Source organism: Ooceraea biroi, chromosome 12 (assembly GCF_003672135.1).
Source record: "Ooceraea biroi isolate clonal line C1 chromosome 12, Obir_v5.4, whole genome shotgun sequence".
In the NCBI taxonomy this organism is placed as follows: Eukaryota; Metazoa; Arthropoda; class Insecta; order Hymenoptera; family Formicidae; genus Ooceraea; species Ooceraea biroi.
The window spans coordinates 6049892-6112171 of NC_039517.1; the positions used below are offsets into that span (position 1 = coordinate 6049892).

A 62280-nucleotide genomic window follows, 5' to 3' on the forward strand; every position below is an offset into this window, starting at 1 on the left:
TTTTTTATCTTTAAACATGTACTAATAAATGCATCAAAGTTTTATAATAATCCGCTGTATAGTTTCTCCAAAAACAATTCGTAAAATATACCTTATTTTCAGCGTTCTAAAGCAGGCTCCCCCCTTAATGCCATCGCTCGAAACGCGTTAAGGGGGGAGCCTGCTTTAGAACGTTGAAAATAAGGTATAATTTTACGAATTTTTTTAGAGAAACTATACAGCGGATCATTATAAAACTTTGATGCATTTATTAGTACATGTTTAAAGATAAAAAAAATTATTTTTTTATTTGAATATATCGCCTGTAGAGCTCGTCCTGGAGGCATTGTCAATTGGTGAGCATTCTCCTGCCCCCAAATTTCATCCAAACTGAAAAATTGAAATATTTTCTCGTTATTTATGAATTCCCATCGTCGATGAACCTTTAATATTCATAAAAACATTAAGTTAAACAATTATCTTTGCATGAAAAAGTTCAAAAACTTTGCCTAAAAATCGTACTTTTGTGTTCTAAGCTCCACCATTTTGGCACTTTTCAACTTTTTTCTTCTCTCTTTGGTTCATCGACGATGGGAATTCATAAATAACGAGAAGATATTTCAATTTTTCAGTTTAGACGAAATTTGGAGGCAGGAGAATGCTCACTAATTTGCAATGCCGGCGACACGGCTGCACTAAGATTTCTCCAGGACGACCTCTACGAGCGATATATTCAAATCAAAAAATAATTTTTTTATCTTTAAACATGTACTAATAAATGCATCAAAGTTTTATAATAATCCGCTGTATAGTTTCTCCAAAAACAATTCGTAAAATATACCTTCTTTTCAGCGTTCTAAAGCAGGCTCCCCCCTTAATGCCACCGCTCGAAACGCGTTAAGGGGGGAGCCTGCTTTAGAACGTTGAAAATAAGGTATAATTTTACGAATTTTTTTAGAGAAACTATACAGCGGATCATTATAAAACTTTGATGCATTTATTAGTACATGTTTAAAGATAAAAAAAATTATTTTTTTATTTGAATATATCGCCTGTAGAGCTCGTCCTGGAGGCATTGTCAATTGGTGAGCATTCTCCTGCCCCCAAATTTCATCCAAACTGAAAAATTGAAATATTTTCTCGTTATTTATGAATTCCCATCGTCGATGAACCTTTAATATTCATAAAAACATTAAGTTAAACAATTATCTTTGCATGAAAAAGTTCAAAAACTTCGCCTAAAAATCGTACTTTTGTGTTCTAAGCTCCACCATTTTGGCACTTTTCAACTTTTTTCTTCTCTCTTTGGTTCATCGACGATGGGAATTCATAAATAACGAGAAGATATTTCAATTTTTCAGTTTAGACGAAATTTGGAGGCAGGAGAATGCTCACCAATTTGCAATGCCGGCGACGCGGCTGCACTAAGATTTCTCCAGGACGACCTCTACGAGCGATATATTCAAATCAAAAAATAATTTTTTTATCTTCAAACATGTACTAATAAATGCATAAAAGTTTTATAATGATCCGCTGTATAGTTTCTCCAAAAACAATTCGTAAAATATACCTTATTTTCAGCGTTCTAAAGCAGGTTCCCCCCTTAAATTGTACTGTGGTAGATATATAGTTAATAGTCATTGCTAATGGACAACATGAGAAATACAAATTTCATTATTAAAAAATATACTGTGCAGTTTCCTTACTACGTTCGAGCGACTCCTGCTATCTAGTATTAATGTTTAAATATTTAAGAAGAGTAGAAGGAGTGAAAGAGGGACAGGGAGCTTACAAAAATTCTTGCAGCTATGTTCTCTCATATTGTACAGCTACAATATATTTCCGTACTCTCTTTGGATACAGAGAGAAAGAAAGAGAGCAAAACGGGCGACGTTGCTACCGAAAGGCGAGACGTTCGCAATAATGCGCGAGTAAACCGAGGAGAACAGGCGAGACGGAACGGAAAATGCGGATGTAGCCGCAGCTTAAAGTAAATTTTGAAAACGGCTTCGACGGCCCTCGACGGAAATCTTTCCCTGCGGTCCGCTTCTGTAATCCGGGGACATTAATTTGTCGGCGACGGTAAACTTACGAGCGCCAGCCGTAACGTTTCCTCCGGGGGACTTTTTGTATTTTCTCAGGTTATCCTTTGGGAGTTTCACGGCACGGAGACCGGCGGAGGACGTGCGTCCTGACAAAATTTTACGGTCCCGTATGACCGCCGCGTGTGCATCGCGCGGAAATCCGCCTCGGAAGCTCGAACATTCCTGTCGGCCTGCCGTCCGGCTTGATTTACAAAGTCCTGTTTAAATGTCCAATATTATGCATAATAAAAATTAATACAACATCTTGTAAAAAATTCTTCACTTTGTCTTCTGTCCGGTTTTCAATGTTGCTCGATTGTTTTGTCTCCAGAAACGGTACACTCATCCAAGTTTGCGCGTGTATTGTAGCGAGATGGTATCGCGTGCCGGTAATGCTACCATAATTATGGTAATGCTATTGCGTTTATTATCGTCTAATCGTAAGCGTTATTATGACCTTTCGCAGCCACCGTCTTCACCGAGCATAATCCCACGCCGTAAAATACTAAACGCAAACGTTTGTGGAGCGTGCTTGATTATCATAAGCGCGACAGGAACGAAGATCTCACACGGTACGAGCACTCGGTAATACCGATTACTTCGACACGCGTGCTTGGTATCACATGCGAAGTCCCAGTGACAGTTAAAAGAAATTCATTCATCCCTGAAATAAAAGATAATGGTCGAAGAAATCTGTATGTCGGATATCTCGAGTAGCTCATGTTAAAGTTATATAAAGAAAGTTTTTACACCTGCTCCAATCTGCCTCGCATGGAAAATCTTGCGAGCCGCAAATTTACACGTTTAAACGAATTTTTTAATAGGGATGAAGAAAATTTATATTCCTTCAAGTAAATATGATATATACAGGGTGAGGCACCTAAAACAGGCCACCTGAATATCTCGGCTGTTATGGGTGATAGAAAACAATGTATCAGACCAAACTTGCATGGTTTCGAGGGACACATAATTTGTTCTAAATAGTTTTTTATTAGGGGGCACGCGTAGAGGTCATATGAAGGTCAACTTCGTTTTTTTAAATGGTATGATATGTTGTTTTACATACCATCTAGTAGAGCGTTTGAAGATGCGCACATTGATCTACGGGTCAAAATCATTCAAGGTCACTGAAGGCCAACTGCAAGGGAAAATAATTTACTTTATATTGCCTAGAGTTCTCTGCTATTAAAAATACTGTAAACTCAGAAATGAAAAAGTTCTAGCCCTTAGAAATGTTTTCTTTTTTCGCGAAGTTCTGAGTTGTTGTTATCATTATTTTTTATATTGCCTAGAGTTCTCTGCTATTGAAAATACCGTAAATTCAGAAATGAAAAAGTTCTCGAGTTTAAAATTTTTTTCTTCTCAGAGGAGTTCTGAGTTGATGATATCATTATTTTTTATATTGCCTAGAGTTCTCTGCTATTGAAAATACCGTAAACTCAGAAATGAAAAAGTTCTAGCATTTAGAAATTTTAGCCTTCAGTGACCTTGAATGATTTTGACCCGTAGATCAATGTGCGTATCTTCAAACGCTACTAGATGGTACGTAAAAAAACATATCATACCATTTAAAAAAACGAAGTTGACCTTCATATGACCTCTACGCGTCCACCTAATAAAAAACTATTTAGAACAAATTATGTGTCCCTCGAAACCATGCAAGTTTGGTCTGACACATTTTTTTCTATCACCAATAACAGCCGAGATATTCAAGTGGCCTGTTTTAGGTGCCTCACCCTGTATACGTTGTACGAATCTATATACAAAATTAATTAGCACGTCATCGCGGATCTCGTGACATGTGCGGATAATTCTCGCGATCCGTGCACCTCCTAATCAAGGTCGAAGTTCGTCGAGATCGAATCGGAGACCGGCGTCGAATCTCGCGGCCGTCTCGTTCTCTTTCGGAGCGACGTGGACGCCGTCTGCCGCGGCGCTTAGCGTCGAACGGCGTCGTATCAGTGCTGTCGGTAGCAGAGATCCGAAGGTGGGTAGCGAGCCGGCGAACGAGAGCGGGGCCCGGGGGGTAGGACGGCCGGGCGGGCGGTTATTGCCTGTTGGGTGATTTATCTAGTAATACTAGCCGACAGGCCGCGAGCCTGGGCAACGGGGTGAACCCCGTGTGCTCCTAACCCCCTACCCGCGGGGCCAACCACCGGCACTGGTGGAAATTAAAAACTCACTTTATTACACGTCTCATTCTGCGCGCCCTCCCAACTCGCCCACCCTTCTTCACCCTTCGGCCGCTTCTACCGTCGATCCCCCCGTCAGTACGGCCTCTCCTCTCATCGCCTCCTCTTCCTCTTGCCTCTTCTCCTCCTTTTCTTCCTTGATCGTGCCACCTCACGCGTCCTCTTTTCTCCTCTCTTTACCCGCCACCCTCCACTCATCATATTCCGCCGCTCTGGCGGCGCCTCGTTCGCGCGGACCGACTTAATATGAGACCGGCCATACCTGATGGAACGAATATTATTAAAGTTCGCCCGCACGCGAAACCGGTGAAATATCGCCGAGCCCTCTCCCCCCCCGGCCTCCTTCGCGGCTCTCCCCCGGCCGACCTTTCGGTCCTCCGCTCGGGTATATCATCCCTTCTTCGTTCTTTCTTCAGCAGTCTTTGTCGTCTATGTCGAAGGAAGGTCTAATTTGTTCGTACTCGCAATTAGTACGCGATGCAGATTAAATCAACAAGAGCTCGCGGTGTTCAAGTGTCAAATTATGCAGATCTTCGCAATGTGCGTTAATTCGACGTACAATCTCTCGTACGGAGAATTGAATGGGTACGCGTGCACGCGCTCGTATGCGTGCACGCAATGGGCAGACGTTTATGGGACTCTCGATGACATAGCCGTCGGTATCCGGCTCGTTTTATTAATGTCAATAAGGCAATTATTGCCGGCGGGGTGGCGTGGGTCGGTATCTCGTTCATACCGCCGCGCGCGCGCGAGGGGTGAGTTACCTGTCTCGACTACCGATGGCTTCGAGCGTGCGTTTAATCCTGCATGCGCGTCAGGAAAGGCCGGATTACTCGCTCGTTTCACCGATAATCGTTTCGCGCGGGATTTCATCTCGAATTTCGACGGCGCACTTGCAAATTTGGATCCGTCAAGTAATCGAATCTCGCTCATGATGTTTTACCATGATGGTCCCCCGATGACGTAATGATCGGCGAACTTGTATCCAAATTGCAATTGTTTTATCGCGTCTTTTCCCATAACGGAGGCTAATAAACGGCTCGTGTCTTCCGAGGAACGAGGCAAGCCGAGTTTACGGTGCTTGAACGCTCGCGCGTCACTCGGCGCAGTCGCTGAGCGAGATCTGAAGAGGTTGGGGAGAATAATATAGGAAAGAGGGGTTTCCCTAGTCTCGGCTAAGCAATATCCATCCACCCCACATGCGCCTGTACCCGCCTGTCTGTCTGCCTGGCTTTTCGGTGCCGTCGCTGTGTACAGACGCGCGTTCAACAATTTATTCATTACTGTCTCGCAAATACGTCCGATACGCTCTCCGTTATTCCGCGTACCGCGATTCGAACGCTCGCTCCGTTATCGATACGGTAAGCTCGATTCGCGTGCCCCCGTCTTGGCTCTCCATAGAAAAAAGAAAAAAAGAAAAAGGATTTTACCTCCGCTTGAGGCTCGACACGTGTTTCGTGACTGTCATTTTGCTTGGAGTCTGTGCATTCCGCGCGTTGCCGATGATGCCGCGATTAAGAATCCACGATGCGGCCTCCGGCCGCATCGCGCAGGTACTTGGCGAGTATGTAATCGCGTGAGTGCTCGTATACTCTCACCACAAGTAATGCATCCGCCAGTAAGTGATTGCCGGAAGGACAGACTGGCTGCTCGCTCGCGCGCGGAGTACGCTCGTGAACCAGAACTTACGTTTGAACAGTCATACTTATTCTTTACGAACTCGTATTCTTACTCTTGGCCCCTTTCTCGCAAAATGAAATCGATAAGCGAGACCATATGCGCAGTTTCGTATTCATTCATTCGCTACGGCAAAGGAAGTGACTTTCGATACGAGCAAATAAAGAATTAATTGCTTTTTCGGAGATTAGCGTTTCCGAAAAGATTCAATTTTCAGGCTATTATAAAAGATTGTTATATTTTTTTCCACCCGAATACAAAATTTGGCATGGGGAGTTTCAACGGTGCGATCGAAAGTGGCGTCGTGAGTAAATTTCTTAACATGCTCGAGTGTATTTAACTATTTATCTCGTTACTTGCGAAACGTGATCGGTGCTGGCGTGGCAGAGGGGGGGTGGGATGACAGCTTTGCAGGAGCGCAGAATGTCCGCAGGACTTTACTATTCGAAAAGTACTGCCAGCTCGGGAATACCGCGGAGACGCGGCAGGTATTTGGCGAGTCTCGGAATGGTCCATGGTGGTGCTTCTCGCGCGCATAGCAACTCCAGAGACGTATGTCGGTTTGGGGCAGCAAAGGCCCGCGGAGGCCCGACACGGAGAGAGTAAAAATTTCACGGAGTGAATAAATCAGAAGACGCCGCGGCAGAACGGCGCTCTTAGTTTAAGTACATCCGGCAGGGTATGCCTCTTCCCCTCCTTGTTCGGCTACTCTCTCTTTTTCACACACACACATCTTTCCTCTTCTTCTCTCTCTCTCTTTCTTCGTTTGTTCGCGTATAATCGCGAATAATCTGCAAGGAAAAGAGATCGTGTTCCGCGTTTCGCGCGGTTCCACGAGTAATACGATTTTCAGTGAGAAGGGGTAAATGTGCTTGACCAACGCGACATGTCCGGGAGATTGGCAGATCTTCGATTGAGATTAATGCGAATCAAAATCGCACGCGACAATTAATGCGAATTTAATTTAATTTCCGGCAGGGTCTCATGAATCTATGAGTGACATGTATGTATGCATTATTTGAAGAACGTGTCTGTTCGTGGCGGCAGCTTCAATACTGGAAATGGTCCCGCACGAAATTTGAGTGCGGCCGGTGCGCGTTCACATTCGTCGGGTCTTCAGGAAGGCGAGGCCATCTTTTATGTCGAAGAACGGGATTGATCTTTTAAATTGCATCGTGTTTACGGTCTGATGTGATATATATATATATAGAGAGAGAGAGAGAGAGAGAGTTTGCGTATCTACGAGCGATGTATGTGGATCGCGAATGTGTAGATCGTGTCAGTGAGGGAGTTGGAAGCATGGAGGGGTGGAGGTCATTCGGGAGGATGGCGGCTCATCTTGTAATGGACTCAGAAGACAGGCGAGTCGGCTAATGGAGCCCTGCTCTTCCAGAAAAGCTCTTAGTATCCGCGCCGCGCGAGCGTCGATGCTGTCGAGCTACGTCATTCCAAATCCACAGCATCCCCGGCAGTTATTTCCGCGCGCAGGTGCGGCAGACAGATGAGCGCCGGCTTTGGAATATTTCGGGCACCCACGATGTGAGAAATATAATAATTCGCGACTTTTATAAATAAAATGGGTAAATCAGTGAAATGAGTAGATGTACACGAAATTGTAAGAAGAAGCCTCAAAATACCGTATTTAGCATTCCCAACATCGTGATACCGTTTTCGGCGCTAGCGATAAGTGACGTTTGTCATTCTACTATTACCGGAGCACACTCCAGCGATTCTTTCTTATCGACCTCCTCTCATAGAACCCCGGCGAGTGATGTTGTTTTAGCAGAGCAGTGATTTCTTACAATCGTAAATTCGTAACAGCCACGGGCATAAAGAATTGCAGTACACATCTGCGTCGCCTTCTTCAAGTTCGACGCGGAATTTATCGTCGCGCCGGCGCGGCGCGCCTCGTCGTTAAATGCTTTTTCGCGAGATAAGGGCATCGCGAGCGCGGTCGGCGAGAGTGCCGCTTAGTTTAATACACGTAACGCTACTTTCCGCCCGCTTTTTCTATCAAATGCTCCGCGCCGGGCTCCAACGGGGTTCGAAGTAGTATAAGTCGTGGACAAAGTAGACGGCGTACAGAAAACCTCCATTAAAGTCCGTAGAAGTGATTAGTACGCTCCCCGGGCCCCTCCGCCACCCCGTCCCTCTCCTGTTCCACTCTTTTGCCCTTCTTCCCACACACACACACGTACACGAGCGCGCGTCCGCGCCATACCTCCGCTAACCCACCCCTTCTGGTCCCATCCTCCTTCACTTTTCGATCTGTCTCGCTCTTTGCAATTTCAAGGCGCCCTTACATTTCGCTTTCCCCTCCTCGCGAGCTTCGCAATCGCGCGCGCGATTCTCGTGGGAGAACTATTATCGAACGTCGTATAGCGATTTTGGATTTGCGACGGTGTACAGGGTGCCACAGGCGCGTGCACTCTCTTTCTCTGTCAACCACACGAGTTTCCAGTCGAGTCCGGAATTGATACCTGTTTCATGAAGATCGCGGAGCGCACCTTTTTCATGGCTTTTCATTTTGTGAATTACTTTATTTAGTATGTAACTCGGTAATTCCGTCGCTAATAAACTTTCTGTTAAAGCGAATCTGGGATTAATTGACGAATAAAGTTTTATTAACTATTTACACCTCGTAACTGACTTCGCGCTGCAACGCTTTAATTTTCAATATTAAAGAGTCCCTTAACTAAGCTCCGCGTTTGAGAATTCGCTGGAAAAACCTCGACTTGAAAAACTCATCTTCCTACTCTGTCGGCCACCCGGTGTAAAACACTTTTTTACGAGAGCGTGTCCTTGGAAATTTTGTTGAAAACATAAAAGCCACCCCCATTTTCTTTGATAGTGTTGCCGAGATTAACGCGCGGGTAATGCATGGGAGCCGGATAAGATCGCGCGGCTTCCTTTCTCTCTCGTGGAAACGCCACTTCCTGAAAGGTAAGCCAGACTTCCCGCGGGCATTAACGTGCCTGACGTCATAAATCAGCCGGTAATTAAAAGAGACCATCGACAACAGTGACGGTGATAAACATAGCTTAATCCATTTCGTCGGCCCAGTATATGGGAGTGGAAAAAAGGTCGTAGCCTTTCTAATTTAATCTGGCGAATGATTCCGTGATTCTCGAAGCCGGCGGCAACCCTTTCATTACTTACGTTCGTACCCTCCACCGCGCACCCTCGGCGGGCTCCTTGCTGTCCCTCCAACCCCTTCGCGCGCGCGGGCGCCACCGTGAATCGGCGCAGAACACTAAATCAGCGACCGGTGTAATTTTTGTAATGGGAGGTGTGGCTACGCAGGGGTGGCAGAACGCGGCCGCCAAGTGGGGGGCGCGGGCGCGCGGTAGGGATTTGCCATCCCTGCGTCGGTTTGCGTGCAGGTGGGATGAGGTAGGGTGGAATTCGTAGGGGTGATTCTAGGGATATCCCGCTGAGCGAGACGCGCTACGCCGAAGGTTAATCCTCTGCAGCTATTTCACGACCGGCGACGAGCGTGATCATCCCTCGGATGGATCTTACGCGAGGTCGCTTATGTATAATACATATACATATACATACATGCACATAGGAGTAAAGTAATCGCCAATCAATTCATAATTGTTATTAATCTGTTAATGATTATTATAAAAGCGTTTCACACGTTTGTCATGTAACAATTTTCATATTTTATCTTTTATATTATATACGATATTAATATTCGTATCTCGCTAGTTGTTACTAGCTACAATTTTCCGATTTATGAATTTGACAGATATATAATTTCATCGATTCGCGTTTTCTTCATTCAGGCATTCGTCAATTTGATCGTCCCGTTAGCGCGTTACGCGTCGCACTCGCGATTAAATCGGCGAAGCGAAATACCAATTCATTACGCATTCATTACGATAAATAGCCGATAATTGAATCTCTCGTTGAATCGTGATTACCATCGCGCGCCCCTTATCGAATCCCGGACAAAGTCGATTCTTACCCTCCGCGGGACATTGACAGGCGCGAAATTAAAAGGAAACAAACACCGCCGTGCGCGGACTATAATCGATATCCGCTCACGTTCGCTGTCATCTTCGCATCGTGGCAGTCGCGGCGGCACGTTTCATCCCTCCCGTTCACTTTCACCCCCGCGCTCGCTTCAGCCGCCGCTGGAAATCGAGAGCTCATAACTCGCGTCCTAAACGCGCCGCCTAATCGACTGGAGTGCGGCCGCTATCCCGAATCGGGGTACATCCGGCGTGATGCCGAGTGCCGGGAGGGGGTTAAATTGTGCGGTGGAGTACGGATGCCTGAAGGATCGACGCGTGCGAGGGGTGGCAGGACGACTCGTGCGCGAGGGGTAACGCTCCGTGGCCGCTGGTGGTGGCATTCGCGATGTAGTGGGAAAAGCGCGTAGGGGTGGCGTGCGGCATCACGGCGGGGGCCGCCAAGAGGGTTGCTCCCCCGGCCGATGGTGGGGATTTATCACTCTCGGTGGCGTGCCGTGGCCGCACGCGGCACTCGGCAGTTTACAGGCGACCGCCGAACCGGCGGTTTCGTGGTACTTCCGGTGTGGTACGCCGCGCGACACATGCATTCTCACGCACGCTTCGTCCCCGCGTAATCGGAGGGTGCACTCGCGCTCGCGCTCGTCTCGTAAGAACGTTGTTCATGAAGCGCTCGTGGGGTGAGCTTCGTTGGGGTGAGATCTCACGGTAGATTAATCGAGACCGATCAAGATAGATCAGCCGAGGTGCGAGAACTAAACCCCTATGGAGAAAGACGGCGCGCGAATAGGGGTCAGTGGCCGTATCGTGCATCTTGTGCAGTGCCACGTGACGCGGAGAGCTTAAGCGGAGAAGAGACTGCTCGCATGAAGCCTTCGCCGTTTCCTAGCGATTGTTGCCAGGTAAATGCGATTGGAGATCGCGATTAGATTAACGCGCGCGCAAGACGAACGGAAGGCAAGTGAAATGAGATTTTGATGAGAACCCCTTTAGATCGCATCTCGAGATTTGATTAATCCGCGCAAAGGATCCGAATGTAATTATCCAATTCAGCGATAGATCGTACTCGCTGATATTAAATCTCTCTGCATAACGTGATATTTACGCTAAATATATTATACTCACAGTTTACGGCACGTATAGAACGCGAAGGGCGCGCGCGAAGGCGGTAAGGCGAGAGAAGGGGGCTGCAGGGAAAAATAAAACGCGCTGATAAGCCCGAAGCGTATATAGATGGTGTATAAATGAACGTGCATTTGCTAAAGAAGTCGCGTGAGAGTCTCGCGTTAATTATAAACTGTCTTGCTTTTTGCTTGGCAGATAAGCACGCGCTCTCTGGCATACTTCTGTGTAGTCGTTCACCCCTTCTCGCGCCTTACATCTCGCCCGAGCGTCCCATCTCTCATCGACCGACGTCTGTTCCAATTACCGGTGGCGTTTTAAGGCGATTCCGTTGTAGCGCTGCCGACGCGGATTAACTGCATCCTTACGAACGATTCGCATAGCTCCTTTACTCCCCGTGATTCCTTTGTCCCGTCGAATCGGCGTAACGGCGCGAGATTATCGACTGCCGCGAGACTGCGAGGGAATGCGATTAACTGATGCCGACTCTCGAGACGTTTAATTAACCCCGCCGCCGCCGCAATAAAAAGATTATATTGCTGCACACCCCACGCGCCCGATGAGATATTTGTATATCTCTCGTGGCTCGCGGCCACGTGAAATGCCTTCTCTTTCGCTCTCACGTGTAATTAATTAATATTATGATAATTCATCACGACTCGCGTCATATCAGCTTGCGGTGTAAATTTGATCGCTTTATCACTTTGAGCAGTTTTACAACAATGAAAGAATACTTTTTTGTTATTTTGTTTGCAAACCTGTACATGTGCAGGAAAAGCGACTTGATATTTTTAGAACCTTCGCTTTTAGATATTGTTCCTGGTGAAAAAGAACTACTAGAGTTGCGTTCAATTTCGATGAAAAAAATTTCATCTATATGTGATGACAGAGACGCGACTCTGTATTGAATTGTCTTACAGCGAAGTTTCAGATGGATACCATGAGATAACATAATGCACTATGTATGGAATCGTTTTCGAGATATCGTCATCCAATATGCAACAGCGAGCCGCTTGTAGCGCGTGACAAAGCTTTCACGAAGATTAGCGCTAGGTGCAATCCTGCACAAGCGATTCATCAGAATGGCGCGTTATTATATAGTCCCTTGGAAGTCGTTTCAAAGCCTACCGTATAAAACAAGCAAAGTAGAAACACATTGTTGTTCAGGAAATGCTGCTAATCAGTCCAGAATTTGCGAATAAAATCTGTACCCGAGAAAAAACTAGACGACAAATTAGCACTTTGTCTCGCAAATTTCTCTTAAAAATCATCAATTCTCGTGGTCGCCTTTTCCCGCAAGCTTATATTCTGCCAAGAAGTGTATCGCGTATGCGAAAAAAGCACATGTACCGTTAACAAGATATTCTTGGCAACGCGCGCGCGCGCGCTCTCTCTATTTACTTAAGGAAAATTTAATTAGAAGCTTAATTAGCGGATTATCGAGCGACGAACATCAGAGGACTTCACCGTCGATTAAGAAATTAAAGAGAAAATTCTAACGGATAAATGCCGTCGGTGAAGCCCTCGTTAAAGGGAACCGGAAATATCGCGGTCCACGATTCTCTCTCTTTCTCCTCCTCAGACGAAGATAAGATACAGATGTATCCTCGTCACGGGAGCACGTAAATGCGTTTTATTCCCACACATGTCGTCGGGCGTCGGTTGAAGTCGAAATAATGAAGCTAACTGTCTGTCCGGGCGAGTATCCCGTTCGTTTGTTCCACGAAGAACTCAGTCGTCTTCTTCATCTCCCGTCTTTCTCCCCGCCGTCTCGACGTCCCGCCGCGAGAGCGTCTCAACTGTCGGCCACCCGCGTGTACTCGTCCGTTTGAATGCCGATAATTGGCACTAGTTTGAGCCGGCGGCGGGCTCGTTAGCCGGCTGGCTAAAGAGAATCACTTAATTATTTCGTTTGAAGTCCGCTTCCGATAGGGAATGGGTACGTTTTGCGCACGGATCACCCTTGGCGCGGATAAATCGAGAAAACTGGGCCGAGCGAGATCTTCGACCGAGCGTTTATTTCGCACCGACCAATCGCCGCGGCTAATTAGCGGTAAGAACTAAAAATGATGGCGGCGCTCTACCTGTTCGAGATACACTCGAAGTATCTCGGCGGTTTATTGCCGCGCCTGTTCCCTCAGTCCTTATCGAAATTGACTTGTTACCCCTTTGTCATTAAAATTTCGAAAAATTTTTATACTGCTTGACTGGCCATCGCTAAAACGGAGCGAGTCATTATCGGTTCTCGATGCTTTCCTGAAAGCCAGTCGTTGCGATTCATAGCTTTAATATCTTTAAATAACAATGAAAAATCCCCCATGTACATGTAGAATGCATAATATAAATAATTAAATAGTAATAAATTGATGTAAGCGGTAATAAAGTGATAATAACCAAATATCAATAAATGAACTCTGTACAAAAATAACATGAATTACATCACCGTAACACGTGCACTACTCGTAAAGTTCGAGAGAGGTAGTTCGGGGACGATTTTCGAGGCAGTCTCCGTCGCGTTAAGAGAGTAACAGAAGTCTCCATCTTTCGCTAAAACAGACTTTCCTCGCAACGGCGTTCCCATCGTTCCCCTGGACATTATAGCGTGCTAGCGAGCCGCCGCTATAATTTAATAACACCGGGGCGCGCGTAATGCCTTTCGACACGAGTCAGCGATAATTCCGCGGCGAATGTCCAATAAAAAGCCACTTTGCCCGATCGAAATATCAAATGTAATCCTCTTAAGTCGGCCGAACGTGTATCTCGCGAGCTGACCATCGCGGCCTGTCCTCCACGTTTCGCACCCCCTGCCCTATCAACCCTACCGGACCCTATCCTTGTCCATCTCGGGCAGCTACTAACTTTTACTTCCCCTCTCTCTCTTTCTATCCATTTCCTCTCTCCCTCTTTCTGTTCCCCTATATCTCGTTTTCATTCCGTCCTCCTCTTCGTCGTGTTCCTCGGATCGGAGGGGTTGCTTTTACGGCGATTGAAGTTTCTCGTGGGTCCTTGGGCATACCGCCAGGTGGCAGTGCCGCGTCCTTCTGGGCGTCGGCCCTTTGCCTCGTGTCCTGTCCTCCGTGAGATTTTTCGTCGAACGATAGCATCCTTGTATACTTAGGACATCGCACGTGCCGCTCTCCTCGAAATGGCTCAACCTCGAATTATGGTACAAAGTATGTACATTGAAACGTGGATCCGCGAGGGTCCGAATCTGATTTTTTCAGATAGCTTTACCTTCCGAAGGAGCATTCCGCGAATATTGCGTGAGGGATGTGCGCGCTACCGGAAAGTCGCACGACTCACCCTGTAGATCTCGACGAGATTTATGAAACGAGCCCGGACTTATTGCGCGAATTGCGCTCCTGCGAGAAAGGAGCCGGACATCGGCGTCTTCTCGCAGCAAAGTTTTAACTCCGCAGTAAACCGAGAGAGAAGTTCCAGGACGATATAGGAGCGATAAGTGAATGTAGGACCATCAAGTCGCGCGGTATCTCCGCTGGCGAATCCAGGGGGTGCGGAAACGGCGCGGACGGCACTGGCGCAAATTCTGCAACATTCTTTTATCGATCGTTAAAACTTTCATTGGCGCTCACGGCTGCTCCTTCGACGCGACGCTATTGAGCACCTTGTACAATTAGCTCCTCTCATTAAAGAACCATTCTGGCAGCGGCACCGAATGCCGGGCCGGCACTGAATAATTAGCATTCGCCACCGACCGAAATCGATTTGTTAATTAATAAAGCGCTAACATTCGCCGTACTAATAATACCGGTCAACAATTGAATAGAGAGCGCGTTCATTAACTCGCGGCGCGGCGAATTAACGCCGGCGCGCGGGATCGGCTCGGTGCGGACTCGAATAATCGAGTTTCCTGCGGCACCGTGAACAGTTCCTTCGTCCGTGTGTCTCCGCCTAAATGGCGCGATTTATAATATATATATAATAATAATAATAATACAAATGCGGAATTCAATGACGAAACGAAGAGAAGAGAGATCCTGTTTCATCGTTGAACGCCTCGCTGCAACTCTTTCGTGCCATGTCCTTCCTCCCGTTCTTCCGCCACCCCTCCGGCACTACCGGGACTTCGTGCCGCGAATTTTCCCCCGCGGCCTCGCAGAAAAGAAGCCCGAAGGAAAGTTCCTTTTCCGACTGGCTCGGTTCTCCAGCGAGTTACCGGCGATTGGCCAGGATATCTTTCGATTATCAAGACCATCCATACCTACCTACTGCCTTAGCCAGGCTGGCTCCATTGTCTTCTCGGCTCTTTCAATTAATGTTTTGATTGATTTCGGACCCTCGGCTGGAAAACGACCCTTCCTCACGATCGGCACCCCCCGCTCTCGTTTTCTCGCTCGCTCTCCCGTCGAGCAATACTCCGCTCGGCCCTCTATAATCGGCATTCCGCAGGAGACGGAGCGGGTACGTGAGAATTTCCCGCGTTAATGCGAAAGAAGGAGAGATATTGCACTCTCGTTCGCGCTGTAATATAACGCAATGCTTGCCACGATCAAGTCGGAGATCGATGATCTGTCACTGATCGGGAATTACTCGGTGGCGGAAAATTCGCGGGTGGGTCCGCGCGATAAACAGACACCGCAGCAGATACAGGTACATAAAATACAGCGAACGACTTGAATTTCGTTGTACGAAACTTTCGGATAAGGCGAAGATCGAAACGGTGCATTAAAGAGATTCTAAAAAGCTAATTGCAGTCTCGGGCTCGGATTACCAGAGATTTTCTCCTTCCGGAATATTACGTGCCGCAGATAAATCCTCCTCTCCCGCGTCCCTCTTCCCTGCCGCCCCCGGAACACGCCACGGGGGGTCTCGGTACGTACGAGAGGAACGCGCGACGTCGCCGACGCAGCGACGTCGGCGTCGTCCTCGCTTGGGATAACGGCGGGTTGGTAGACGACGGCCCCGAATCGGTGTTATACCGGTGGCTGTTTTATTGCGAGATTTGCGGCGTGGCCTCCCCGTGTAACAAGACTTACTGAGATCTTAATAGAATCTGAGACCACCCCCACAAGACCGGCTTGGTCCTCGTCTATGGTTCCGCGCCTTTCCAACACCCCCGTTCGTTCGCCCGCCCGCCCGCCCGCCGCCAACCCCCTTTCCTTCGGCGAACTTTCAGGGGTATGTTGGTCGGGGGAATACGGGCAGTAGGGAGCGGGGGCGGGCGGGAAGTTGACCCGGCGCTGCATCCCTTCGGAAAAAAAACTGGCGCTTATATTCTAAGCGTATATAAGAGGGATGAGAGAGGGCGGGCAGGGGACGAAGCGGCGAGCAGGAGCGGTCTGAAGGGTGATTTATGAATATTGCCTACGGAGAAAAGTGTATCGCTACCACGTCGATGCCGCCCTCTCCTCCGCGCGAGGACTTCGAAACGGCTTTTGCGCAGCGATTTCTTTCGCGTACGTTCGCGTTGTTTCCGGAGGGGGATGGTCGTCCGAGAGCGATCGAGAGTTTTGTCGAGGCCATCTTCGGCTTGCTCGTTGACGAGTATAAGCAAATGCACGATCAAACTTTTATCGCACAATCGATAAGTCCTTATAAATCAAACAAAGTCCTTGTAAATCTTTTATCGATAGCTGTGTTTTGTTTTTCTCAATACGATACTTTTTGAAAGATGTGTCGATGAAGAAATATCTCAATTAGAAAAATCCTGCATACATGATTTTAAATTTTCGCAAATTATATTTTAAAAAATTAGTAAAATTTTATTACACAATATAAATGTAATGCATGCGACGAAACGTCGGAATCGGAACACGATTGCGATCGAGTCCGCCTGGCGCTATTTCGCTCTTTTGTCATTTCAGAGTTTCTCGCAGTTGGATCGATATATACACCCCCTGTGAGCTGGCGCGCTTCGAGGCTCACCCTTATCCCGTAACGAACACAATTGGCATCGTCAAGACGATCTCACGTGCGTCTTAATTATACCGTAGAGCGGCGACGGCCCGGTCAGGAGCATCGAGTTGCAGTGAATATTTTATAGCGGCGATGCCAAAGAGAGACGCGCTGCGTCGTGGCGCCGCTCCACGCCGCGCCGGTGCGATAGTCGTCGCGTATAACGACGCGAGAGTAGGTCTGTCCTCACCCTCTCTGCCATCCCCTCTTCCTCGTTGCCCGTCTTCCCTCAGGAAGCTTGTTAGGCGACGCCGTGCTCCGCTATCTTCTAATTGGCGATATAATGATCCTGAAGGATGGAACACCGTGGTCCTGAAGGACCCGAAGAGAGCACCCTCTCGCCGCGCTTCATCCCTTTGTCAGGGACGAAATTAAAATTTGGCTCCGCTCTTCTCTCTCTCTCTCTCTCTCTCTTTCTTCCTCCCTCGTCGCTTTGTCTCTCTTGCTTTTCCTCTTCGTCTCTGCTTCCGTCGGAGTTGAATTTTCCTAGTGTCACCGTTACCGCGATTTGCGGATCCCCAAAATAAGGGTAGCTAACGGAGGATAATCCGATTCACGCGTAACGCCAGCCCGCGTCCGTGTCAAGAAATCACGCTGCTCTTCCCGTCTCACGCGGCGGTTTAAGAGCCAGCCGCGGGGGACTATTAATTAATCGACCGTTACCTACATAGTTTGAAATGCGCAGTGCGGAACAAGTGCTCGTTCTAATTACGCGCGCCCTCATTAACCATAGTAATATAGTAAATTTACAACTTGTAATTATCTCTCATCCGGCGACGACTATGTAGCTCGCAACGCCGCGACGCAGTTTCCCCGTGCTCGTCCAATCAGCGAAGGCGGTATATCCGTATCGTTATCGCTGCTCGTCCATTCAGAATTTACGAACGGACCCTTGTAGCGGTGTTGATAGTTACGAGGCCGGTCTCAATTAGTGGAACTTACGTCGCTAGGGTCCAATTAGACGTAGGCCAGCTACATCCTGTTTGCCCAAGTTTGCCGTGCACCGTCCCGCTCGTCGTAGTCGTCGTCGTCGTCGGCGTCGACGTCGTCCTCGAGGTGGGGTTTCCCGCCGTCCACAGCGGTGCTAGTTGACGGTGTCTTTTTCCTACGCTAATGACTAATTAGCAGTCTCTCCACTTCATAGTATAATGACACGGGATCCAGCCCGGGGAGTCGTCGGGCCCGGATCATCATTAAGCCCCGAAATTGCAACCGTGCCTTCTTCGACCCTCCTCGTCCCTGGTCCTCGAGGAGATCTAGCAGTCCAGAAGTATTAATAAACGGATTCTTCCCTGCGTCTCCATATATCCGTCTGCAGCCCGCTGCACTCGACCGCGCTACTGCGAGGCGTCATATTTTATTGAGCATCTTCGATACAAGTTACCCCAAGCAAGAAACGCTCAAGATCGAATCCACTCCGAGTGCGGTTGCCGCACTCGCAGTTTGGGTCAGCTGGATGCGTCGCGCACCGACCTCCAGCCGTAATAATATATCGAGTCCACTATAACCCCGGTTTCTCCGCCGAGACGACTTCACCCCCCCCTCCCCCCCCTCGCTCGTCCACGTATTTGTCCATTCCGGTCTCTTCTCCCCTCCCGCGGACTTTCTTTTACATTTATTTATTTCCTAAACGTCTGTCCCCACCGGCTACTTTATATTTGACATTTTTATTAAACCACCTAGCGGCCCTGTCCGCTCCGACGGGATCTCCGAGATAGCGAGCGCGGGAAACGCGGCTGAGGAAGCGAGAGAGAAAGAGAGAGACGCGGGGGTGGATTTTTCCCATATTGCTGTTAGGGCAATTTCGTAATCTTGGAAGGGTGCTCCTTATATTGACCGAATAAAAAGTCGTATCCGTTGCTGATTCAACGATCGAATATCGTCGTTCTCTCCGAATCCGCTCGTGTTGGGGACTGACCGTTCGCTGCGCCGCGCTACGCCGGCTCGGGAAAATCGTAACGCTCGAAATCAGTTTGTCGTTTTACGATTATGTTATCTCGTAGACGGAAACTGTCGCGTAGCGCGCCCGACGTGAGACTGATTTTATCAATAAAAGGTCGAATTTCCTCGATGCTTCTTCCTCGAAAATAAAAAGATGATTAGCAATTTCCATCAATACTCGATGCATTGCATATTGATAGTACTGTAGCGCTTTGTGCGCAAAATTTTGAAAGTTCTCAAAAATTCAGGGACAGTGCCACGATAAAGAGTAATTTTTTCATCTGATCCGTGGCAATAAAAGATAAATGTAAATCGCGTCGAGCAAACTTTGCGCTTTGCAATTTTGTTTCACAAGCGGTCGAAGTATCGACGTTTGTCCGCGCTGACGGCATTGACCGAGCCACACAGATAATATAATATCTGAAATATCCTCGGCCTGCAACGGCCGATCGTTCGGAGTGACAAACAAGTCGCAATATCCTGATGGGGGAGAAAAAGAGGCATCAGCATTCGCGGAGGACTTTCGACTCTTTCCTCCCACTTGTTAAGAGATTTTTATATGCAACTTTCTAAACACATTTCATCTCGCAGTAATTTCAAGGTTGAAATCACTCTAAAAGCTTTCTCGATCGCTCACTTTTCGAATAAATTCCTGCGATGATGGAATCAATTGTTCTTTCATTTTGCAAACGTGTGACTTCACACCTACGTATACGTCAATAAATTACAATAATACAATAAATTCTTTACTTCCGAACGAGCAAGGTGAGCTAACGATTGCAATAGGCGGGTAATTTCGATCGGTGTACGATGTGCAAATTTTCGCGGCATCGCACCGTAACGGGCACGAAATTTTTCACCGACGCGAATGATTAATTTCCCCCGATATTTTTTTTGTTTGGGTTATTTCGGTACCCATGTATTGAACTTTTAATTTGCTCGCGAGTACCGGCAGTTTCGATACTCGCTATTTGCCAATGAAAAGAGCAAAGTAACATCCATTTTTTTATCGTATCTCGTAGCAACCGTGGCGATCAAATATAATACGCGCGTAACTATACGGGCGTCGCGGAATGCGCGGAATAGGGGGTTGAGCTTCTCCCAGCCGTGAATTCGTTCGCGGGCGAGCACATTCAACGAGCCAGGATTCGTTCCAAACGATCGGTTATTGATCGCACAATTAGCATTACCGTCGCTTCATCCCGGATCGGGGAAGGGGCTTAAAAACCGTCATCGTTAGCCGCAACACTTCGCAGCAGCGCGTCGCACAGCCCGTGCTCTGTCCTTCCTTCTTTCTTTTTTTTCTCTATTTTATCGAGATATCAATCGGACCAAAAGGAGAATCATTAAAAAAACTAGATCCAGAGAGAAACGGAGCGTACGGGTCGTTTGACGAATCACGAGGCGGCTCTTGGATATACCAACGTGGGTGGGAGGCGCGCCGCGGAAGAGGGAACGAGGGGGAAGGGGGAGGGCGGCAGGGGGGCCGAGGGGATGTTTTTTTCCTCGGCGGCGCCTCTTTAATTTGCCCTCCAATTAACGGACGGGGTCCTATTTGAAAAATACCTGCCACGAGGGCTGGCAATTATACTTCTTCCTTTTTTTTGCGTCACGAGCGCGTTATTAGCGCTATCCGTCCAACCCCGCTTCCTCCCTCACCTCTTGCTCATCGCTCTCTCTCTTCCTCTTTTTCTTTCTCCCTTCCTCCCCCGCTGCCTCGTTCTCCTTCATCACTCGTTTACTCTTTCCTTCCGTCCCCCACCTCTCGCATCTCGCACCCTCCCCCTTCTCCTCTCTCACCCATTTTGTCTTCTCGCATGTGTGCGAGCGCGAGGGTGGCCGCGTGGGCGAGCGTATCCGCGCGATTGTATGCGTTTTACGTGTATTGCGGAACACGCGGGCAAAGTGATGCGCCGACGAGGGGGAAAGGCGGAGAAGGAGGAGAGGAAAGAACAGGACGGAGCGAGATAACGAGTCAGGCGGACAGAGAAACTGGGATAGATGAGACAGAGAGAGGAAAGGGGTTGATGGCGAATAGTAGCGAGAGAGAAAATTGGACCGGAAAGCGAGAGCGCGGCAGCGAAGGACAGCGAGGGGGACGGGGTGGCAGATTCGCGCGGTGCGGCTGCTGTGGGTCGCGAGGGGTCAGGCGGGAAGGAGTGGCGTTTATAACTCGTGCCCGGGTCGCGCGGCTTTGAGAAGGCCAATTAGCAGCATAAAGCTGCAGCTCGGCCCCGAGGCCGAGGATGTTTGTATGTAATAATGGATTGTTACTCAAAGTATCCGGCTAATTAATTAAGCCCCCGCCGCGTGTCCGCCCGCCCGCCGTCGTCCCGAACGGCGTGGCGGCCCACTTTGCTCGCTACCACTCGCAAGGTACGCCATCCTTGTCCGCGAAGTGCTGGATCCGCGAACCGTCTCGCGAACGCGCGGTACCGCTTTCCACCCTCGTGATCCTCGCGCGAATTCAACGACTCTGAGGGGGTTCCCGTAGAGTAGCGGGAGATTCGATGATCCGCCTGTTTTCTACACTCAACTAATACTTCGAAGATGTTTGTCAGAATTTAAGTCCATTAATTAAACCATCCTTCGTGATCGTCTATTTTGTTAATTGAAAAGGAGATGCGGGGGGATCGATACGATGGGCATCGCGAAAAATTAATTTTCGCAAAGAAATCATGTCTGATGCCTGAAACAAGTAGGATGTTTTATGTGGCTTCGCGCGAGGGATTCAGGCGGCGGTTATGGCATGGCGTGTCGGTGCTTATTGGAGTCTGGGCGTTGTGAGGACGAGTGCAGGGACGGTTCCAATTAGCTGCGCTAATTATTGCGTGCTGTCAGCCACTTACGACGTCGGAGACGCTTATAACTGCGGCGTACGCGTGCATGGCGCGTTAGCTGCCCGCGAAGTTGCTCTTCGTAAACACACGCGCGGATATCCATCTGAACACACTAAAGTTGCCATTAGTGCCGGAAATCAAATTTCGGGCAGTGAAATGGGCCCGTGTGGAATTTCCTCATTGCAAATATAACTCTAGACGTAATTACTTACGCAAAATTTTGCTTTGTTGCATATCTATCTCTATCACGTCAGCGATATCAGGCAACTTTTTTAAAAAGTTGAGGAATCATTTCTCTCGATACTATTTCCAAAGCGTTCCTCGCGGCTCTGTGCGTGCGCGTGTATATTAACATTTCGATTTGTTTTTAACATTGCAGACGACGCTGTAGCCGAAATTACGATGACTATGGACGTGAGCAGCAAATCCGAGACGAATAAAAATGGTTCGACGCAGCACGTGTGCGCCAGCTGCCATAAGACAATTACGGAAAGGTAAACGTCGCCAGTTTGTACAATCTACGTTCTTAAAAACAGCATCCTTTTCCATACTTCACTTTTAATTCGTTAACAACTTTTACAATAACGATCTTCTTGTAAAATTGCAAAAGAACAGACGATCAAACTTGAACTTGCAATAAATTCTCCCTCCTCTTTTTATTAAAATAACTAGTCATTTTCTCGAAATTTACATCAACTATTGAGATAAAAGAGAGATTTCCCTCCCGCCCAAGGCTTTTAACTGCCGGTAAGAACGAGAACTACGGTCGGTTCTTCAGGTTCCTCCTCAAGGCCTCAGACCTCTACTGGCACGAGGACTGCCTGAAATGCCAATGCTGCGACTGTAGGTTAGGGGAGGTCGGCTCTACCTTCTATTCCAAAGCTAATCTTCGCCTCTGTAAGAGGGACTACCTCAGGCTCTTCGGGAATACAGGATTCTGCGCGGCATGTAACAAACAAATACCGGCGTTCGAGATGGTGATGAGGGCCAGGACGAACGTCTATCATCTCGACTGCTTCGCCTGTCAGCAGTGCACCCACCGGTGAGTTCAAACGACAAGGCTTCTTCATGATTAAGCTTGTTTCGCTTGTTCCCACACTTTTCTTTTCCCTCTGCCCCGAAATCCTATTTAATAATTTAGCAGGGTCTCATTTTAAGTGCAAAAAAACATAAAAAGGTGCAGCGAGCAGGAACGGAGACGTTATTTCTCCGCTGCGACAGAAGTCGATGAGCGATTGGCGATTCGTCATGCTGAATGACAGCCGGGACTCCAAGACGGAGCGGGACTCGTTGAGCTCGATCAATTATTAAAAATTACTACGCGACGTAAAGTGGGATAGAGCCGGTTGTCGGAGATTCGAACCGGTAAATTTGCCACCCTGCCGCCCCCGCGCCACCCTCTTTCCTTCCATCGTTTACGACTTACACGGCGATGCATCTTCCCCGCGTGGACACTCGGGAAGAGAGCAAGGAACGGCCACGGGGCAGAGGCTGCCGGGTCCGTGAGGCAGAGCTCACCGGGGGGAGATTGCTTTACGGGTCAGCTGGGAAATCACCCTGCGCCTTCCTTGCCGTTACCTCCTCTTTTGCTCGCGCTGCCATTCTCCAGTGGCGGGCTTCTTCGTCGCGAAGCTTCGTAAGTTCTCGCACGTCCCCGCGACCCCGGTTCTCCATTCGGCCAAATGCGCGATACACCATTCATCCACCCTTATTGATTCATCTTAAATCTGATTAGCGCATATCCTGCTGTGCATCCGCCATCAACTACTATGGCGTTTCCTTTGAAACCCTCTAAAGTAAGCCTCGAAAAATTCTGGCTTTATAAGCTTCTTTCTCGTTCCGATACAAGTTTACAAGTTTCATAAGTTTCTCGGCAATATCTCGTCGGAGAATTCTGGGGTGAGAATAAGCGCCCTTTTCTCGCTCTCTCGCTCGGTATCTTATGTCTCTCTTTCTCTCTCGCAAGATCAATGGAGGGCCAATCGTCGCGGATCTCCATCGACCGACCGGCCGGGCCGCGCGTTGTCGTACGTTATTCTTTTCCGCGATCGTTTTCATTATCCTCGGGCCACAGTGTGACGTGTAAACAATGCGTAGCAACGACGCGGCAGCAGCTCCTGTCGCGCTTCAACAGAAAACGTACAAACGAGCGCACAAAGCCAAGCGGAGAGTGGTACAATGCTGGCTTATGGGCGAAGTGACTCGTTTTGGGGGTAACAACGTCCAGAAGAGAGCAGATAGCGAGGACGGGGGAGAGGGATGTAGTTAGTAGCCGTGTGCTCCATCGGCAGAGAATGGCGGCGGGAGGAGAGGGGACCGGGGCTCGTGATAGAGGAGCCGGAGGTGGAGGATGTAGTTCCAAGCCAATAGCAATGACTCGTCCAGGCGTGCGGCGAACGTTGCGCAGCGTCTCAAACAATGTGAACAAAAGAGCATCAATTTTACGTTTTTATCGTCCGGCATTGTCTATCTTTGACAATGCTGCCGGTCGCGCGGCTCGTGGCGAAACTGCCCCGCGGGATGCGCAGGGAGGGTAGGTACGGCCGCGCGCGCAAGGGGTGCTGGACGCGCCGCACGTCGGGATCAAAAATGAATCCGAACGGGGGCGGATTTCGTTGGGTCTTTGCAAAGTACGACCTATGACGTTCTCGGAGACGGTGAGAATCGACAAGTGCGGTTGTACGAACGAATCGCGGACGAGTGAATTGAGACAGCTGCACTTAGCTCGGCCATTATTGTATATTTGTTGTAACAATCGCGTTGCGTGTCTCGCGGATGATGTACGAGCGCAATTAAAGCGCGCGCGATAAAGTATGCCCGATGCGGAATATTCGGTACGACCCCTGCGATCGTGCCGCTAAAAAGCAGGTAGGTAAATTTGAAGAGGGCAATTACTCGCAGCGCGCTGCGCGTCCTGTAACGAGACGACTTAGAGTTTGCAATTAAACAGCAACAATTACACGGGGTAACTTTAGACTGTAATAACACAGAATAAAGGGTTGCCAGTGGCGGTGACTAGGCTCCCACCCTGCTGGTTAGAGGATGATTTACCGATGCAATTAGTTCTCTCTCTGTCTCTCTCTCTCATTCCCGATGCACACTAATACAAACATACGCCGGAATATGCACCCCAGCGCAAACGCGGACATCTGCTCCTCCCCGATTTCTTTGCTTCCGTTGAGTCCGGTCAAACATAATGACTACTCGATTAAACTTTTGCCCTTGCAAGTTGGATTCCATGCCCCACCGGAACGAAACTCACGGAAATCCGAGAGAACCACGCACGAGCGGAGTATCACGTGATTTCACGCGCTTTTTATCGCGCTTCATCGATTTTGATTGCGGCGATCGCTCGCACGTGTATTCGGCTCGCGATTTTCGCGATTCACGCCGCGGTGCGTCGAATAAAGATTTCATCCGAGAAACCGGCGCATCGCGCATCAGCGTATTCCAGACGCCGAGACGCGCGCGACGAGGCCGCTGAAACTTTGATGCGTCGAAGCTCGCGCGCAGAGACAGTATTACTCTTTGAGGGCTATGGCCACGTCGGCGAAGCGACCCGTAAAGTGCCTCTCTAACGGGGTCACGCATTGCTACCAGTGGCCACTGGTGCGACATCATTTATTGAGTCACAGTGGCTCCTTGCTGCCTTTGCACCTCGTTTCACCGACCGAACGTCATTTTCCCGCGCCGGCTTTCGCCCCCTCCCGCTTCCTTCTCCGCCACGCCATTGTCCTGCACAGTCGCGCTACCCTCGTTAAAGATTCAACCGAGTTATCTGGGCGCCATCCAGATTGAAATTTTCCATGCAGACCTGAGAGTAAGCCCGCGCCGCGCGACTCACCTCAACTATCTTCCGCGCGGATACCACTCCGGTCAGTCAATTGGATGGTTAATCAAACGCCCCGCAGTCGCGGCTTAAGGCCTCCACAATGGCAATCGCTATCAGCGGCGAGAATCACTTTGGCGCTTCGCTTAAAATCGTTCGTGTGGAGAAGATGCTGTCCGATATTTTGTCGGCCAGGGTTGGAACGGATAAACGATAATTGACGGACGCAGACTCCGCCTTGTCGATAAATACGCGATTATGAATCGTGGCCCATATTTTCACTCGTATGAACTACGAAGAAATTGCGATGCATCCTAGGCACCAGGGTGCAGTGAAGCGTGTCAAAACGGCCGTAAACAATGTGATGTATCCCGTGCGCGGGGGTGCGCGTGCAACGTGGCCGAGCGGGCGCTGGCAGCTATGTAATAAAAAGAAAATTGAATGGAAACACTTACGGAATTGTGCCAATTACCTAGGTGTGGGCATGCAAGCGTCCGCGTTCGTGCTGTAATAAAGCGCTTGCATGGCGACGATAGCAAATTTGCTCGCATTGCAACGAACACGGAACGAAAGGTAAATCAAATTTTAAACGTTTACGACTAAATTCGTGCGAGCGATGCGCGATGAGCAGCGGCGCGATGCAAAATTAAAAACTTTGTAGAAAGGACTTTTGCCCGGCGTGATTTTACAACCATGGACATTAATAAAAGTTGTTGCCGTCCTGGATAAAAAAATGAGGGCATCTTGCATGACACGTTTCCACAGTACTCTGTTAACATCAAAGTATTTCTGTTATATGCAACTTTCAAAATCAGTTTGAATTGTGTCACCTGTTACAGACTCGTGTTCGCTTGTTACGCATCTAATTTTGGTCAGAAATAGGACCAACGACGACAAAAACTTTCGAAAACCGATTCGTAGAATTGCAAAAAGAATTCTTGGAATTCCTGAAATCGCAATTCCTAGAACTTGTTCCGGTGCCACTTCTTACCGATTCATGTTCTCCTGTTACAAAATTCAATTTTTGGGCCAGAAATCGGATCACCGCCTTCGATCAACAATTCTTGGAATCATAAAAACATTCCTGGAATTCATTCTCGTGCCACCTCTTTCCGACTCATGTTCTCCTGTTACAAAATTCACTTTTCGAAAATTGAAGGCGGCGATTCGATTTCTCCAATTCTTGGACCGCCTCTGACCGATTCATGTTTTCCTGTTACAAATTTTAATTGTTCGGGCAAGAAATCGGACAACGGAGAAAAGTTTCGATGGAATATAATCACGTCTGGCTTGGTGACTGACTCTTCGCTTCGATGTTCCTTGATGTCACGCTGATTTCAAGTCAGTCGCAACATATCATTCCGCCGTAAAAAAGCGCTAGAGGGCTAGGTGGAAAATTATGGAGTAGCAGCGATATCATTCCACGGCAGACATTTGCGCCGTTTTCGCTCGAGAAAGGATCGGGCTTTGCGCGGCATTATTCGCACGCGCATAATGGAAAGTCCGGAATGACTGCGCTCGTGCAACGCGATAATTCTATTGCCCGCGCAATTACGACAGTATCTGCCTCTAGCCAGACGGCCGAAAAAGGTATCCAAAGCGTTACAAGGATTATTTTCGTTAAAGCCGTGGAGCATTACCGTGGGGCCCCGCCGGATATTAATCTTTTTTCGCATCTCTCCCCTGGTCTCTGTTTCAATTTCTCCGGGGATTAACGGGAAATGACTAATAGTGAGATATAAATACGCTTCCGTCGATTATGCCACGCATGCATGGCGCAAAACTAAAAATATGCGGCGCGACAAGCGTCAGTTTAATTAACTCTTTTAATTTGTACCTACTTTAATCTTCCTCTTTTTTGTTTTTGGGTTCTCGATGCGGCATGATCCGCGATACTGCAAAATCCGTTCGATAATTATGCGCGCGCCATAATACACGTAATGAAAATAAGTGAATTAGACAAATTCGAACGAGAATTCGAACAGAATGACTGCCACATCGAGCGAGAAGCTGCCGCGAAAGGGCGGGAGAGAGTGGAAAGCGAGAGGGATAGGTATCCGATTGGAGTGTGGCGTCATTTAGCAGACGACGCGTATAATGGGGGAAACGAGCGAAACCCGGTATAAGCCGCGCGCTTGCTGCCAGCACGGCCACGCGCAGCAACGCGATAATTCTATTTGCCGTGCGATTATGAGAGTATCTACCCCGAGCCAGACCCGACGCCACGCCACACCGCGCCATGCCGCGCTGTGCTCTCGTATTTCGCTCTCGTATTTCCTAGTCGGGATCAAAGCGGATGCGAGGCCGCTCGCGGACAGAGGCTCGATAATAATTATTTGTTCGATGCGTTACGATATGCTCGTTATCCAGCGGAACTCCTTTTTTGTCCCCCCTGCCTCCCTCGCCAGCGTTCGTCGAATCTCCGCTTTCTTTTCCTCCCCCTAGTGTCCGATCGATTGGATTTGCCACAACGGACGGGTCCTGTGGATGGATCGGGGTGAATCAAGCCTCATTTGTTAATCGTCTTCTCTTCGATTCCCTCCGAATCTTTTAGGATCGGTGAACCAGCTAAATTTCACGGTTAACGATCGATGAATAATTGGTTCACGTATTTTCTTTTACTATGATAATGCCGAGGATGGGAGTTAAGATTTTCCGAAATGACCTGCAATCGACACGAAAAGGCGCATCGACAGTTTGTGAGACGTTGAATGAAACGGCGCGAACCGCAATCTCCATCGAGCGTGTTCTTTTTGCTTGCAGGTTTTGCGTGGGCGACCGGTTTTACTTGTGCGAGAACAAAATTCTCTGCGAGTACGACTACGAGGAGAGGCTAACTTTCGCCAATATGGGGCCTGCATTACAATCATCATCATTAGCATACATCAAAAGGCAACTCCCCCCCATACCGACGCCGCCGGCTCAAAACATGCACCCGGGACACAATCCACTTCAACCCCATCAAGGTCTAGGACAGCCGGTAGCCCAGAACAATCACGTGCCCAACGTAAGTGTTATCGCAAAATCGATAAATTTGCGAACATGCAAACATAAATAAAAATCCGACACTGGTACTAATTAAAGTTATTTTATTAATTAAAAGTGAAATATTGGGTCGTTCGGAAAGTTCGTGCCGATTTTTAATAGATGGCGTTGGAACATGTCTGAATATATCAATGTTATTGAAAACATACGATTTATAATACATATGCTTAAAGGTGACATTTCAACGCATCTTTAGGAAAAAAGTTGTTTCAGATAAATTGATTCGTGTCAGTTTTGTACTCTTTTGAAGATGGAAGAAAACAAAGAACATTTTAGACACTTGATGCTTTTTTATTACCGGAAAGGCAAAAATGCCTCACAAGCAACAAATTCGATATGTTCTGTTTACGGAGAAGGCGCTTTAGCTGAAAGAACCGTACGTAAGTGGTTCGCTAAGTTTAGAGCTGGTGATTTTAACCTTAAAGACCAAGAACGCTCGGGCAGACCCTCTACTACTGATGATGACCAAATCAAGACACTGATCGAGAATAACCCGCGCTACACGACACGTGAATTAGCAGAGATACTGAAAATATCGAAAACCACTGTCCACGATCATGTAGTGAAGCTTGGTTACGTAAGTCGCTATGATGTATGGGTTCCGCATAATTTGGCCGAAAAAATTTAATGGATCGCATTTCCATCTGCGACTCGCTGTACAAGCGCAACGAAAACGTACCATTTTTGAAGCAATTAGTGACGGGTGACGAAAAATGGATCATTTACAACAATGTAGAACGAAAAAGATCCTGGGGTAAGCGAAATGAACCAGCATTAACCACTCCGAAAGCCGGCCCTCATCCAAAAAAAGTCATGCTCTGTGTCTGGTGGGATTGGAAAGGAATCCTATATTATGAGCTCCTACCACACAACTAAACGATAAATGCAGATAAGTACTGCTCGCAACTGGACGAATTAAAGACAGCGATTCAGGAAAAACGTCCAGAATTAGCTAATAGGAAGGGCGTCTGTGTTCAACCAGGACAATGCCAGACCTCATGTTTCTTTGACTACCCGACAAAAATTGTTGGAGTTTGGCTGGGATGTGCTACCTCACCCACCGTATTCACCAGACATTGCACCTTCAGACTTTCACTTATTTAGGTCTGTGCAAAATTCGCTTAGCGGCAAGAACTTCAACTCTTTGATCGACATAAAAAACCACCTTGAGGAGTTTTTCGCCGAGAAACCTAAGAAGTTCTGGGAGAATGGAATCTTCCAGTTGCGTGAAAGATGGACAAAAGTTGTGAAACAAAACGGTGCATACATAAGTCAATAAATATTTATCGACATAAAAAAATGTTGCCTTTGAATTTTCCTTCAAAATCGGCACGAACTTTCCGGACGACCCAATAGATTACAATTTTGACAGTAGCAGATCAGATATTACAAGATTTGAATATATTCTTCTTATTCATTTTTTTACATGTTTGGTTGTTAATAAATAATTGTAATTGAGTTTTCGCTTAAAATACGGGTTAGCAAGTCTACGATTAAAGTTGTCCGGAGGTGCAATCGCGCGCGACGTTTCACGTCTTGCGACTCTCGTGTAATTTCAGGGTCAAATGTCTGGTAACACGCCGACGGTCAACGGGACGGCCATAGGGGTTGGCGGGCCGAGGACGCCGGGTGACATGAATAACAACGGCCTGTCCGGGCCCGCCCTCGGACCCGTGAAACCACCGCCGATGTCGATGCAGGCGCCGACCAGCTGAAACGAGGCTTCGCCACCTTTGAAGAAGCTCAGATGTCTCAGCGGTTACTAAAGACGAGAGTACTCTTCGTTTATGGGATCGAAGATCCTAGGCAGCGAGGAAGCATTCATCGCACCACTGAAGATGATGGAATGGACAAAAGAGTTGAAAAGTTAGACGGATGGGACAGGGTGGGCAGGGGAATCAAGGGATATGGGTGATACGTCGGTCTCGAAGATTTCAGAGCCGAGGCTTCGAGGACAAAGTGATGGGAAGTTTGGAGATTGGAATCACTGTGATCGTGGAAAATGAACAAATTTAAGGCAGGATATCTTAATACAGTAAGGCACGCGCGAGCTGGAGCTCAACACACCGTATCTACCAAGACATTCACACGTACACGTACACACATGCAACACTGATACACGAGCACACTCCACCGGGCCAACACAAACGTTTGAGTGACGTCGTAAAATTCTCCAGACGTCTTTCAGGCGTCTCTTAGACGCTTGTGTTGCTGGGGGCTGATGCACGCGTGCATCTCTTGTAAGATATGACACCCGCGACACACGTAAGGATAAGTTAGATGATTCGTGTAAGATATATTTCTAGCGAGGAGGCGAGAGAACGAATGTACGTGCGTGCGTGCGTGAGTGAGCGGCGGAGTCGCATGTAAATATATCTGTGTCGTATTCGACTCCGCCGGAGAGTGAGAGGAACAATTACCAGTATACGCAGGCCCACCGAGACGACACTTTTATCCCACTTGTGATACAGTTGTCGTTCATCTATAGGAGCGCCGATCTGGAGGAAAGAGTCTTTAACGAGAGTGAAGAGAAGGCGAGGGGTTCTGTAATACGTGCCATAATCCTGCGATCTCCCGTTTTACAGCTGGCCGAATTTGCAGCCACGAAAGAGAAAGGAAGTAAGACGGCAGTTATTTTACATCGCGAAGGAGGTTTCGAAAGAATTGTGGAGAGCGCAATCGATCTTGTCTCACAAATTGTCTACGAACGTTATTCAAATTTCTCTCGTGTGGATCCGATTAAATATTTGTTTCGTGGCCGTCTAGTCTCATCACGTTTCCACGACACGTCGCGGATAAGAGACGTAATCTGCGACAGTCGATACCAAAGAAAAATTACGTTAGATTAAGAACCTCTCGGAACGATCGCCGCGGAAAGATTCAGTTTTGGAAGGCTCAACGTGTCACGGCGAATTATTTTTCACAAGCTTCTTCCGGCGAGTCTCCGCGACGATGAACAGTAACGGCGGATCGTCGTCGGAAGTCTCTGAACTTGCAAGGGTTTCGGGACAGAAAAGCATATTATTAATTTTCAATTTGGTGTACTTCATTGATCAATGCAGTTATTTTTCAGCATTGCAGTTAACATCCAATTAAACCCTTGAATCTTTTGAATTATTGATTTTTTGTTGACGTCAGCAATGAAATACAGATATTCAAAATGATCCTTTTTGGGCTTGATGTATTTTAATCTGCCACTCTGCTCGAGAATCGCGGGTTCTCGTCGGAGCAGCGAGGGGCTTAGTCACTTAGCTTTAATGCTTTAATGCCAAAAATACAGGCGGCGCTTATCTGTACCAAACGGCGTACGTTTGTAATCGTACGGAGCAGGAAGGAAACCGACGGAAATGCTCCTGCTGCATTTGTTGCCGTGACATTATTAACTGCGAGCTCGTAACGCTATTAACTGCGAGCAATTTCCCGCGACGCCGGAAATACCGGTCTGTCTCATTCTCGCGTATATCCGGGCTTCCTCTCGTTCGCGGTCAGTTGCACCAATATCGCTCAAGAGTAACCACACACTACGCTTCTTTCGTTCGTGTCGTAGTTAGACACATCGACGGTTTTTATCTTGTATATCTTACGCTATATTTACGGTTATATAAATATTGCAACTTACAAATTGCCAGTTAATGCGGAACAATTAATACTAACTTTACACTCGACAATTATTAGCGTGCAAATCTATTTCATATTGTTCCTAAAAATGAAAATTGATTTGTGTTAAAAAAAATTAGGTTGCTCGTTTGAAGCGATAATCGTTTTCTATGGGCGCGAGATACGAGAGGAAGCACACGTGACGGGAAGTTGGAAATTGGTACACATCGAGCACTTGTAAATTGTCGGGCAGCAGCGGATCGAAGCCGACGACTATCGTCTCGTGTTAGTACAAAGATCCTGCGACATGGCGGAGGAGAAGAGAGGTTGGACGATAGAGACGAGCACGAACGGAAAGGATGTTATCTCCCACATAGGACAGAAGACAGGGGACGATTATTTCCCGTTTTTTATCCATCTGTATATAATATCACTTACCTAGGGCTCTATTAATATATTTACGATCACCCCCCTCTCGCGGGTGGCTCCCATTATTACCGAGAAAATATAACATTCTTATAAATACAATCTGGTGTATTCCAAGGGTGTTTTTTATTTCCAGCGAGTTTCGGGTGTTCGCGCCAGTTTCAGGGCAGATCATGCGCGCGTCCTGCGCGGGATGTCGCTTCCTTGTTTTCTGATTCTTCCGTTTCAATCCTTTCGTCCTTCTCTCCAACAATCTGCCAGCTGTCTTTCCGTCACCCCAAGGAGCCAGGATCGAGGCAAAGTCTCGGCGCGTGAAAGTTCACCGATCCGATCGGGGGTTCCATTGAACGCGCGCTACGGTGGCGGAAGAAACGGCACGGGGTAGATGACGGCTCGCGTGGCGCCGAGCTAATACGAGAAGGGTGGAAACGCGATTTCCCTAATGCCCGCCAGCCTGCGGAGCCGAATGTTATTATGCGCGGTGAAGACTTTATAATGGCACGCGGAAACTCCTTAAAACTCGCGGATACGCGCCACCAAAAATGCCGCGCGGTTACAGCGCGCTCGCGAGAGCCATAAATGGAAACTTATGCCGTCGCGATTGCGTTACGGGGTCGTTCCGCTCTATGGGTTGTTTCATTTTTAGGATTGCGCCGAGTGGCCGCGTTATGCCATTACTTTGTCATTCCTATGGGGGAAAAAGAACTTTCATTTAAACCAATCAAGCGTGTACAACGTAATTAATTGTTCGGTCAAAGCTTGTCACAGGCTTGACAACGTAATTGTCACGGAGTCGCTTTGTTCGATGGATTTCAGCGTGATTAAAAAGAGTGTTCACGTCGGGAACACATGACGTTATTGACTTTTTTCATTCGGAAATCAGGCTTCTGGATTAATAAATGTCACGGCGCAATAAATTACGCGATGTAATTTGAAGATAGCGTTAAGCCCCACGATTGACTTTAATTAGTTTTTATGGGCACGGCCCAAAAGTTGTTTTAATTCTCGTACTCCACGCTATCCATCGGCGGAGATATTATCAGTTAATGCGTTCGAGCCGGAAGGGGTTAACAATTTTGGCCCGCTTCCGGTGCGTGCTCAGGCGAATTAATCCGACGTCGCGCGAGCGGCCGCGACTCGTCATCTCGACCCTTCAACCACCCCACACGACCACTATCAGCGTCCACGTACAGAGTCGCATTAATCACGTCGAAGGCAGGCGGCGGTTGCGGTGGCGACGAGCAGGGAGGTAAGGGCAGCCGTGAGACATAGGAACGAAAGGGAGAACGGAACCCCTTAAAATAATCTGGCCCGAAATGAAATCAGCCAAGGCAATTTCCAACCCCCCTCGTATCCGACGACGATGTTAACAGCGCTGGCGGTTTTATCCGTCTCGCCCGGCGGGCCCATCCTCCCCTTCGTCCTCTCCTTCATCCGCCGTCCGCCCCCCTATCCTCGGCCATCCCCTTATTCCGTCGCAATGCAACCGACAAATGACGACGCGACGGCAACCCCCTCGCGGCAGCTCACGGAATTAAAGATCACGAGATAAGGGTGTCATCCTTCGCTATGCATTATGTGTTCGGCAAAAAGCTCGCCCCCGGGCTATCCTGCTCGTTCCGCTTTGCCTTTGCCCCCTTTCCCTCCCTCTCTCGCTCTATCTCACTCTCTGTTCGCCTCCTATTTCCTCCTAACACGCGCCTGTTTCGAAGCGTGAGATAGAAAGGGAGAGAAACAGAGAGAAAGGGAGGAGGGCTCCAATTAATCTACTTCGTCCATTTTTTGCCCGTTCAAGGCATCTCCGCTGGCGTTCCTCTCGTATCGACGTTCTCAAACTAGGAACGTCCGTCGTTTCAGGCACGATGCGGACATAATGAAGAGGAATGTTAAGCAACCTCGCGAGTTTGTAAGGATTTTCTCAAACAAGATTACTACGAATTATATACGGAAAGATTTATCGATTATGATTCACGCGTATGTTTTTGGTTCCCAACGAATAAAACTCTGGATACGGCATTCCGCATTCGTTTTCAAATTTTCCTACCTGTCAACTAGAAATGAGAAAATATGTAACGAAAAATACATTTGTAAAACTAGTCGGGATGTTATTGCCAAAAACTTATCACCAGCCAAACTCCGAACACTTGGAAGATCATATCAAGACTTGAAAGTAAGTAATTTTAAAATATTGATTATATATAAAATCATTCATCAAAATATTAAGTTGTTACATAATTCCTGTCGTATTGGTGCATAATTTTTGTCGCATTGAGGTGTTGCATAATTTCTGTCTCATTGGTACATAATTTTTGTCATATTGAGGTGTTGCATAATTTCTGCCGTATTGGGGCATAATTTTTGTTGCATTGAGGTGTTACAAACTTTAGTACAAACTTTATTAAAATAAAAGTTTTCGATTCGGTTAACCACGCGAAACTGTGTTAATAATTTCATTTGAGAGAACTAAATTTCGACGAATACAAGAAGATAAAATCGAGACAAGCATGTAGGCTCGAATTTACCGATGAAAACTTGCGTATAGAAATCGCGTCTACAACATCCTGAAACAATCACATACGGTCTGGCCGTTAGTGCCCCGTGTATACACACAGAATCTTACGGCCCTTGGTTCGAGTGCGGGGGTGACGCCGTAGGGCCGCGCGTTATGTATAGGGTGTACCGAAGGAAATAACCGTCATCTGTATTCGCGATAACATCGTAATTGAATGCGGTTGACGGGGATTTGCAATGTACGACGACCGACCACCAGCAACCCCACAAACGTTTCCCTTCCACCGCGCTCTTGCAGTTCTTCTTCTATCGCACCGACACCCGCGCACACATCCTTCCCTCTCCGCACCTCCATCCACCCCCTCGCCGATATTCCTTTCGTTCTTTCCTTCGCTTTTACTTTCCTTTTCTCCCGCTCCTCTTTGCCACTTTTTATTCACCTCATTTCCTATTCTCGCAGGTGGATTTACTATGGAACACCATACACACGTGCGGAATCAGATTGTGCATGACTGAAAAAGAAGCTTCCGAAGAAAGTCGGTAAATGTGTGCATTATAAATTGTTTTATTCGAATAATATAATATATAATATTGTATATTTTCAACTATGATTCTTTTATGCATTTCTCACTTCGCAGCTAATCTTCCATCGCGATCTTCTTCTCCCGCTGTTTGCTTTTTCTATCTCCTTTCCTTAGCTATCCTTTTCGTGTTCCCCCTCTTTCTCTCTTTCTTCGTCGTCCCTGCTTCACTCACTTTTTATCTCTCGAGGGTGGCGCATTAATCATATCAAGGCATGGGAAATCTACTTCCCCGATATTTAGGGTGTGTCGTGGTATTGTCACATGTGTGCACACGCGTGCTTGGGCAAGCTGGAGGTGCGGGGATGCGGCGTAGTGAATAGCGACACGAAGATAGCGCGGAGGAAAGAACGCAGAGAACTTTATGAGGGAAATTTCGGAAAGGAAAGCGGGAACTGTTTGATCGCCATTCTCATCTCTTTCTTATTCCTTCCGAAGGCGGCCGTCTGTGACCTTTCTCCGGAAAGAGCCGAACAGCACGTGGCTATCATATCTCACGAAATAGATTTGGATCGATACGTCTGCGATATTCTAATTACGTCGCGACGCTCTCTTAAATCTATTTACGTCAATGCACAGGCTATCCTGGGATAAAATACCAATCTTTCACAAGCTAACGTATAAAACTGAGAGGACAGAGATTATACGGCGCAACCATTTACCCTGTCTGGAAAATTCGAATGCATTTTTCGAGCCTCTTCGGATTTCGGATCCGGTTTCGATCGTCGACACTCGTGATCCGGCTAATCCCATCGCGAAAAAGGACGAGTCTCGCGCGTCGACGCTAATCAACGGAGAAGAGCTCGTTTTGCGATCCGGCGATCCTTGCATGCGGAATGCGCTGATGGGAAATACTTGTTACGTCGTGGCCACTGTCACGACCACTGATTGGCGCATAACCGTTGGATTTCGCGCTTTATTAATGGCCGTCTGCCATCGTGCTTCTCCCTCGTGCTCCCTTATCCAGGCACAACTTCCGATCTGGGTTCATCTCGTCTCTCGCCGCCTCGGCACCAACTGTCCTACGTTTCGTTTCCGCGCGGCGCCTCGTGACGACCGACCGACGCCTGCGCCGCGTCGAATTATTTATGAATCTACTGTTTTCCGCGGCCCAATTTCGTCCAGTTCGTCTTGTGACGCAGATCGCGAGCGAGATATTATTTCAGGAGCGCATCGCGAAGATCGATCGATTGACCCGATAACTCGCTGATTTAATGCATGTTTTGCCCGGGAAAGTAATGCAAGAAACTGGAAACTGCCCTCAATTCAACGTTTGCCAAATGCGTACGCTGCATTACGTAAATATTGACCTGTAATTATGCCGACATCGGCTTATTGAGATTGTGAATAATATGAGCATTCGGTAATTATCCTAAATGGTATTGCGCAGACCTATCATATAAGGTGAAAATTGATAATACATCAAAGGGTTAATAAACATGTTTATTATATATGTTGTGTCGATCATGGCTGCATGCTGCTATAGATAATCCATCGGCATATGTCGGCATATATGCAGACTTAGATAGAATACAACGGGATATACGATGTAGAATAATGTGGAAATAATTGCTGCGGGCGAGAGGGACTGATTGAACGATGTACATATTAAATCGTTGCATACTATTTCCTGATAATCAATGTAGCAACGATGCGTTTCTATGTCCGACATAATAGCATCGTTATACCGCGGTTACATAAATCAGTGATGAAGTCCGAGCTACAAGCTCGCTGCTTGTAATATTCCGTTTGTCGGATTTCCGCGAGCGCGTGCGTTTGTAGAAAATTATAATTATACGAGTTTCGATCGTAAGCCTATAAATGCGTGCGCACTGTAATTGTCCAACATTTTCGTCATATTATATTAGTATCACGTTATACGAACCGCTTGAAATCTATCGTGAAATATTTTAGGTACAGAACCCCCAATAACTCTGCACTCGGTTTGGTCTTGCAAAAGGTTTGACATTATTAAATATTTGCATAGATAACGACAAGATAATCATTGGAGGAAAATTTATTTAAAATTAATCGATGCTATTCTGTTTTTGTCTTGATTTTTTATTTGCTTTTATTTTTGAAACTTGAATTCCATTTGTTAATGCTCATACTCCACTCCCTTTAAATCCTTTACTTCGAATCTCCGAAGTCTCGTTCGTTGCATTACTACACGCGAAGAGCTTTACTCGAGTGGAGATAACTGTGGCTGTTGCGGAGGATCTATATCCGAGGATATGGGGGGCTAAGCGAGACAAACTAAGAATATTACCTTCGGGAATACGGACTAACGATCTACCGATGCGTATTAATAGTCTCGGCGGTGCTAACTGTCTCGCCACTTAAGCGCCGAAGTCTGGCGGTCGAATATTTATGCTGCTTCGTAATGGCCTCTTGACGAAAGTTCTCCAGACCCATCGAAACCCATCAAGCTACCTAAGATCGTGGGTAGCATTACGCATTCGGCATCGTAACGCATAAATACGTCTCTGCTTGCAATCGTTTCGAATCATTCAGAAATCTTTTCTCAAGTGTGACTCTCAGTGGGGGAGATTGGATCTCTCTGTTTCACTGGATAATTACATGCGGACACAAAAATCGTTCCAACTTGCCATCACAGATTTTATTGTCTACGAGCCGAACGATAGTTCCACACTCTTCGTCCTCGTTCGCGTCGCTTATCTATCTGTCTACCCGTCACTCTTTCTCCCATCGCGACCCCGAGAATGGGGAGACCGTTCACGGATTTTACGAGGGACTAGAGTCGAGTATCGGTGGGCAATTATCCGCGAAACAAACAGGTCCGCGAGGGAAAGTCTAACGACTGGCGGGGTCTTCCCGGCGATTACCTCAAAGCAAACCGCCTAACAAGACATTGTTCCGAATAGCTTAGCCATTCCCCCCCTGTCCCGCGTCTCCAAGAGAGGCGGTGGCTCTTTTCCACTCTCTCACCCACTCCGACGATACCTCGACCCCACGTGGAGGAGCCACCGTATCCACCAGGACAACTGAACCCAGCAGCAGTTAACAACCCCGGTCTGGCGACGGTCGTTAGCGACCGACGTTGCTCCTTCCGACCAACAAATCTTTACCCGCGCCACGTTTCGAACTCAAATCTGTACATAGCATGTCTAGTCGGCGATAACAATGGCAGAATCTTAATTATATACATATTTAGGAATTGACACTTTCACTTTTCTCATCGACAACATTTTTATTTTATATGAGTATGTGTAGAAATAGTGTTTTTCATTATTAGGAAAATGTATATACTGCATATGTATAATTGTTTTATACAATTCTTAAACGCAAAAGATGCCTATATTACCGCCACATTCACAGCTGCGTCCTACGTTTGTGATAAGTTTTAATTTTCTCGAATTATTGCTACTTTCGCTCACGCTTTAGCAGGAAATTATGGATCTCTATCGGGGAATAAGAATGACACCGGATGCTCTGGCGAGACATTAATACCGTTTACGAAAGCTCTTGTATTAGGCTCGATAGAACGGATACGTCGGGAAAGGGAGATTTCCCACAAGAGGAGGACTCGGCTCGAGGACTTCTTGCCTACTCCTTTAAGAAGTTCCGCCACTATATACTCGAGTACATATATATATGCGCGCCATTATCGCCATCCGCGATAAGGTCCCTCGGGTGATAATATATTCCGGCGGGCATCTTGGGAAAAAATACAGATTAAGGCACCTAAGCACGGATTTAGCGCTTATTTATACTCTGCTAAGTACCGGCATTACCGCGTATTACGATCCTAATGGTCGCTCGAACTTTTTCACTGTCACTTGCTTCGAGATTTTCGCACATTCCACCCCGCTCCCGTTGCTATCTCTTCCAACGACCAATTCTTCTCGCTTTCTTTTCGTTTTATTTCGCCACTCGCTCAACTTGAATTTTTACGAAGTACGACGCGCATCTTTACGAGTTGATGCAACGGCGAGCTTCATTTTTGACGTTTATTAAAATTGTCTCGGAGAAAATCGATTCTAAATTTCTTTCAAAGAACGATTCAGAGACAGATGCAGAAAGATGTGCATGCCTATTTTATAAGAACGGTTGATAACGATGTCTTTGATCCAACGTGTATACGACAGCTCGCTGTCGGTGGCACATACGGTGACATCATTTTCGGAGGCGTTGTTCCTCGACTACCAAACCACAGCAGAGCTTCATTTTTGACGTTTATTAAAATTGTCTCGGAGAAAATCGATTCTAAATTTCTTTCAAGGAACGATTCAGAGACAGATGCAGAAAGATGTGCATGCCAATTTTATAAGAACGGTTGATAACGATGTCTTTGATCCAACGTGTATACGACAGCTCGCTGTCGGTGGCACATACGGTGACATCATTTTCGGAGGCGTTGTTCCTCGACTACCAAACCACAGCAGAGCTTCATTTTTGACGTTTATTAAAATTGTCTCGGAGAAAATCGATTCTAAATTTCTTTCAAGGAACGATTCAGAGACAGATGCAGAAAGATGTGCATGCCGATTTTATAAGAACGGTTGATAACGATGTCTTTGATCCAACGTGTATACGACAGCTCGCTGTCGGTGGCACATACGGTGACATCATTTTCGGAGGCGTTGTTCCTCGACTACCAAACCACAGCAGAGCTTCGTTTTTGACGTTTATTAAAATTGTCTCGGAGAAAATCGATTCTAAATTTCTTTCAAAGAACGATTCAGAGACAGATGCAGAAAGATGTGCATGCCGATTTTATAAGAACGGTTGATAACGATGTCTTTGATCCAACGTGTATACGACAGCTCGCTGTCGGTGGCACATACGGTGACATCATTTTCGGAGGCGTTGTTCCTCGACTACCAAACCACAGCAGAGCTTCATTTTTGACGTTTATTAAAATTGTCTCGGAGAAAATCGATTCTAAATTTCTTTCAAGGAACGATTCAGAGACAGATGCAGAAAGATGTGCATGCCAATTTTATAAGAACGGTTGATAACGATGTCTTTGATCCAACGTGTATACGACAGCTCGCTGTCGGTGGCACATACGGTGACATCATTTTCGGAGGCGTTGTTCCTCGACTACCAAACCACAGCAGAGCTTCATTTTTGACGTTTATTAAAATTGTCTCGGAGAAAATCGATTCTAAATTTCTTTCAAGGAACGATTCAGAGACAGATGCAGAAAGATGTGCATGCCAATTTTATAAGAACGGTTGATAACGATGTCTTTGATCCAACGTGTATACGACAGCTCGCTGTCGGTGGCACATACGGTGACATCATTTTCGGAGGCGTTGTTCCTCGACTACCAAACCACAGCAGAGCTTCATTTTTGACGTTTATTAAAATTGTCTCGGAGAAAATCGATTCTAAATTTCTTTCAAGGAACGATTCAGAGACAGATGCAGAAAGATGTGCATGCCTATTTTATAAGAACGGTTGATAACGATGTCTTTGATCCAACGTGTATACGACAGCTCGGTGGCACATACGGTGACATCATTTTCGGAGGCGTTGTTCCTCGACTACCAAACTACAGCAGTGCCTTGAGCGGGCGCACGTTTCGCTGTTTCTTGCAGTTCGTGCCATTAACGATCCTAGAATACCTCGTTTCCTCTGCCTTCTGTGAGGCGTGCGTATCCCTCTGGTGTACCCAAGGGCTCTTAACGGACGATGGGCGATAAGAGCAAACGGGCTTACGAGCCCGTCAGATTCGAAGCACCGCGATTCAGTCGCGTCTATTCACTCGAGTCCTTTCCACTCGTGGATTTTCTGCTCGCGTTCGCCGCTCTGACTACTTTGAAACATTTGATTTTGATTACCGCGAAGCGGCCCAGCAGTAACGCCGTTCTTTACGTCGGATTTCAGCCTGTTCCAGGTGAAACTGCGTACGGCACAAGCACGTGGCCCCGAGTCTTACGGTACTTCGTTACTGCGTCGTTAATTTTAACGTCCGCTACGTGCCAACGTTTTCGCCAAGTTTTTCACATCTCGGCGGTGAGAGTCGGTCGCGAGGAATTGCTCCCGTTTGCATTGTTCGCGAAAATGATCGAGTCGATGCCGGTGATTTGGGATTTTTCATGATGAATGGCTTCCGAGAGAAAAATTGCACTACAGAGAAATTACATTAAGTTTCATTTCGTTCAGTTACACGAAGGATTGTTTCATAGCACATTCACGCGGAAATGATGGTGCTTCTTCTTCATGCAGCTTTCACATGAGAGGTTTCTTGTTATTATCTCGTTACATTTCAATAACGCTAATTACGCGGGATGATTAAAGTGACGCGCTTTGTACGTTTCGCTACTATTAGTATTCCGTTGCTTTATCAGTCGACGACGAGAGGCGAAGCACCAGGGATATTTATCGTGACCAGAGGGACGAGACCTAAAATCGAATTGCCGGCACGTAATTATTCGGTCTCCTTAGCGTAATCGCGGTAAGATTATCGCCTATCTTGTGGCTCGATTCGTCGCCGTTAAAGGGAACGCTTTCATGTCACCCCGGGGAGCACGTTGGGGATATTATGGCTGGTAGATCTCCAGAATTAGTAAGAGGCAAGACGACGCCGACTTGATTCGATCTATCATCGCACCGCATAAATCGCTCGCGCCTTTCAGATTTACGGGAACAACGCGTGACTTTGATGAACCAGTGTTAGCAATTTTTTTCTTTTAAGAAGAATTGTTAACGCATAAGAATAAATCGCCAAAGACCATTCACGTGAGGATCGCATCGATTAAGTCGATATAGGCCTCCCGATAGTAGTAGAACCGATCAAATCGTTATCCCGGCTGGCTGCCGTGTCAGGTCCGCGGAGTAAAGTAAAATGGACTCGAAGGGTTATGGTTAGCCATCTGCGGGGCTTATGGGACGATCGCCGCCGATGGAATCAGCGTTCTGCTCTCCCCCTCTGCCCGATCTGCCGCGCTGCTCATAATCAGTTTTAGATTAATTAAATTTTACGGTCGCTATCGTCGATAAACATTAAATTTAACGGGCCGGTCCTGCCAGGCCGTTACGGCTCGTTATACGACCCCGTACGCGCCATGGGCGTTCACTCGAAATACCAATCGCTCGCCTCGGATGCTTCGGTTGCATTTTTACTTTATCACGTGTCGCAGTAACACGGCGAAAAATCGATTTCGAGATTTTAATGGAAATACACGCCTTCCCGTCATCGCTGTCCATATCCCGTGTACACCCGCACTTCAAATTCTATGAAAAATAATATATCCGACGCGAAGGGGTCTCACAAAGTTGAAAAAATACGCTCTACTCGCGCTGCAATTTCCACTTGCGTGCGAACTATCGGTTCGACGATACTGCTGGAACACGCAGCACGCGCAATGCGGGTTCGAATGATTCCACGCGGTTGGCGGTGCACGAGTTTCCGGCGAATTGTTATCCCGCAGCCGTGAACGCGAAACGTTTTCGTCGGCTGGAGAACGGCAACCGCGTTCTGGCGCGGCGCGGTGTGGCATGGCGTGGCGTGGCGTGGCGTGGCGTAGGTAGCGGCGGCAAGCCGACCGGGGGTAAATCTGGTGAAGGCGGTAATTAAATTAATTAGCTATCTCTAGCACGGAGGATGCGAGGCTGTGCCGCGCTGGTCGAGAAAGCAGCCGCTCTACCTCTCGCTCGCTCGCTCGTTTTCTCTTTAACGGTCTTAATTATCAGGGATTCTCCACTCTACCCGCGCTCTACCCCTTTTCCGCCCTTTGCCAGCCCGCTATCCCCCCCCCTCTCTCTCTCTCTCTCGTTCCTCCGGCTCGTTCCCCGCACCCGTGGCTCCGTCCTTCTTCCAGCTATTTATTAGGTTTTTACTTATGGGGTCGGTCGCAGTGCAGTCGTCCGATCTGGACCGCTGCGCGATCGAATTTTCCCATTATCGTCGGCCTCCGCGGCTGGACGAAACTTTTGCCGGTCGCCATGGACGGCCCGGTTTCCGTGAAAGAAGCAAAGCACTCCGGGTAATTAGAAGCGGAATTATATTCCGCCGCGTCCTGTTTCAGTTTATAAACAAGGACTCTTAAATGAAGTTCCCGGGAGCTGGTCGCTTTAATGCCCGGCCAATGCGTTCCCGTGTTTCGATCCTGGAAGTCCGGACTCGCTCGCTCGCTCGCTCGCTCATTCGTTCGTCCGCTTGTTCGCGCGAGTTTCGTCGAACCTTTAACCCTTCCTTATGGCCGGCGGCGTACCCGACGGAGACGCGTTTTTCTTTAAAAAGATGCTCAGAGAATGGACTTGGAAATGAGCGCGGATGTAAAAAGCGAAAAGAAATTTTCTACAGTTTCAAACACATATAAATTCTTAGTCGTGGGATCTCTACCTTTTCCAGGGGCATTATCTGTTTTTCGTTGATTTAATTAATGCCGAATCGCTAACAGTGTCGCTTAATCATTTAATCGAGCTAATGGTTCTTCCATAGCACCAGAAGAGGGAGAGAACGCGTACTCCTGTTTCTCTCTCTCTATTAATCCCAGCTTTGAGCTAACTTAGCTTTACCTCATCCGTCTATTTCGGATCATGCGGTTGCGATTGTAGTGTAGGCCAGCTTTGACTCGCGTATGTATTTACGTAACGACCCTCTACAGGATTTCGCGTTGCAATCGTCAAGACGCTCCGTCAACTTTCTGTCGCGCAAGCAAAGAATTTTTCTTAACAAAACCTGCGATTTTGCTATGATAAATATATTTATTAAGGATATGCCCGAGTCTCGGCCGCTTAATGAGCACATTGCGAGTGGATAAGGAAAGTTACCTAACGACACCTAACGACACGCATTTATAACCGATCTCGTGCTCTTATCGGATACGCACGTGTGTACGTGCGTACGACACTCCCATGGGTACCCCATGCCGATACGGCGCGCTACCATCGCCGTGCGACTGCGAAATTAGCGCGAAACCCCTGCGCGCTCGGGGTTTCTCCTCCGAAAGCTCCAACTTCCTAAGCTCGACTCAAGTTTGGTCCCTCCAACCCGACCCTCTTACCACCTCTCGGCACCGCTCCACTCGCTCCCGCGCGAGCGGAGGGATACGAGAGAGAACACGCGTTTTAGTTTTTAATGATTATTGCGCTCAGGCACGGCCCACAGGTAGGCAGGCATTACTCGCAGTCCCCCTCGCGCGCATTTGCATATCTTTCCACCCGTTAGGAATTGCCTGCTGGCTGCTTTCGTCCGCCCCGAGCGGGTGCGTAACTGGCGCGTTCGCTTCAACTTTTAAGCCCCTTTTCTCTTTCCTCCCTCGGTCGCTCCGCTTTCCTCTTCCTCCTTTGTTCACGGGGTGTTCCGCAAAATCGCGCATGTTCCTTGATAAAACCTGAGAATCCTGAGGAACCCGATGAGAATTGTTACTGCACGATTTTTAGTACGCGCATAATATCAAGTATGCCGGTAATGCAGCACAAGTCCTCCATTGAAATACTGACAAAGTTCTTTTAGAGTTAAGCTTGAATGCGGAACACCCCATATAATTTCTGTCTCTATTCTGGTCTTCCTTACTTGCACCCCTCGTGCCGACCGTTCCGAAATGTTGGTATCTCTCTTCGGAACACTAGCGACGTCATGATGTCTTGCTTGTGCTTTACGAGCAGCGCGCCAGTAATTTCTCTTTTGCTAGTCTTCGGCCATCCCCTCCGCCGCGGCGTTCCCATCCCTTTTTCTTGCTTTAATGGCACTTGGTTTTCGAGTGCATTAATTACGTTTTGTGTCAGGCACCCCTTAATTAGTCTGCTTTTGAAAAAATCAGTCAGTGAGTCAGCGCGCTCTCGATGGGCGGAAAGCGACTCCGCCCTGCGAGGGATTGACGTTATGCGACTTGACGTTTCCTCCAGGAGGCGAGCGCAAATGCTAATTTCGCATTAACAATTTATACGACTGTCGAATCGAGAGTCCCTCGCAGAGAGGACGATTCCCCTTTTTTATTATACTTTCTCTCATAGGTCTGAATTTAGGTACATCTCGCCAGACAAATTGCTCTCTATCGCCAGATTAGGGGAGGGTTTAAACACTAAGTTCGATTTATCGACTGCCTAATTTAAATTTGGGGATACTCTAATAAGGGAAGTGAACAATATTAATTGATAAGAAATAGCGCGATGCCACTAATTGGCGATGCTTCCTCGCCAAGTGCCGTTTCACGATCTTCGTAGTCTGCAAATGTCGCACGTTCTTATCGCCGAGCGAGCGAGGGGGGTTGACAACCTCCCTGTATCGAGCCTGCGGAGTCGGTGGTTTACACGTTATTTAGCAGACTCGCTCCCCGGCGTAAATCGGCGTCGGCAAACTATTGACCTCGCGGCCCGATGCACGCGCGACTTTGCTCTTCCATTTCCGCCATTTCCCCTCTGTCATTTCCCTCATCAGGATCTCGATCACATGGTTTGTCGGCGAGAGCGATCGAAAGGGAGCGACGCGCGCGCGCTTCTTAAAGCCGTCGTGTCGGGGTGAGACACACACGCGGTTAGCCACGCCGACGTTCGAGATCGTGGAGGGCTCGGATGCACGGCGACAATAGTTCGCCATTAGTGGCGAATGCTCCCCGCGTGGAGAGATGATATCTGTATTTCATTAACATTATTCTCGCCGCGCGGAGCGGCTCCATTCGCGGCGGAGACGACGCAAGTTGCTGATGATCGAACTTTGAGAAATAAACGCAACGAAACGCGCGGCTCGACGAGAGTGTCATGGGTAAATTAAATACACTGAGAAATTAGAAGCACGTTTGTCAACTGGAGAAGAAACTCTCGTTTGGATTAGCAAGCTCCGAGGAAACGGATTATTTCTCTCAAGAATAACCGGTGAGAAAAAGAGGAAGAGTCACATGGACGATAAAAATCCACGAATCAGGGGGTGAACAGTGGAACAGGTGACCTCGCGAGTAGCCGAAGCGTGTATTACGAAACAGTCCGGGAATTCAATAGCGACAAACTCTCGCGCGAATATTATTCGGCAGTAAAATTTTATTTCGACGGCATTTATCGGCGACATCGGTAAAGCCGGCTTGCCCGGCTACGGCCAACGTACGTACACTCGCGTCGTTATTTGATAACGACAAATTATTGTTACGAGAAAAAATGGACGCCACGCACCCCCTGACTCTCCCCAGCACTCTAGGTGCACCTAAACCGGCTCGAATGTGTTGATACGCGAAGGGGAGTCACGTATATTTCACACGTAGGTAGATGCAGAAGTAACACACGTAAACAATTAACGTTTGCAAATATATATTAAAAAAAAAATATATATTGGGTTGTTCGGAAAGTTATTTCGTTTTTTCAAGGAAAAGTGAAAGGCGGTTTTTTCATATTTAGAAAAAATTTTATTCAGTGATGGTATTGGCCATTTTGTTCCACTACCTTTCGCCATCTTTCTGGCAACTTTAAGATTCCATGCTCATAGAAGTCCTTCTCCTTATTGACAAAAAATTGAAGCAAGTGATTTTTAACGCCTTCATTTGAATCGAAGTTTACATTGTTCAAAGAATTTTGTAGAGACCGGAACAAATGGTAATCGGATGGTGCCAGATCAGGAGAGTATGGTGGGTGTGGTAGCACATCCCATCCAAGCTGTAAAAGCTTCTGGCGAGTGACCAAACTTGTGTGTGGTCTGGCATTGTCGTGATGGAATACGACACCTTTCCTATTCGCCAATTCTGGTCGCTTCTGCTTGATGGCAGCATCCAATTCATCCAGCTGACGACGATACACTTTCGAATCAATCGTCTGGTTGCTTGGTAGTAGCTCGAAAAATACGATTCCCTTCCAATCCCACCATACAGAAAGCATGATCTTCTTTTGATGAATATCTGCCTTGGATGTTGATTGAGCAGGTTCATCTTGCCTGGACCATGATCGTTTTCGCTTAACATTGTTGTAAACAATCCATTTTTCATCTCCAGTTATGATTCGCTTCAAAAATGGTTCATTTTCTTCACGTTTCAACAATGAATCGCAGATGGTAATGCGTCGAATCGAGTCAATTTCCTTTAAATTGTGTGGAACCCAAATATCGAGCTTTGAAACGAATCCAAGGCGTTTCAAATAATCGTAAACGGTCGAATTCGATAAATTTAACTTTTCAGCAATTTCGCGTGTTGTTATGCGACGGTTTGCATCCACCAGAGCCTTTATTTTCTCGTCATTAGCTTTAATTGGCCGACCTGAACGTGGTGCATCTTTCAAATCGAAATTTCCAGTACGAAATTTCGAAAACCAATTCTGATACTGACGTTCACTCAATACATCTTCTCCGTACACGGCAGACAATTTTTTTCTCGCTTGCACTGCATTTTTACCCTTTCGGTAGTAAAAAAGTAAAATATTACGAAAATGCTCACTTTGATTTTCCATGTTTGATGTGATGCCAAAACACAATTACTTGACAGATCGCAACACAATAAGATACTAAATGACGTCTGAAATGTCAGTTGTCAAAATATAAAACGAATTTGCCGCTTAGAGTAAGGTTAAGTATCGAGGAACGCGACTAACGACATCGCTTTGTGAAAAACGAAATTACTTTCCGAACAACCCAATATATATATATATATATATATATATATATATATATATAAAGAAAAAGATTAATTTCTCGGTCTTATCAAGGAACCGACCAACGTTTCCCGGTTATAAAATGCTGCCGTAAAGAAGTAAAACGGAAATTTAGGAAGGACAGTAGAGGAAAGTATTTTTTGGGGCAGCAAACGAGAGAATAGGGCCGAGTGCGCGAAAGAGTAAGAGGGTGACGTCGGCTTGGGTCTGATCCACGGCGGACTATCGAGCCACATGTCCGAACGCTAATCTCTCGATATATTAGCGGATTTATATTTTCGGTATCGGCAGTTCTGTGTGCGTACCTCCTCTCCCTCTTCTCCTCCGGTGCCACTCTCTAGACAGAGATATTTACGTAGAATCGCGCGACGGACATTTCATTGCTCCCTCTCATCTCCTCGCCGTGTCATAATTTCTTCTGTCGAATATATTTTTTCACCTTTTTTTTCGAGCAGATATATAAACTGTCTATCAACTTCGTTAACACTTTTAATTTCCCCGTTGCAAGCGCGGAATTAACACTCGAAAAGTATTGCACGGGAAAGGCATTGAACAACAATCGCTCGGCTGTTTTTAATTGTCGCGCGCATCTTATTGATACATTAACGCTTCGCGACGCTAATTACACCCCATAATTTTTCCAGGCAATTAACTACACTCGGATTCGGATCGGTAACATGCGTCTGCGCCGCGTTTCATTGGCGAGCTTTAATAAGCAGCGCCCGTCCGCGTCGCTTCGTTATGCTTTATTAACCATTTACGTTATCAGTTGGCCGACATTATATCACATTTTATCAGCTGCAAATATCGGTAATCGCTACGTTCCAGCTAAATTATCGCCAGCATGTTTGATCAGCGATTCAAACGATGACCCCCCTCGGATTTACGTGACGTGCACGTAACGGGCATGGATATGACGCGACTTTCCGTCACGCTCTTTGCGCACGCGTTAGGTTGTTTCGCGTTATGGTTACGTTATGAAGCGTGTTACGAAGGGGGTGGCCACGGGAAAAGCGAGATATGTGTGCGCTGGTTAACGTGCTAGATGACTGGGAGGTGTGCGACAAGGGGGACGAGGGTGGTAGGTCCTCCTCCCGTGTAGATACGAGGATATATCCTGGCTGCGCCGATGGTGCTCGCTGCACCTGATCCTGGTCGGCGAAATTGATGATATAATCCTCCATAACTCAGGATTACCGAGGAGGCCGGAGCGTACGCGCCTCGCGCGTAGAAGGCAGGAAGAGAAGGAGCGCGATTCGCGACTTGCACACCACGGCGTTACATCGGCCGGGCGTGCGAGTGGCGAACAGGCCCGTTCGAGGGTGACTCGTGAACAAAAGAATGAATCTCGGATGATTATTGCTGCCAGAGATTAGATAATCATAGAGCTACATACATATATCTCTCTCTTGTGAACGAACACTAGACGCTCGGGATATCGTGTGTACGCGCTCGCGCGAGAGTGATGTATGTGATTAAGCCGTAAAAAATTTGCAGAATTGAAAAATTTGGTGCGTTTTAACGTTTCCGCTTTTAAAAAAAAATGTTTTTTTTTGTTTTTCTGAGGCGTACGCAGACTTTTGTTACTAATGGCTATTTCACTGGCCTTCCCGAAATTCTCGTTAACGAATGCAAAATTGACGATCCGCCAATTTTTAATGGTTCGTTAAAAGTAGAAGTGATTTAACAATCGTTAGCGCTAACGGACGTCGCTGAATAAAAAAATTGCATTTGCAGGTTTTATTCGGGCCGCGTCATTTCATCGATCCGCCTCGAGACAGTTAATGTCTGTTAGAGCTTTGATTAGCGTAATCATTTAATGGACAGACTTAATATTGGAAAAAAAGCCTGCCCGAAAGTTCCACCAAACTTTTGCAAATTCTTCCGCGGCGTAGGAAGGGAAAGACTCACTATTACGCGAATGGGAGGATGCGATGTCACCGCAGAATCTCTTTAACGATCGCTATCTCGTGATGCACAACGACTGCAAATCGTATTCGCGCGGAGGATCATTACACTCTTGCGAGCCTCTTAGGTACAGTAAATGGCACGGAAGAAGGGTCGAATTCACCCCCGGCCGAATTCTGGACTTTCGTGAGGCGACAGCCGCCATTCCTGATCGAGGTATCGTAACTACAAGCGTGCCGCGCTCGTACATCTCCCGACGCGTAGGATACAACGGTACATCCTGGTCCTCTCGACCACCCAGTTTGTCTCACCGTTAGCAAACAACCCCCAGGAGGGAGGTAGCGATACTGTACTTTTGCGGCTGACGTTTATGGCACGACCGCGAGTTAAGATCTCATTAGTTCCGCGCGTCTCGACTTTCTCGAAGAGGCACGACGTTTCGTTACGAAACTTGAGCACGTTAAAAGACGAACTCAGCGCGACAATTGTTCTCTATCGAAATTATTTATGGTGATACCAATTGTATCGTCCGAGAGGAATCTCGAATTGAAAATGGAGCGCCACTGGAAGCGGTAATCGCTTAAGATTACCTGCGTAAAAAACGGCGCTCATTTTCGCGCGACATCGAGCATGAAGCACAGCCGGAAAAAAATCCGTTGCTCAAACAAGCGAAACGTCGAAATTTACAGCCTTACATTTCGGATAAAGGGCGGCCGAGGCAGCTTTAAGCAGATTTGCAGGTGAGCGGACGGGAGAGGAAAAACACTGTCTGGTCGAGAGAACTGTCGCGTAACGCGAACGTTAAAAAATTCATAAATACTACTCCTAGGTGCCATTGCGAATTGTCCGCGACGGAAGAAAAAAGGCACGAACGAGCGTACGCTCGTCTTGCAGTCTGGAACATCGCATAAATCGCATTTTACGAGATATATCCTGAATAGTGTACCACTGCCTGTGGGAGAACGCGTTTGAAAATCGTTGTACGTTTTCGCGGGACTTCTAGAATTATTCAGCGGATTTCCGAGTAGAACTATACGCGGAATTCTACGATAAAGTTTAATACCATAGCATACGTAGGTAATACAAAATATTTATTTGCTTTAGAGGCGCGGTTTTAAGAGATTTTAAATCGTCAATTTATTTAATAGATAATTACATCTCTCCAATTGTGACCGACTTATTCAAACTGGCCTACGCCGTTTTTTCCTGGATGCGGCCACTTTATTTTCTCCGTCAGTTTTGCTAAATCGCGCGCGGCTTTCCTCACAATTCTTTTTTAAACACACGGACTGATTCCGTAAGTCTCAATGAGACCATGCAGAATGGAAAGAACGCTCGTCGCGATCCACGAATCCTCCTCCGCGAAGAGTGCTCGCGGCGCTCCCATCGGGGTGGAGAACACAGGCGTAAAATGCAAAATTCCCCTCGGTTCTTGCTTGCTGTGCTTGATCTCGGCGGAAAGCGGTGACAAAGTTGTCCCGATAATGTTTCTCGGGCTTCCTCCCTGCCGCCCCTTTCGCGGAGTGAAGTTCCGGCTCTCTAGTGCCACGCCTGGCACTCTTGCTCGGTATGTTAATTAACGGCATAAGCTTCCCTAGCCACGAGCTTGCGAGGAGGCCCTTTATATAACTAATTAGCACGGCCGGTATTCAGATTATTTACTTCATTTGGCTCGGCTTAACTCCATCCAACGACAGCGTACCCACAGCATACCCTCTATCGTTTTCCTCCCCTCGACACCCCCGCCGTCCTCCCATCCTCCTCTTTCCCTCCCCGTCACCCTCTGCTCACCGTTACGCTCTGGCAGTTTACAATATCCTAAACGATCACCGAACACCATAGCCGCCGGTGACGCGCTCAAATTTTAATTGTCCTCGTTTGCTCGCGTCGTCAAATTTCCAAATGACGCGACGAGTCACCCGATCGCACCGCCGCCCGTACGGTATATATTACGTCTCGCGCATCTCTTTGGTATATCAATATCGCGAGTTTTGCGTGAAAAACGCAATTGCCGCAAAAGGAGGAGAATTAGGATCGAGGGGAGGCCGGGATTAACCGCGGCAAGACCCTCGCTATCATCGATTATACTGAGAATAATATAATTGCCTGGTGGCGAAGGCTCGGGATGCGGGAAGTTTGCTAAAAAATTAATTGATGCAATAAAATCTAAAATTAATCTCTTTAGTTCAGACGGAGTTTCTCGAACGATCGGAGAGCGAACGAATATCATAGAGCGGACTCGCAGTTACAATGAAAACGTAGTAGAATAGATAAGGTGCGTTTCAGTTGTTGTCATTCTATATAGTTTTACCTAACGGTCTTATCTCTTTAATTATTCTTTCCTTGAGGCATTTATAAGCGGTTCATTGCACTCCCGCGTCATCTTCTAAGATCTTTCTAAGATCTCGCTTTTATAATTATCGTTTTTCCAAGAACACGGAACGATCTCTCTTGTTTACCGATGAATTTTCAGATACGGATATCACGGAGCAAATATCGCGACGCCGCTCGTATTTTCGACGACGCTCGTCGTCGGCAAAGCGCCGGCGGTGTCCCGGTGGTGCGCAACGGCGCGGCGTCGCGTCGCGACGCCTCGCGACGACGGTGTCGTGCAAGATTTTTAATTAATCGATCGAGACGCGAGCGTTGTGCCGTCGTCGTTTGCGGCGCGGCTGGTTCATTAGAGGCTCTTAATTAACTCGCGGCGCTCACGCGACTTCGCACAATGGATCGAGCACGCGTGCACGCGTGTCTGTGTGCACGCGGCGTGTTGCACCTGCATGGAGCACCGCACATGCGCGCGCGCGCGCACACATCTACACGCATCTCAAGCTCGCGCCATTCAATTACATGTTAATAATATACACAGCGCCGAGTTACATTGGCTCGCTTCCATGCCGGAAACTCGCCGAATCGAATCCACTTTCATGTAAAATCGAGCTCGAGGTAATCTCGAAGCCGGCGAGCGCCGCTCGTGCATGCGCCGATCGATCGGTAATTACATATTCGCACGGTGAATGCTTCTTTATTGAGCGACAATGGAATTGATTCACGACGGTCGCGCGCAATTAATTAGCGGTGACCGGCGCGCACCAAGTGATTAGCACGTACGCGGCTGACATCGCGCGCTCTCGCGACTATAATTGCGCGCTTGTGACACGCACCGTAAAGAGCGGAAGTATTCCGATATACGCGCGAGCTTTTGTGGCCACGCGGTAGAATTATGTATTTATGAAAGCACCATTACCGATGGAAGGACGAGGGTCTTTGTGAAAAGGGACGTGAAAAGAAAAAAATTATATTTGTCTCTGTCACATTGTCGAGCAACAATGGCGCTCCGATTGCAAAGTTCGATTTCTAATACCGAATTTCTCGCAAGATGGTACATCATTAATAACATTTGATTGTTTAACTGCGCGAAAGTAACGTCGTTATCGCCGCCGACTGCGCTCGTGAAGCGCGGGCCAAAGTTCGAGCCTTACGCGAGCTCCGACGCCGTCAATTGCTGAAATCGTTGGACGCACGTGCGTAATGATTGTAGCGTTAACGAGGCGTGAACTTTCGCAGTTAGACGGCCGGATTCCTCTCCCGTTCTATCGTCGTGGACGGTACGATCGAGTGACGCGAGTGACAAGCGCCAGAGAGACGCCGCTGCTGTACGAAACGACGATGAAAACCACCCCGAAACTAGTAGAAACTGGCGACACATGTTCAGACAGGGCCGCCGAATGTGAATATGCCGGCCATATATATTCAAGGACGACACCCACCGCGTTCCGGCGAGCTGGTTAACCGCACTCGTTAACCAGTTCGTTCCGTAATGCGTTTACCCCATAATCTAAAATCCCGCACGCATCGGATTCACCGTGCGAGAGTCGCGTGCGAGCGAGCGTCATTTTCATTCTGTCTGACGTTGCAATACTGTTTTAATATCGCAAAAGCGTGAAACGTGAGAAATGACTTTTCACTTTAACTGATCGGGAGACGACCGGGATGAAATGGAATCAAATTGACGAGTGATAATACGACGAAGGGAATCTGGAGCGTATGGAGTAAACCGCGTTCTCAGTGACTCATCCTTTGATTTCCAAGTCGGAAACATCGATTATCGTCGATATCGATACGTATTCGAACGGGTGAGGAAAACGGAGACCGATATTGTCGAATTGGTTTACTGTTGGCTGAGCCGCTCGAAAGACTGGCTCAACAGCTCATAAAAGGGCGCGCGCCGAAAATATATGTCGACATTGAAAAGTTTGTCGTACAAGTCTGGCGACATGTTGCCAGGATAGCGCTATAACTTAACGCCACCGTCGATATGGGAAAGGACTTACCGTCGACGGCGGGCGTCCCTTCTCCTTATCCTTATCCCGTGACACCCGCCATCCAGTCCGCTTCCGCTTTCTACGCCCTCGTCGTCCCTTTATACGCGCCTACGAAACTTTGGGTCGCGCCGGCACCTTCGGTTACGTGCGAACAGGAACGGCGAAAATATGGCCGTGCGATTTACGGTCCTGAGAAAAGGGCGCGCATCGATTTTCACGAACGCACTCGCGATCCGGAGTCCCGTCGCTCCACTGATCGTTTTTTTTCTTAATGTTACCGTAAGTCTCTCGGCTACACATTGTGGTAGCTCACGGGCGCGCGTTCGCGTTTGAAAATTTCCAACAGTCCAACAGTGTGCTTGCTTCCAGCCCGTTTAAACCCCTCGTTCTTACGAGCCACGTGAACAAACGACGCACAGTTCTTTCCGTGCAAAGATGAGCCGCACGTTCAACGCTGCAAACGAGTATTCGCGGTATACGTGCAGCCCTGGCTGCGATGGTTGTAGGTAGGTTGGGGTCGGTGCAATTAGGGGTATTAATTAGCGGGTACTTCATACCGCCCCCCTTTCCGCTTGGTCCCCTCCCGCGCCCCTTCCTTCACCCCGTTCCCATCACCGAACCAGCCAGCCTTCCTCGCCCTGCGTCCTGCTCTCGCCCTCCGACAATACGTCTCTTTCTCTCCGCTATAAAGTGCACCACCGCGCGCCACCGGCAGGCCAATACGAACAAGAGGCATACATAGCTAATTACACGGTTTTATGTCATCCGAGCGCGGGGTTGGTATAGAAACACCCCGAGAAACTTGTGACGTCGGCGCGAGCGTGCGCGCGCGGCAAACGAGGGGGATGCCGCGGCAAGATCGAAGATTTGGTTATTATCCTTTTTACCGCTTTCAACCGCGCGGCTACAAAAGCAAAGGCTAATTAGCTGCGGAAATACCCACGCGGCAGCGAGTTACGTGCGCGCGACGCGCGCGCCGGATGCGCTTTGAGACGCGACGCGTGCTGATTGTATGATCGCGTTAACGGTTTTTATCTCTCAGCTATCGGATTTATGGGGGTATAATACAATGGCGAAGCGGTAAAAATAGTCGTCGGATTCATTGAACGTCCCATGCGCGACTCGCGACCGGTAATTTCAATGACAGATTTTCTATACGCGTCGACAATCGTAGACAGAACCGGCGCGGTGAGTTTAAAGATACCGCGCTCGCTTTATTCGCGCGGCGATAGAGATATCGCAAAGCCAGCGCTATAACGGCGGTTAGCGCCGGTGGCTGGGTTAGATATTCATGTATTTAAATTTATTTATTGGCAGGATTTTTGCTTTCGAGGGTGACGGTGGGCGGGAAGCTGGACCGAGCTTTCACCCCTTTCGAGCTCCTCTCCTCCCCCCCGCGCTGCCCTCCCGGCACTCAGTCGGTTGTTAAACCTTCGATGCTCTAGAACCACCCCTTCTGGGTAATTTTCCCGCTTAAAGAGATCTCGGCCAATTATACGGGCTGTCCGACGGGCGTTGAATTTTAATCGAAAAGGAAGAAAGTAGAGATCCTCCTTGCCGGCTCTTTAAGCGCCCTTACTTCCTCCGGGACACCCCCGCGAAGGTGCCTAACGGGTGACGAAGAAACTGCGACGCGTGCACCGATGCACGTTCGCGTAATTATGCGACGGCGCGTCTTTGATTCACTTAACGTGTTCGACGCCATGGCGTCGCGATGCTTGCCTGGGCAACCCGAGAGGAACTTTCCGTTTCGTGATTAGATGATTAAAGATTCAGTATGTTATCCTGTAGCCGGTGCATGGGAAATTTGCCATAGAGTGTAGTTAATGGAAACGGTTGATTGAACAAATGTTTGTACTGTGCTTGAACATAAATTTGGCGACTAATTATAGATACTAATTAGAACTCGTAGTCATTGTCGTTTTTTACGCACGATGGTCTCAAAGAGGGGACGAGTCTCAAGAAACGCTTGAAAACGGATTCCACTCTATCATGGCATGGGTGCTGCCACGTCGCGGCGGTACAATAAACCAGCTAGCCTCCCTCTTATCACCCTCCTGCGCTGCAACCCCTTTAATCAATTTCCTAAAGTATCCACGCACGATCACGATATTGTTTCGAAAATATGGCACGTTCTTTCTCTGTCTGATACCTAAATGAAATCAGTAAATGATGCGTATTCGCTTGCATTATTGATTGTATTATGAGAATGATATTGCAAATATCGTTCATCTGTCTGCGCTTCAGAATCGAAATGTAACATGTGAAATATCGTACCGTTCTCTTTTCGCGATTCGCACCTCTCGGGCGTCTGTAAAGACGTTAAAAACACGTGTAGACACCCCAACATATTAGTAAAGTTTCCCTCCAGGTACACGTGTTCACATGATCCGAGTGATTGCGCCTTTTGTCGATGGCTTTGTGCCGAAGAAAGCTAATAAGTATCGAGAAACACCAGTCGAAGTAACTTTTAAGAACTCCGTCGAGAGACTGGGGGGTGGCAGTCGGGTTTCCTGCGAGCCGCAAGGGTGGCGCGGGGCGTGGACGGTTGCTGAGGGGTAGGAGGGTCGCCGTACTTTATGAACAGGCTTCACATAAATTGTCGCGGCTCTTTAAGAAATTGGAAAAACGCGCGTGGAACAGCTTGCGCCGAGAGAGAGAGAGAGAGAGCAAGCTGAGAACTTTTTCTCAACTACCACCGGACACTAACTAGAAAAGGATCGCGAGACGAGCGAGCGAGCGAGGCAGAAACACGTGCGTGCGTGCGTAACAGTGTGCAAAGAGAAACGAGCACTTGGAAGAAGCAATTGAAGAGCTTGCTTCTCCAGACCGCCCTCGATCCATATTTTTCAAAAATGATTTCGCGTGTGTCCGCAGAGCTTCATAGTGTAATCTCGATGTTTTAAAAATACGTTATCGTCATCTATCGATGGGCATCTCTCGTTAAGAAAATATAACATCAAAGAGGAAAGTAGTAACGATTCTGTTAATTAAAAAACAAATCCAAGGCCTCTTAAATATTATAGATATCTATATCTTTTTCTTTTACAAGATAAACAGCGTTACGTGCACAGATGTAGATAGCAAAATACCGGTTTTTCCGAGAAAACGCAAAATTTCCACGTCCATTTGCGACACCTGTACACGCTCAGCTTATATCGCAATCTTGCGAGATCGAGTTGAGAATTTTTCTTTTTATTAATATCTCTCTGATACATATACGGATACAAGTCGTGGGCGAAGGGTTTCACAGCTTCGGAGTGACAACGAGATCACGTCGGGGCGAAGGGTGTGCGTCGGGGAGAAGGAGGAGCGTGTACCTGTGGGACACATTTCCCGGGCAGGTAATCTTCGCTCGAAGGCGAGATATTACATTTGAATAAATGTCGCTGCCGATAACCGGCGCCGATCGCAAATACGATCGCGAAATACCTAGGCGGGCCTGTCGCGCGGCGTCCCGTGGGAAATATTTGCTAATATCGATCATATCGTCATTAATGGCTTGTCGCGGTAGCTTCCCCGTTGCCCGACTCGCGACACCACCCCTCCGGCACCTCCTCGTACCACCAACCCTCTCACTTAATATCTACCTGCCGTCTTTGTTCAACACGGCACCCCGCGAGTTGGCGATAGTTCGCATTAATCGAATCATCCCGTAGACGATTGTTCCTCTCGTCTTTACTCGGGATCACGACAATGCGTGATCCGCAGACGCAGATTTCGCCTCGTGCAGTTAATTTTGTCACTGTGCGTAATTTAATACGAATGTTCCATCGTGCTGTTGATACTTGCCGATGAGGAAAGCTCGGCCGCGAGGGAAATTCGAGATTTCGGAATTTCACCGAGCGCAGGGAATATAGGTCAGACGTTGATTTTATTATTGATCTGGTAGTTAGCATAAATCCTGCGTTTCTCTTTGGCGTGATAATACGAAACGCAAAAAAATACATTTTCTTATCGGATGTAACAAAAATGGACAATAAAGAGCTGACAAGAGGGGGAGGATTTGGCACAGTCAGCCATAGTCAGTAAGGTATAACAATAACGTCTACAATAATAACATACATCGTTGCGAGCGAGGGGGAGGAATAGAGAAGGGGGTAAATCGGAATTTACCCCAAGCGGACGCGCGCGGCCGCGACCGTATCTCGTCGGACTCACCCCCTGTGGCCACTCGACGCGTCCGCCGGTGTTTACCGCAATTATTAAATGTAAACTCATATTTCGTAATTGCCAAATATTGGCGGTCCGATCGTTCGGCCGCGGCCCGATGCGCCTCGCGCGGGGCTGGTTGCAAGAGGGAAAGGGACTGAGCGAGAGGAGCACCGTTGCTCGCACCGTTTCATCCCTTCTCGAATAACAATCCTTCCCCCTCGCCCGCGACCCTCGAAATGAATTAAGCCTCGGCGAATCGATAAATGAACGTTCCACGATACGCGCCACGCGCGTTCCGAAAAATTTACATCAGACGTAAACGGATTGTTTGATCCATCCGATATATGACGCCCCTGATAAATCGCCGTGTCTCGTATATACATACATACACAGACATATATACGGCGCACGCCGCGCGCCGCGAGATCACAGTATCACGAAATGATATATTATAGCAATTTCGCGCGCGGACAGATACCTGCTTTCGCAAGCACTGTTCAGAAGGACCCGCAACATATACAACGCTTTTCGCAACGTTCCTCGCAATATAATAAAGACGGGTAGCGCATATCTGAAAGACGAGGCACCCAGATCGATTTGAAAAGCCCGAGTCTCCGCGCGACTTTCCAGCGGCAGGGATTTTGGTCCACGCGCGGAGGGTTGTCAACGGAGAGCGGCGTCAGCTTGTGTAACTATCGGTAATTAATCAGAATCATCCCCGCATATCGTGTCCGCCGAACGGAGAGCGGACGAAGGCGCTTCCGTGTAGTGGTGTCCGCCACGAGAGAGGGTAGTTAACCGGTGACGTCACGCCCGTGGTAACATCTGGCCCAGCACTAACCGCGCCGCGCTGTCCGTCCGGCACGGCGGACACTGGACACCGAACACTGTCCCGGCACTAACTCCCGGATCCGGATCAAAATTACCCTGCGCGCCCGTCGCGGTGAGGCCGCACGCCGCGCCGGCTGGCACCAATTAATTTCGCATTCGGCACGTTCTGCAATTCTACGTCGTTCCGGCTTTCCTATTCGTGGACCACTCGCTCGACCTCGGGTGATGGTCGCTTCGAGACAGAGGTCGAATTTTCCATGGAAAGCTCGAGTGGTGGTTGGAAGAATGTCCAAAGGGTTGAGATTTAGAAGTAAATCTCGTTGATCAACGTGAGGCAACCTTGCAACGTCAACGTCAGATTTCTCGCGAAAGACTGCTTTCGTTGGATTTGTGATTGACGATGTAGTATAAATAATTGCAGTTGTTCAAAAAATATTATTCAAACACTCGCTTCGATCAGTGAAAGAATGCAATCAGGCTCACCGACGGTCGCTCTTTTTGAGCGGCTAACTGCGCGACAAATTCGGGGACGTCCCTCCATTCTCGTGGCTATCAATTGTGGCTAATCCTTTCCCAAAGCCGCCGAGAAACTCTTGTCCAGTCCGCTCTCGATTTCGATTGCGAGCTTGCGATGTCAAATCGTACCTGACATTCATCCGCGAGGGAACGGCACTCGTAATTGCATTTTGTCACCCATCGTATACGAAGATTCGCGATCGTCGCCGCGAGTCGACATCCCCGAAAGGCCGGCTTTTCGTTAGGACAATTAAAATTCAGGCGACTCGGTAGTTCGGTCGTGTATATTAGATACCCAATTCCAGCGGTAATCCAGCTATAAATATCTCTGAATTATATTTTCTACCGGGTTTTGGGAGAGGGGCATCGCGCCACGGACGATTTGTTCTAAACGGCTGGCGGAGGGACGAAGGACGAGGGTAGCGAACGGAGAGGACGGCGTCGCGGTGTCTACCCGTCAATCGCGCGATTAAATTGGATCGCCGGTATTATCTTTTAATCCGACGCGCCAGTAGAATGGCACGGCTTTTGAAAAATCGGTATAAAATTTCGGAGTGGCCGGCCGGTCGCACGTCAGATTACAATTGCAACCGGAGACTAAAACAATTGGTGAACGCAATGGCACTTTATTTCGCGTTGCAAACTCCAATACTTATTTCCTTCGCATCGAAATCGCGTTATGCGAGCGTTCCTCATCGCTTTTGATAGTTTATCTTCTATCGTTATCGCGTAACAGGGTTTGCGCCCCCGTCCCTGGACGCTCTCTCGCTCTCTCCGCATCCCTCGTTCACGAGAGTGGACGGTAACGGCTAATCCAATCCTATTTACATCGCGGAACTGTCGCGGCAGCATTGACGTGCGCGGAAATAAATCCCGACACGACCAACACGAACGCGGCCGCGCGCGCCGCGCCGGCCGCGCCGCGTCGAGGGCGCGTGTAAATCCCGGGCTTTCTCTCGGAACAAATCGAATGTCGGTCGATGTAAATGAATTCCGCTCTAATTGCAATTATGCGACACGAATGCGCATAAACGTTCGCGTTATGCGATAAATGACACGTCACTCAGGGGCCGGCGCGGAACGGTGCCGCGCTCGCTCGCTCTCCCGCGTCATTGCGAATTTATGAAATGGCGATCGTTATATCCGTATCGGGCCCTCTCGAAACCGTTCGTGTCATAATTGCAATTAATCAATAATTGACGTCATATAATTGGGCGGTCGCCGAGACGGCGGACCGTTAAACATTCACGTCCGAGCGTCTAGTCAAAGATACACCAAAATGAGTTTCTGTCACCCTAATTTCGCGCAAGACGCTACTCATGGTCGCTCATTAAATGTGGTTAAATTATTTATTTGCATTTGAGACTAATTACTCTTTGATGATATTCGTCGCTGTTATCGTATTGCAGCGCTATGTCGCGTTGCGTTTGTGCCAGGCTCGACAATGCAAATCCGGCAGTCTCAGTCACCCGTGATGAGAATAATTATCCTCGAGGCAACGCGTCAGCAATGCAAGCCATTTTGTCAAACGTGCGATTGTATCTGAACGCGAACGAAAACGCGAAGGCTCAGTTGCTGTGCCAATTTCGCGAACAAACGCATCATGAAAGTGTCTTCGGATTGATCGAACATCGAGGCGCACGTTCCGAAAATCCGAGTCATAATCAATAATACATCATGTCAGGCAGCTGAAACGCAAATACCATCTAGCCTAGAGAGTGAATGAGTAAAACAGCGAGCACACCAACCGGCAGGCATACCGTGCAAATACGCGATGGTGCTCACCCTTGTCCCTCGAATCAAACCCCAATCCCGACTGACTCGTCGGCTGTTTAGCTAGGTCCGATTTATTTATCGGCCAGCTGTGATTAGACTTTCGCTTTATCGCGGATTCGCGGCCTCGTCAAATATTCACGAGCCGTCCGCATTTGTTAACGAGCGAGCGAACATCGCGCAAGTATCCGTACCTGTTCGACGAGAATTTCGCTGCGATAAATCGACCGTTCGCACTTTCTGCCTCCCCCGTCCCCCTTCGCCTCCTCGCTACTCCCCCCCGTCCTTTCGACCACCTACTCTCTCTGCTTTTTTGATGGTGTACGCTTCGAGTGCCTTCCACCTGTTGCTAAAAAAGAAAACTATTTTGTATCGCCATTACGGTCAATATTTGTACGTTTTGTTAGGCTAATATAGTTATCCCAGGAGGCTGCATGGAGAAACATTTTCCACGTTTCATAGTGGTAACTTTGTAGACGTTCGCAGTGTGAACGAATGCATGTGGAAAC

At 47.8% G+C, this 62280-nt stretch overlaps 1 protein-coding gene across 1 annotated transcript; it reads left to right on the plus strand.

Annotated features, from left to right (window-relative positions):
• Window positions 1-10420: 10420 nt before the first annotated feature.
• LOC105280525 (LIM domain only protein 3) lies at window positions 10421-32745 on the plus strand. The gene is made up of 5 exons (XM_011341132.3): window positions 10421-10814; window positions 22111-22225; window positions 22510-22773; window positions 28324-28567; window positions 30165-32745. The coding sequence occupies exons 2-5, from the start codon at window positions 22134-22136 to the stop codon at window positions 30318-30320; spliced, it is 756 nt and encodes a 251-aa protein (XP_011339434.1). The 5' UTR covers window positions 10421-10814; window positions 22111-22133; the 3' UTR covers window positions 30321-32745.
• Window positions 32746-62280: the final 29535 nt, after the last annotated feature.

Bases quoted from the DNA above. Each gene is read 5' to 3' on its own strand.
- LOC105280525 (XM_011341132.3), top strand. From the start codon at position 22,134: ATGACTATGGACGTGAGCAGCAAATCCGAGACGAATAAAAATGGTTCG. The intron at 22,226-22,509 runs GTAAACGTCGCC...TCGGTTCTTCAG, and splicing joins CATAAGACAATTACGGAAAG to GTTCCTCCTCAAGGCCTCAG. The intron at 22,774-28,323 runs GTGAGTTCAAAC...TTTTGCTTGCAG, and splicing joins TGTCAGCAGTGCACCCACCG to GTTTTGCGTGGGCGACCGGT.